The sequence below is a fragment of the Chiloscyllium punctatum genome, chromosome 44 (assembly GCF_047496795.1).
Source record: "Chiloscyllium punctatum isolate Juve2018m chromosome 44, sChiPun1.3, whole genome shotgun sequence".
NCBI lineage: Eukaryota > Metazoa > Chordata > Chondrichthyes > Orectolobiformes > Hemiscylliidae > Chiloscyllium > Chiloscyllium punctatum.
In genome coordinates this window covers 23494527-23566615 of record NC_092782.1, presented here as the reverse complement: position 1 = coordinate 23566615, position 72089 = coordinate 23494527, and positions in this window count along the sequence as shown.

Below are 72089 nucleotides of genomic sequence, written 5' to 3'. Positions count from 1 at the left end.
ATTGAATCAAACTAACTGCAAGAGTTGATTCAATGATTAGAACTTCTCTCTTTTATTCAATGTGTCCAGCTCCATACATTCATTGACTCAATCAAACTGCATTCGTTCATTCAATGAAACAAACGTTATTCATAGCTTCGCTTCTGTCATTCATTCAATGCCTCAACTTAACTCATTCATTGTAAGAAACAAAATGTATTCGTTCAATTGTTGAATTAAGCCTCAAACATACATTCAATGAATCGAACGTTTTTCATTGATTCAATGAAACAAACTTCACGAGATGATTCAATGATTAGAACTCCTCTGTTGTATTCAATATCTCTAGCTTAATACAGTCACTGAAAGAAACAAACTGTATTCATTCATTCAATGAACAAACGTCATTCATTGATTCAATGAGTTGAGCTTCTCTCATTCATTCAATGCTTCAAGTTTAACTCATACATTGTAAGAAACAAAATGTATTCGTTCGATTGCTGAATTAAGCCTCAAACATACATTCAATGAATGAAACGTTTTTCATTGATTCAATGAAACAAACTTAACTCATTCTTTGTAAGAAACAAAATGTATTCGTTCGATTGCTGAATTAAGCCTCAAACATACATTCAATGAATGAAACGTTTTTCATTGATTCAATGAAACAAACTGCACGAGATGATTCAATGATTAGAACTTCTCTCTTTCATTCATTGTCTCCAGCGTCAGACATTCATTGACAGAAACAAACTGTATTCATTCATTCAATGAAACAAACGTTATTCATTCATTCAATGAGTTGAGCTTCTCTCATTCATTCAATGCCTCAAGCTTAACTCAATCATTGGAAGAAACAGAATGTAGTCGTTCAATTGTTGTATGAAACATCCATCGTACTTTCAATGAATCAAACGTTGTTGATAGATTAAATGAAACAAACTGCACGAGGTGGTTCAATAAACACAGCTTCGCTCTTTCATTCAATATCACCAGATAAAATCATTCATTGAATGAAACTAACTATATTCATTCATTGAAACAAACGTTATTCATTGATTCAATGAGTTGAGCTTCTCTTATTCATTCAATGCCTCAAGCTTAACTCAATCATTGAATGAAACAAACCGTATTCGTCCAATTGTTGAATGAAACATCCATCATACTTTTAATGAATCAAACGTTATTCATTGATTCAAACAAACTGCACAAGATGATTCAATAATTATAGCTTCTCTCTTTCATTCAATGTCTCCAGCCAAATACATTCATTGACAGAAACAAACTATATCATTCAATGATACAAACGTTATTCATTGATTCAATGAGTTGAGTTTCTCTCATCTTTCAACGCCTCAAGCTTAACTGATTCATTCTAAGAAACAAAACGTAGTCGTTCAATTGTTGAATTAAGCTTCAAACATACATTCAATGATTCAAACGCTTTTGATTGATTCAATGAAACAAACTGCACGAGATGATTCAATGATTAGAACTTCTCTCATTCATTCAATGTCTCCAGCTTAATACATTCAATGAAAGAAACATACTATCTTCATTCATTCGTTGAAAGAAACGTTAGTGTTTGGTTTAGCGTTACTTTTAGGGTTAGGGTTAGGGTGAGGGTTAGGGTTAGAGTTAGGTTTTGGGTTAGGATTAGGGTTAGGGTTAGGGCTTGGGAAAGGCTTACGCTTCGGGTTAGGTTTAGGGACAACGTTAGGGTTACGGTTGTGTTAGGATTAGGGTCAGGGTTAGGGTTAGGGTCAGGTTGAGGGTCAGGGTACGGGTCAGGCTTTGGTTTAGGTTTAGGGTTAGCTGCTCTCATTCATTCAATGCCTCAAGCTTAACTCCTTCATTGAAAGAATCAAATTGTATTCCTTCAATTGTTGAATGAAACTGCAATCATACATTGAATGATTCCAACGTTATTCATTGATTCAATGAAACAAACTGCACGAGATGATTCAATAAACATAGCTTCGCTCTTTCATTCAACGTCACCAGATAAAAACATTCCTTGAAAAAACAAACTATATTCGTTCAATGAAACAAACGTTATTCATTGCTTCAATGAGTTGAGCTTCTCTCATTCCTTCAATGCCTCAAGCTTAACTCATTCATTGTAAGAAACAAAATGTATTCGTTCAATTGTTGAATTAAGCCTCAAACATACATTCAATGAATCAAACGTTTTTCATTGATTCAATGAAACAAACTTCACGAGATGATTCAATGATTAGAACTCCTCTGTTGTATTCAATATCTCTAGCTTAATACAGTCACTGAAAGAAACAAACTATATTCATTCATTCAATGAACAAACGTTATTCATTGATTAAATGAGTTGAGCTTCTCTCATTCATTCAATCCTTCAAGCTTAACTCATACATTGTAAGAAACAAAATGTATTCGTTCGATTGCTGAATTAAGCCTCAAACATACATTCAATGAATGAAACGTTTTTCATTGATTCAATGAAACAAACTTAACTCATTCATTGTAAGAAACAAAATGTAGTCGTTCGATTGCTGAATTAAGCCTCAAACATACATTCAATGAATGAAACGTTTTTCATTGATTCAATGAAACAAACTGCACGAGATGATTCAATGATTAGAACTTCTCTCTTTCATTCATTGTCTCCAGCGTCAGACATTCATTGACAGAAACAAACTGTATTCATTCATTCAATGAAACAAACGTTATTCATTTATTCAATGAGTTGAGCATCTCTCATTCATTCAATGCCTCAAGCTTAACTCATTCATTGTAAGAAACAAAATGTAGTCGTTCAATTGTTGAATTAAGCTTCAAACATACATTCAATGAAACAAACTGCGCGAGATGATTCAATAAACATACCTCCGATTTTTCATTCAATGTCTTCAGCCATACCATTCGTTGAAAGAAACAAACTGTATGCATTCAATGAAACAAACGTCATTCATTGATTCAATGAGTTGAGCTTCTCTCATTCTTTCAATGCCTCAAGCTTAAATCATTCATTGTAAGAAACAAAATGTATTCGTTCGATTGCTGAATTAAGCCTCAAACATACATTCAATGAATGAAACGTTTTTCATTGATTCAATGAAACAAACTGCACGAGATGATTCAATGATTAGAACTTCTCTCTTTCATTCATTGTCTCCAGCGTCAGACATTCATTGACAGAAACATACTGTATTCATTCATTCAATGAAACAAACTGCGCGAGATGATTCAATAAACATACCTCCGATCTTTCATTCAATGTCTTCAGCCATACCATTCGTTGAAAGAAACAAACTGTATTCATTCAATGAAACAAACGTCATTCATTGATTCAATGAGTTGAGCTTCTCTCATTCTTTCAATGCCTCAAGCTTAAATCATTCATTGTAAGAAACAAAATGTAGTCGTTCAATTGTTGAATTAAGCTTCAAAACACATTCAATGATTCAAACGCTTTTCATTGATTGAATCAAACTAACTGCAAGAGTTGATTCAATGATTAGAACTTCTCTCTTTTATTCAATGTGTCCAGCTCCATACATTCATTGACTCAATCAAACTGCATTCGTTCATTCAATGAAACAAACGTTATTCATAGCTTCGCTTCTGTCATTCATTCAATGCCTCAACTTAACTCATTCATTGTAAGAAACAAAATGTATTCGTTCAATTGTTGAATTAAGCCTCAAACATACATTCAATGAATCGAACGTTTTTCATTGATTCAATGAAACAAACTTCACGAGATGATTCAATGATTAGAACTCCTCTGTTGTATTCAATATCTCTAGCTTAATACAGTCACTGAAAGAAACAAACTGTATTCATTCATTCAATGAACAAACGTCATTCATTGATTCAATGAGTTGAGCTTCTCTCATTCATTCAATGCTTCAAGTTTAACTCATACATTGTAAGAAACAAAATGTATTCGTTCGATTGCTGAATTAAGCCTCAAACATACATTCAATGAATGAAACGTTTTTCATTGATTCAATGAAACAAACTTAACTCATTCTTTGTAAGAAACAAAATGTATTCGTTCGATTGCTGAATTAAGCCTCAAACATACATTCAATGAATGAAACGTTTTTCATTGATTCAATGAAACAAACTGCACGAGATGATTCAATGATTAGAACTTCTCTCTTTCATTCATTGTCTCCAGCGTCAGACATTCATTGACAGAAACAAACTGTATTCATTCATTCAATGAAACAAACGTTATTCATTCATTCAATGAGTTGAGCTTCTCTCATTCATTCAATGCCTCAAGCTTAACTCAATCATTGGAAGAAACAGAATGTAGTCGTTCAATTGTTGTATGAAACATCCATCGTACTTTCAATGAATCAAACGTTGTTGATAGATTAAATGAAACAAACTGCACGAGGTGGTTCAATAAACACAGCTTCGCTCTTTCATTCAATATCACCAGATAAAATCATTCATTGAATGAAACTAACTATATTCATTCATTGAAACAAACGTTATTCATTGATTCAATGAGTTGAGCTTCTCTTATTCATTCAATGCCTCAAGCTTAACTCAATCATTGAATGAAACAAACCGTATTCGTCCAATTGTTGAATGAAACATCCATCATACTTTTAATGAATCAAACGTTATTCATTGATTCAAACAAACTGCACAAGATGATTCAATAATTATAGCTTCTCTCTTTCATTCAATGTCTCCAGCCAAATACATTCATTGACAGAAACAAACTATATCATTCAATGATACAAACGTTATTCATTGATTCAATGAGTTGAGTTTCTCTCATCTTTCAACGCCTCAAGCTTAACTGATTCATTCTAAGAAACAAAACGTAGTCGTTCAATTGTTGAATTAAGCTTCAAACATACATTCAGTGATTCAAACGCTTTTGATTGATTCAATGAAACAAACTGCACGAGATGATTCAATGATTAGAACTTCTCTCTTTCATTCATTGTCTCCAGCGTCAGACATTCATTGACAGAAACAAACTGTATTCATTCATTCAATGAAACAAACGTTATTCATTCATTCAATGAGTTGAGCTTCTCTCATTCATTCAATGCCTCAAGCTTAACTCAATCATTGGAAGAAACAAAATGTAGTCGTTCAATTGTTGTATGAAACATCCATCGTACTTTCAATGAATCAAACGTTGTTGATTGATTAAATGAAACAAACTGCACGAGGTGATTCAATAAACACAGCTTCGCTCTTTCATTCAATATCACCAGATAAAATCATTCATTGAATGAAACTAACTATATTCATTCATTGAAACAAACGTTATTCATTGATTCAATGAGTTGAGCTTCTCTTATTCATTCAATGCCTCAAGCTTAACTCAATCATTGAATGAAACAAACCGTATTCGTCCAATTGTTGAATGAAACATCCATCATACTTTTAATGAATCAAACGTTATTCATTGATTCAAACAAACTACACGAGATGATTCAATAATTATAGCTTCTCTCTTTCATTCAATGTCTCCACCCAAATACATTCATTGACAGAAACAAACTATATCATTCAATGATACAAACGTTATTTCTATGATTCAATGAGTTGAGTTTCTCTCATTCTTTCAACGCCTCAAGACTAACTCTTTCATTCTAAGAAACAAAACGTAGTCGTTCAATTGTTGAATTAAGCTTCAAACATACATTCAGTGATTCAAACGCTTTTGATTGATTCAATGAAACAAACTGTACGAGATGATTCAATGATTAGAACTTCTCTCATTCATTCAATGTCTCCAGCTTAATACATTCAATGAAAGAAACATACTATCTTCATTCATTCGTTGAAAGAAACGTTAGTGTTTGGTTTAGCGTTACTTTTAGGGTTAGGGTTAGGGTTAGTGTTAGGGTGAGGGTTAGGGTTAGAGTTAGGTTTGGGGTTAGGATTAGGGTTAGGGTTAGGGCTTGGGAAAGGCTTACGCTTCGGGTTAGGTTTAGGGACAACGTTAGGGTTAGTGTTAGAGTTACGGTTGTGTTAGGGTTTGGGTCAGGGTTAGGGTTAGGGTCAGGTTTAGGGTCAGGGGACTGGTCAGGCTTGAGTTTAGGTTTATGGTTAGCTGCTCTCATTCATTCAATGCCTCAAGCTTAACTCATTCATTGATAGAATCAAATTGTATTCCTTCAATTGTTGAATGAAACTGCAATCATACATTGAATGAATCCAACGTTATTCATTGATTCAATGAAACAAACTGCACGAGTTGATTCAATAAACATAGCTTCGCTCTTTCATTCGACGTCACCAGATACAAACATTCATTGAAAAAACAAACTATATTCATTCAATGAAACAAACGTTGTTCATTGCTTCAATGAGTTGAACTTCTCTCATTCCTTCAATGCCTCAAACTTAACTCATTCATTGTAAGAAACAAAATGTATTCGTTCAATTGTTGAATTAAGCCTCAAACATACATTCAATGAATCAAACGTTTTTCATTCATTCAATGAAACAAACTTCACGAGATGATTCAATGATTAGAACTCCTCTGTTGTATTCAATATCTCTAGCTTAATACAGTCACTGAAAGAAACAAACTATATTCATTCATTCAATGAACAAACGTTATTCATTGATTAAATGAGTTGAGCTTCTCACATTCATTCAATGCTTCAAGCTTAACTCATACATTGTAAGAAACAAAATGTATTCGTTCGATTGCTGAATTAAGCCTCAAACATACATTCAATGAATGAAACGTTTTTCATTGATTCAATGAAACAAACTGCACGAGATGATTCAATGATTAGAACTTCTCTCTTTCATTCATTGTCTCCAGCGTCAGACATTCATTGACAGAAACAAACTGTATTCATTCATTCAATGAAACAAACGTTATTCATTCATTCAATGAGTTGAGCTTCTCTCATTCATTCAATGCCTCAAGCTTAACTCAATCATTGGAAGAAACAAAATGTAGTCGTTCAATTGTTGTATGAAACATCCATCGTACTTTCAATGAATCAAACGTTGTTGATTGATTAAATGAAACAAACTGCACGAGGTGATTCAATAAACACAGCTTCGCTCTTTCATTCAATATCACCAGATAAAATCATTCATTGAATGAAACTAACTATATTCATTCATTGAAACAAACGTTATTCATTGATTCAATGAGTTGAGCTTCTCTTATTCATTCAATGCCTCAAGCTTAACTCAATCATTGAATGAAACAAACCGTATTCGTCCAATTGTTGAATGAAACATCCATCATACTTTTAATGAATCAAACGTTATTCATTGATTCAAACAAACTGCACGAGATGATTCAATAATTATAGCTTCTCTCTTTCATTCAATGTCTCCAGCCAAATACATTCATTGACAGAAACAAACTATATCATTCAATGATACAAACGTTATTCATTGATTCAATGAGTTGAGTTTCTCTCATTCTTTCAACGCCTCAAGCTTAACTGATTCATTCTAAGAAACAAAACGTAGTCGTTCAATTGTTGAATTAAGCTTCAAACATACATTCAGTGATTCAAACGCTTTTGATTGATTCAATGAAACAAACTGCACGAGATGATTCAATGATTAGAACTTCTCTCATTCATTCAATGTCTCCAGCTTAATACATTCAATGAAAGAAACATACTATATTCATTCATTCGTTGACAGAAACGTTAGTGTTTGGTTTAGCGTTACTGTTAGGGTTAGAGTTAGGGTTAGTGTTAGGGTGAGGGTTAGGGTTAGAGTTAGATTTTGGGTTAGGATTAGGGTTAGGGTTAGGGCTTGGGAAAGGCTTACGCTTCGGGTTAGGTTTAGGGACAACGTTTGGGTTACGGTTGTGTTAGGATTAGGGTCAGGGTTAGGGTTAGGGTCAGGTTTAGGGTCAGGGTACGGGTCAGGCTTTGGTTTAGGTTTAGGGTTAGCTGCTCTCATTCATTCAATGCCTCAAGCTTAACTCCTTCATTGAAAGAATCAAATTGTATTCCTTCAATTGTTGAATGAAACTGCAATCATACATTGAATGATTCCAACGTTATTCATTGATTCAATGAAACAAACTGCACGAGATGATTCAATAAACATAGCTTCCCTCTTTCATTCAACGTCACCAGATAAAAACATTCCTTGAAAAAACAAACTATATTCGTTCAATGAAACAAACGTTATTCATTGCTTCAATGAGTTGAGCTTCTCTCATTCCTTCAATGCCTAAAGCTTATCTCATTCATTGTAAGAAACAAAATGTATTCGTTCAATTGTTGAATTAAGCCTCAAACATACATTCAATGAATCAAACGTTTTTCATTCATTCAATGAAACAAACTTCACGAGATGATTCAATGATTAGAACTCCTCTGTTGTATTCAATATCTCTAGCTTAATACAGTCACTGAAAGAAACAAACTATATTCATTCATTCAATGAACAAACGTTATTCATTGATTAAATGAGTTGAGCTTCTCTCATTCATTCAATCCTTCAAGCTTAACTCATACATTGTAAGAAACAAAATGTATTCGTTCGATTGCTGAATTAAGCCTCAAACATACATTCAATGAATGAAACGTTTTTCATTGATTCAATGAAACAAACTTAACTCATTCATTGTAAGAAACAAAATGTAGTCGTTCGATTGCTGAATTAAGCCTCAAACATACATTCAATGAATGAAACGTTTTTCATTGATTCAATGAAACAAACTGCACGAGATGATTCAATGATTAGAACTTCTCTCTTTCATTCATTGTCTCCAGCGTCAGACATTCATTGACAGAAACAAACTGTATTCATTCATTCAATGAAACAAACGTTATTCATTCATTCAATGAGTTGAGCTTCTCTCATTCATTCAATGCCTCAAGCTTAACTCATTCATTGTAAGAAACAAAATGTAGTCGTTCAATTGTTGAATTAAGCTTCAAACATACATTCAATGAAACAAACTGCGCGAGATGATTCAATAAACATACCTCCGATAATTCATTCAATGTCTTCAGCCATACCATTCGTTGAAAGAAACAAACTGTATGCATTCAATGAAACAAACGTCATTCATTGATTCAATGAGTTGAGCTTCTCTCATTCTTTCAATGCCTCAAGCTTAAATCATTCATTGTAAGAAACAAAATGTATTCGTTCGATTGCTGAATTAAGCCTCAAACATACATTCAATGAATGAAACGTTTTTCATTGATTCAATGAAACAAACTGCACGAGATGATTCAATGATTAGAACTTCTCTCTTTCATTCATTGTCTCCAGCGTCAGACATTCATTGACAGAAACATACTGTATTCATTCATTCAATGAAACAAACGTTATTCATTGATTCAATGAGTTGAGCTTCTCTCATTCATTCAATGCCTCAAGCTTAACTCATTCATTGTAAGAAACAAAATGTAGTCGTTCAATTGTTGAATTAAGCTTCAAACATACATTCAATGAAATAAACTGCGCGAGATGATTCAATAAACATACCTCCGATCTTTCATTCAATGTCTTCAGCCATACCATTCGTTGAAAGAAACAAACTGTATTCATTCAATGAAACAAACGTCATTCATTGATTCAATGAGTTGAGCTTCTCTCATTCTTTCAATGCCTCAAGCTTAACTCATTCATTCTAAGAAACAAAACGTAGTCGTTCAATTGTTGAATTTAGCTTCAAACATACATTCAGTGATTCAAACGCTTGTGATTGATTCAATGAAACAAACTGTACGAGATGATTCAATGATTAGAACTTCTCTCATTCATTCAATGTCTCCAGCTTAATACATTCAATGAAAGAAACATACTGTATTCATTCATTCGTTGAAAGAAACGTTAGTGTTTGGTTTAGCGTTCATTTTAGGGTTAGGGTTAGGGTTAGTGTTAGGGTGAGGGTTAGGGTTAGAGTTAGGTTTGGGGTTAGGATTAGGGTTAGGGTTAGGGCTTGGGAAAGGCTTACGCTTCGGGTTAGGTTTAGGGACAACGTTAGGGTTAGTGTTAGAGTTACGGTTGTGTTAGGGTTTGGGTCAGGGTTAGGGTTAGGGTCAGGTTTAGGGTCAGGGGACTGGTCAGGCTTGAGTTTAGGTTTATGGTTAGCTGCTCTCATTCATTCAATGCCTCAAGCTTAACTCATTCATTGAAAGAATCAAATTGTATTCCTTCAATTGTTGAATGAAACTGCAATCATACATTGAATGAATCCAACGTTATTCATTGATTCAATGAAACAAACTGCACGAGTTGATTCAATAAACATAGCTTCGCTCTTTCATTCGACGTCACCAGATACAAACATTCATTGAAAAAACAAACTATATTCATTCAATGAAACAAACGTTGTTCATTGCTTCAATGAGTTGAACTTCTCTCATTCCTTCAATGCCTCAAACTTAACTCATTCATTGTAAGAAACAAAATGTATTCGTTCAATTGTTGAATTAAGCCTCAAACATACATTCAATGAATCAAACGTTTTTCATTCATTCAATGAAACAAACTTCACGAGATGATTCAATGATTAGAACTCCTCTGTTGTATTCAATATCTCTAGCTTAATACAGTCACTGAAAGAAACAGACTATATTCGTTCATTCAATGAATCAAACGTTTTTCATTGATTCAATGAAACAAACTTCACGAGATGATTCAATGATTAGAACTCCTCTGTTGTATTCAATATCTCTAGCTTAATACAGTCACTGAAAGAAACAAACTATATTCATTCATTCAATGAATCAAACGTTTTTCATTGATTCAATGAAACAAACTTCACGAGATGATTCAATGATTAGAACTCCTCTGTTGTATTCAATATCTCTAGCTTAATACAGTCACTGAAAGAAACAAACTATATTCATTCATTCAATGAACAAACGTTATTCATTGATTAAATGAGTTGAGCTTCTCTCATTCATTCAATGCTTCAAGCTTAACTCATACATTGTAAGAAACAAAATGTATTCGTTCGATTGCTGAATTAAGCCTCAAACATACATTCAATGAATGAAACGTTTTTCATTGATTCAATGAAACAAACTGCACGAGATGATTCAATGATTAGAACTTCTCTCTTTCATTCATTGTCTCCAGCGTCAGACATTCATTGACAGAAACATACTGTATTCATTCATTCAATGAAACAAACGTTATTCATTGATTCAATGAGTTGAGCTTCTCTCATTCATTCAATGCCTCAAGCTTAACTCATTCATTGTAAGAAACAAAATGTAGTCGTTCAATTGTTGAATTAAGCTTCAAACATACATTCAATGAAACAAACTGCGCGAGATGATTCAATAAACATACCTCCGATCTTTCATTCAATGTCTTCAGCCATACCATTCGTTGAAAGAAACAAACTGTATTCATTCAATGAAACAAACGTCATTCATTGATTCAATGAGTTGAGCTTCTCTCATTCTTTCAATGCCTCAAGCTTAAATCATTCATTGTAAGAAACAAAATGTAGTCGTTCAATTGTTGAATTAAGCTTCAAAACACATTCAATGATTCAAACGCTTTTCATTGATTGAATCAAACTAACTGCAAGAGTTGATTCAATGATTAGAACTTCTCTCTTTTATTCAATGTGTCCAGCTCCATACATTCATTGACTCAATCAAACTGCATTCGTTCATTCAATGAAACAAACGTTATTCATAGCTTCGCTTCTGTCATTCATTCAATGCCTCAACTTAACTCATTCATTGTAAGAAACAAAATGTATTCGTTCAATTGTTGAATTAAGCCTCAAACATACATTCAATGAATCAAACGTTTTTCATTGATTCAATGAAACAAACTTCACGAGATGATTCAATGATTAGAACTCCTCTGTTGTATTCAATATCTCTAGCTTAATACAGTCACTGAAAGAAACAAACTGTATTCATTCATTCAATGAACAAACGTCATTCATTGATTCAATGAGTTGAGCTTCTCTCATTCATTCAATGCTTCAAGTTTAACTCATACATTGTAAGAAACAAAATGTATTCGTTCGATTGCTGAATTAAGCCTCAAACATACATTCAATGAATGAAACGTTTTTCATTGATTCAATGAAACAAACTTAACTCATTCTTTGTAAGAAACAAAATGTATTCGTTCGATTGCTGAATTAAGCCTCAAACATACATTCAAAGAATGAAACGTTTTTCATTGATTCAATGAAACAAACTGCACGAGATGATTCAATGATTAGAACTTCTCTCTTTCATTCATTGTCTCCAGCGTCAGACATTCATTGACAGAAACAAACTGTATTCATTCATTCAATGAAACAAACGTTATTCATTCATTCAATGAGTTGAGCTTCTCTCATTCATTCAATGCCTCAAGCTTAACTCAATCATTGGAAGAAACAAAATGTAGTCGTTCAATTGTTGTATGAAACATCCATCGTACTTTCAATGAATCAAACGTTGTTGATTGATTAAATGAAACAAACTGCACGAGGTGATTCAATAAACACAGCTTCGCTCTTTCATTCAATATCACCAGATAAAATCATTCATTGAATGAAACTAACTATATTCATTCATTGAAACAAACGTTATTCATTGATTCAATGAGTTGAGCTTCTCTTATTCATTCAATGCCTCAAGCTTAACTCAATCATTGAATGAAACAAACCGTATTCGTCCAATTGTTGAATGAAACATCCATCATACTTTTAATGAATCAAACGTTATTCATTGATTCAAACAAACTGCACGAGATGATTCAATAATTATAGCTTCTCTCTTTCATTCAATGTCTCCAGCCAAATACATTCATTGACAGAAACAAACTATATCATTCAATGATACAAACGTTATTCATTGATTCAATGAGTTGAGTTTCTCTCATTCTTTCAACGCCTCAAGCTTAACTGATTCATTCTAAGAAACAAAACGTAGTCGTTCAATTGTTGAATTAAGCTTCAAACATACATTCAGTGATTCAAACGCTTTTGATTGATTCAATGAAACAAACTGCACGAGATGATTCAATGATTAGAACTTCTCTCATTCATTCAATGTCTCCAGCTTAATACATTCAATGAAAGAAACATACTATATTCATTCATTCGTTGACAGAAACGTTAGTGTTTGGTTTAGCGTTACTGTTAGGGTTAGAGTTAGGGTTAGTGTTAGGGTGAGGGTTAGGGTTAGAGTTAGGTTTTGGGTTAGGATTAGGGTTAGGGTTAGGGCTTGGGAAAGGCTTACGCTTCGGGTTAGGTTTAGGGACAACGTTAGGGTTACGGTTGTGTTAGGATTAGGGTCAGGGTTAGGGTTAGGGTCAGGTTTAGGGTCAGGGTACGGGTCAGGCTTTGGTTTAGGTTTAGGGTTAGCTGCTCTCATTCATTCAATGCCTCAAGCTTAACTCCTTCATTGAAAGAATCAAATTGTATTCCTTCAATTGTTGAATGAAACTGCAATCATACATTGAATGATTCCAACGTTATTCATTGATTCAATGAAACAAACTGCACGAGATGATTCAATAAACATAGCTTCGCTCTTTCATTCAACGTCACCAGATAAAAACATTCCTTGAAAAAACAAACTATATTCGTTCAATGAAACAAACGTTATTCATTGCTTCAATGAGTTGAGCTTCTCTCATTCCTTCAATGCCTCAAGCTTAACTCATTCATTGTAAGAAACAAAATGTATTCGTTCAATTGTTGAATTAAGCCTCAAACATACATTCAATGAATCAAACGTTTTTCATTGATTCAATGAAACAAACTTCACGAGATGATTCAATGATTAGAACTCCTCTGTTGTATTCAATATCTCTAGCTTAATACAGTCACTGAAAGAAACAAACTATATTCATTCATTCAATGAACAAACGTTATTCATTGATTAAATGAGTTGAGCTTCTCTCATTCATTCAATCCTTCAAGCTTAACTCATACATTGTAAGAAACAAAATGTATTCGTTCGATTGCTGAATTAAGCCTCAAACATACATTCAATGAATGAAACGTTTTTCATTGATTCAATGAAACAAACTTAACTCATTCATTGTAAGAAACAAAATGTATTCGTTCGATTGCTGAATTAAGCCTCAAACATACATTCAATGAATGAAACGTTTTTCATTGATTCAATGAAACAAACTGCACGAGATGATTCAATGATTAGAACTTCTCTCTTTTATTCATTGTCTCCAGCGTCAGACATTCATTGACAGAAACATACTGTATTCATTCATTCAATGAAACAAACGTTATTCATTGATTCAATGAGTTGAGCTTCTCTCATTCATTCAATGCCTCAAGCTTAACTCATTCATTGTAAGAAACAAAATGTAGTCGTTCAATTGTTGAATTAAGCTTCAAACATACATTCAATGAAACAAACTGCGCGAGATGATTCAATAAACATACCTCCGATCTTTCATTCAATGTCTTCAGCCATACCATTCGTTGAAAGAAACAAACTGTATTCATTCAATGAAACAAACGTCATTCATTGATTCAATGAGTTGAGCTTCTCTCATTCTTTCAATGCCTCAAGCTTAACTCATTCATTCTAAGAAACAAAACGTAGTCGTTCAATTGTTGAATTAAGCTTCAAACATACATTCAGTGATTCAAACGCTTTTGATTGATTCAATGAAACAAACTGCACGAGATGATTCAATGATTAGAACTTCTCTCATTCATTCAATGTCTCCAGCTTAATACATTCAATGAAAGAAACATACTATATTCATTCATTCGTTGACAGAAACGTTAGTGTTTGGTTTAGCGTTACTGTTAGGGTTAGAGTTAGGGTTAGTGTTAGGGTGAGGGTTAGGGTTAGAGTTAGGTTTTGGGTTAGGATTAGGGTTAGGGTTAGGGCTTGGGAAAGGCTTACGCTTCGGGTTAGGTTTAGGGACAACGTTAGGGTTACGGTTGTGTTAGGATTAGGGTCAGGGTTAGGGTTAGGGTCAGGTTGAGGGTCAGGGTACGGGTCAGGCTTTGGTTTAGGTTTAGGGTTAGCTGCTCTCATTCATTCAATGCCTCAAGCTTAACTCCTTCATTGAAAGAATCAAATTGTATTCCTTCAATTGTTGAATGAAACTGCAATCATACATTGAATGATTCCAACGTTATTCATTGATTCAATGAAACAAACTGCACGAGATGATTCAATAAACATAGCTTCGCTCTTTCATTCAACGTCACCAGATAAAAACATTCCTTGAAAAAACAAACTATATTCGTTCAATGAAACAAACGTTATTCATTGCTTCAATGAGTTGAGCTTCCCTCATTCCTTCAATGCCTCAAGCTTAACTCATTCATTGTAAGAAACAAAATGTATTCGTTCAATTGTTGAATTAAGCCTCAAAAATACATTCAATGAATCAAACGTTTTTCATTGATTCAATGAAACAAACTTCACGAGATGATTCAATGATTAGAACTCCTCTGTTGTATTCAATATCTCTAGCTTAATACAGTCACTGAAAGAAACAAACTATATTCATTCATTCAATGAACAAACGTTATTCATTGATTAAATGAGTTGAGCTTCTCTCATTCATTCAATCCTTCAAGCTTAACTCATACATTGTAAGAAACAAAATGTATTCGTTCGATTGCTGAATTAAGCCTCAAACATACATTCAATGAATCAAACGTTTTTCATTGATTCAATGAAACAAACTTCACGAGATGATTCAATGATTAGAACTCCTCTGTTGTATTCAATATCTCTAGCTTAATACAGTCACTGAAAGAAACAAACTATATTCATTCATTCAATGAACAAACGTTATTCATTGATTAAATGAGTTGACCTTCTCTCATTCATTCAATGCTTCAAGCTTAACTCATACATTGTAAGAAACACACTGTATTCGTTCGATTGCTGAATTAAGCCTCAAACATACATTCAATGAATGAAACGTTTTTCATTGATTCAATGAAACAAACTTAACTCATTCTTTGTAAGAAACAAAATGTATTCGTTCGATTGCTGAATTAAGCCTCAAACATACATTCAATGAATGAAACGTTTTTCATTGATTCAATGAAACAAACTGCACGAGATGATTCAATGATTAGAACTTCTCTCTTTTATTCATTGTCTCCAGCGTCAGACATTCATTGACAGAAACATACTGTATTCATTCATTCAATGAAACAAACGTTATTCATTGATTCAATGAGTTGAGCTTCTCTCATTCATTCAATGCCTCAAGCTTAACTCATTCATTGTAAGAAACAAAATGTAGTCGTTCAATTGTTGAATTAAGCTTCAAACATACATTCAATGAAACAAACTGCGCGAGATGATTCAATAAACATACCTCCGATCTTTCATTCAATGTCTTCAGCCATACCATTCGTTGAAAGAAACAAACTGTATTCATTCAATGAAACAAACGTCATTCATTGATTCAATGAGTTGAGCTTCTCTCATTCTTTCAATGCCTCAAGCTTAACTCATTCATTCTAAGAAACAAAACGTAGTCGTTCAATTGTTGAATTAAGCTTCAAACATACATTCAGTGATTCAAACGCTTTTGATTGATTCAATGAAACAAACTGCACGAGATGATTCAATGATTAGAACTTCTCTCATTCATTCAATGTCTCCAGCTTAATACATTCAATGAAAGAAACATACTATATTCATTCATTCGTTGACAGAAACGTTAGTGTTTGGTTTAGCGTTACTGTTAGGGTTAGAGTTAGGGTTAGTGTTAGGGTGAGGGTTAGGGTTAGAGTTAGGTTTTGGGTTAGGATTAGGGTTAGGGTTAGGGCTTGGGAAAGGCTTACGCTTCGGGTTAGGTTTAGGGACAACGTTAGGGTTACGGTTGTGTTAGGATTAGGGTCAGGGTTAGGGTTAGGGTCAGGTTGAGGGTCAGGGTACGGGTCAGGCTTTGGTTTAGGTTTAGGGTTAGCTGCTCTCATTCATTCAATGCCTCAAGCTTAACTCCTTCATTGAAAGAATCAAATTGTATTCCTTCAATTGTTGAATGAAACTGCAATCATACATTGAATGATTCCAACGTTATTCATTGATTCAATGAAACAAACTGCACGAGATGATTCAATAAACATAGCTTCGCTCTTTCATTCAACGTCACCAGATAAAAACATTCCTTGAAAAAACAAACTATATTCGTTCAATGAAACAAACGTTATTCATTGCTTCAATGAGTTGAGCTTCTCTCATTCCTTCAATGCCTCAAGCTTAACTCATTCATTGTAAGAAACAAAATGTATTCGTTCAATTGTTGAATTAAGCCTCAAAAATACATTCAATGAATCAAACGTTTTTCATTGATTCAATGAAACAAACTTCACGAGATGATTCAATGATTAGAACTCCTCTGTTGTATTCAATATCTCTAGCTTAATACAGTCACTGAAAGAAACAAACTATATTCATTCATTCAATGAACAAACGTTATTCATTGATTAAATGAGTTGAGCTTCTCTCATTCATTCAATCCTTCAAGCTTAACTCATACATTGTAAGAAACAAAATGTATTCGTTCGATTGCTGAATTAAGCCTCAAACATACATTCAATGAATCAAACGTTTTTCATTGATTCAATGAAACAAACTTCACGAGATGATTCAATGATTAGAACTCCTCTGTTGTATTCAATATCTCTAGCTTAATACAGTCACTGAAAGAAACAAACTATATTCATTCATTCAATGAACAAACGTTATTCATTGATTAAATGAGTTGACCTTCTCTCATTCATTCAATGCTTCAAGCTTAACTCATACATTGTAAGAAACACACTGTATTCGTTCGATTGCTGAATTAAGCCTCAAACATACATTCAATGAATGAAACGTTTTTCATTGATTCAATGAAACAAACTTAACTCATTCTTTGTAAGAAACAAAATGTATTCGTTCGATTGCTGAATTAAGCCTCAAACATACATTCAATGAATGAAACGTTTTTCATTGATTCAATGAAACAAACTGCACGAGATGATTCAATGATTAGAACTTCTCTCTTTCATTCATTGTCTCCAGCGTCAGACATTCATTGACAGAAACATACTGTATTCATTCATTCAATGAAACAAACGTCATTCATTGATTCAATGAGTTGAGCTTCTCTCATTCTTTCAATGCCTCAAGCTTTAATCATTCATTGTAAGAAACAAAATGTAGTCGTTCAATTGTTGAATTAAGCTTCAAACATACATTCAGTGATTCAAACGCTTTTGATTGATTCAATGAAACAAACTGTACGAGATGATTCAATGATTAGAACTTCTCTCATTCATTCAATGTCTCAAGCTTAATACATTCTATGAAAGAAACATACTATATTCATTCATTCGTTGAAAGAAACGTTAGTGTTTGGTTTAGCGTTACTTTTAGGGTTAGGGTTAGGGTTAGTGTTAGGGTGAGGGTTAGGGTTAGAGTTAGGTTTGGGGTTAGGATTAGGGTTAGGGTTAGGGCTTGGGAAAGGCTTACGCTTAGGGTTAGGTTTAGGGACAACGTTAGGGTTAGTGTTAGAGTTACGGTTGTGTTAGGGTTAGGGTCAGGGTTAGGGTTAGGGTCAGGTTTAGGGTCAGGGGACTGGTCAAGCTTTAGTTTAGGTTTATGGTTAGCTGCTCTCATTCATTCAATGCCTCAAGCTTAACTCATTCATTGAATGAATCAAATTGTATTCCTTCAATTGTTGAATGAAACTGCAATCATACATTGAATGAATCCAACGTTATTCATTGATTCAATGAAACAAACTGCACGAGTTGATTCAATAAACATAGCTTCGCTCTTTCATTCGACGTCACCAGATACAAACATTCATTGAAAAAACAAACTATATTCATTCAATGAAACAAACGTTGTTCTTTGCTTCAATGAGTTGAGCTTCTCTCATTCCTTCAATGCCTCAAGCTTATCTCATTCATTGTAAGAAACAAAATGTATTCGTTCAATTGTTGAATTAAGCCTCAAACATACATTCAATGAATCAAACGTTTTTCATTGATTCAATGAAACAAATTTCACGAGATGATTCAATGATTAGAACTCCTCTGTTGAATTCAATATCTCTAGCTTAATACAGTCACTGAAAGAAACAAACTATATTCATTCATTCAATGAACAAACGTTATTCATTGATTAAATGAGTTGACCTTCTCTCATTCATTCAATGCTTCAAGCTTAACTCATACATTGTAAGAAACAAAATGTATTCGTTCGATTGCTGAATTAAGCCTCAAACATAAATTCAATGAATGAAACGTTTTTCATTGATTCAATGAAACAAACTGCACGAGATGATTCAATGATTAGAACTTCTCTCTTTCATTCATTGTCTCCAGCGTCAGACATTCATTGACAGAAACATACTGTATTCATTCATTCAATGAAACAAACGTTATTCATTGATTCAATGAGTTGAGCTTCTCTCATTCATTCAATGCCTCAAGCTTAACTCATTCATTGTAAGAAACAAAATGTAGTCGTTCAATTGTTGAATTAAGCTTCAAACATACATTCAATGAAACAAACTGCGCGAGATGATTCAATAAACATACCTCCGATCTTTCATTCAATGTCTTCAGCCATACCATTCGTTGAAAGAAACAAACTGTATTCATTCAATGAAACAAACGTCATTCATTGATTCAATGAGTTGAGCTTCTCTCATTCTTTCAATGCCTCAAGCTTAAATCATTCATTGTAAGAAACAAAATGTAGTCGTTCAATTGTTGAATTAAGCTTCAAAACACATTCAATGATTCAAACGCTTTTCATTGATTGAATCAAACTAACTGCAAGAGTTGATTCAATGATTAGAACTTCTCTCTTTTATTCAATGTGTCCAGCTCCATACATTCATTGACTCAATCAAACTGCATTCGTTCATTCAATGAAACAAACGTTATTCATAGCTTCGCTTCTGTCATTCATTCAATGCCTCAACTTAACTCATTCATTGTAAGAAACAAAATGTATTCGTTCAATTGTTGAATTAAGCCTCAAACATACATTCAATGAATCGAACGTTTTTCATTGATTCAATGAAACAAACTTCACGAGATGATTCAATGATTAGAACTCCTCTGTTGTATTCAATATCTCTAGCTTAATACAGTCACTGAAAGAAACAAACTATATTCATTCATTCAATGAACAAACGTTATTCATTGATTAAATGAGTTGAGCTTCTCTCATTCATTCAATCCTTCAAGCTTAACTCATACATTGTAAGAAACAAAATGTATTCGTTCGATTGCTGAATTAAGCCTCAAACATACATTCAATGAATGAAACGTTTTTCATTGATTCAATGAAACAAACTTAACTCATTCATTGTAAGAAACAAAATGTAGTCGTTCGATTGTTGAATTAAGCCTCAAACATACATTCAGTGATTCAAACGCTTGTGATTGATTCAATGAAACAAACTGTACGAGATGATTCAATGATTAGAACTTCTCTCATTCATTCAATGTCTCCAGCTTAATACATTCAATGAAAGAAACATACTGTATTCATTCATTCGTTGAAAGAAACGTTAGTGTTTGGTTTAGCGTTACTTTTAGGGTTAGGGTTAGGGTTAGTGTTAGGGTGAGGGTTAGGGTTAGAGTTAGGTTTGGGGTTAGGATTAGGGTTAGGGTTAGGGCTTGGGAAAGGCTTACGCTTCGGGTTAGGTTTAGGGACAACGTTAGGGTTAGTGTTAGAGTTACGGTTGTGTTAGGGTTTGGGTCAGGGTTAGGGTTAGGGTCAGGTTTAGGGTCAGGGGACTGGTCATGCTTGAGTTTAGGTTTATGGTTAGCTGCTCTCATTCATTCAATGCCTCAAGCTTAACTCATTCATTGAAAGAATCAAATTGTATTCCTTCAATTGTTGAATGAAACTGCAATCATACATTGAATGAATCCAACGTTATTCATTGATTCAATGAAACAAACTGCACGAGTTGATTCAATAAACATAGCTTCGCTCTTTCATTCGACGTCACCAGATACAAACATTCATTGAAAAAACAAACTATATTCATTCAATGAAACAAACGTTGTTCATTGCTTCAATGAGTTGAACTTCTCTCATTCCTTCAATGCCTCAAACTTAACTCATTCATTGTAAGAAACAAAATGTATTCGTTCAATTGTTGAATTAAGCCTCAAACATACATTCAATGAATCAAACGTTTTTCATTCATTCAATGAAACAAACTTCACGAGATGATTCAATGATTAGAACTCCTCTGTTGTATTCAATATCTCTAGCTTAATACAGTCACTGAAAGAAACAGACTATATTCGTTCATTCAATGAATCAAACGTTTTTCATTGATTCAATGAAACAAACTTCACGAGATGATTCAATGATTAGAACTCCTCTGTTGTATTCAATATCTCTAGCTTAATACAGTCACTGAAAGAAACAAACTATATTCATTCATTCAATGAATCAAACGTTTTTCATTGATTCAATGAAACAAACTTCACGAGATGATTCAATGATTAGAACTCCTCTGTTGTATTCAATATCTCTAGCTTAATACAGTCACTGAAAGAAACAAACTATATTCATTCATTCAATGAACAAACGTTATTCATTGATTAAATGAGTTGAGCTTCTCTCATTCATTCAATGCTTCAAGCTTAACTCATACATTGTAAGAAACAAAATGTATTCGTTCGATTGCTGAATTAAGCCTCAAACATACATTCAATGAATGAAACGTTTTTCATTGATTCAATGAAACAAACTGCACGAGATGATTCAATGATTAGAACTTCTCTCTTTCATTCATTGTCTCCAGCGTCAGACATTCATTGACAGAAACATACTGTATTCATTCATTCAATGAAACAAACGTTATTCATTGATTCAATGAGTTGAGCTTCTCTCATTCATTCAATGCCTCAAGCTTAACTCATTCATTGTAAGAAACAAAATGTAGTCGTTCAATTGTTGAATTAAGCTTCAAACATACATTCAATGAAACAAACTGCGCGAGATGATTCAATAAACATACCTCCGATCTTTCATTCAATGTCTTCAGCCATACCATTCGTTGAAAGAAACAAACTGTATTCATTCAATGAAACAAACGTCATTCATTGATTCAATGAGTTGAGCTTCTCTCATTCTTTCAATGCCTCAAGCTTAAATCATTCATTGTAAGAAACAAAATGTAGTCGTTCAATTGTTGAATTAAGCTTCAAAACACATTCAATGATTCAAACGCTTTTCATTGATTGAATCAAACTAACTGCAAGAGTTGATTCAATGATTAGAACTTCTCTCTTTTATTCAATGTGTCCAGCTCCATACATTCATTGACTCAATCAAACTGCATTCGTTCATTCAATGAAACAAACGTTATTCATAGCTTCGCTTCTGTCATTCATTCAATGCCTCAACTTAACTCATTCATTGTAAGAAACAAAATGTATTCGTTCAATTGTTGAATTAAGCCTCAAACATACATTCAATGAATCAAACGTTTTTCATTGATTCAATGAAACAAACTTCACGAGATGATTCAATGATTAGAACTCCTCTGTTGTATTCAATATCTCTAGCTTAATACAGTCACTGAAAGAAACAAACTGTATTCATTCATTCAATGAACAAACGTCATTCATTGATTCAATGAGTTGAGCTTCTCTCATTCATTCAATGCTTCAAGTTTAACTCATACATTGTAAGAAACAAAATGTATTCGTTCGATTGCTGAATTAAGCCTCAAACATACATTCAATGAATGAAACGTTTTTCATTGATTCAATGAAACAAACTTAACTCATTCTTTGTAAGAAACAAAATGTATTCGTTCGATTGCTGAATTAAGCCTCAAACATACATTCAAAGAATGAAACGTTTTTCATTGATTCAATGAAACAAACTGCACGAGATGATTCAATGATTAGAACTTCTCTCTTTCATTCATTGTCTCCAGCGTCAGACATTCATTGACAGAAACAAACTGTATTCATTCATTCAATGAAACAAACGTTATTCATTCATTCAATGAGTTGAGCTTCTCTCATTCATTCAATGCCTCAAGCTTAACTCAATCATTGGAAGAAACAAAATGTAGTCGTTCAATTGTTGTATGAAACATCCATCGTACTTTCAATGAATCAAACGTTGTTGATTGATTAAATGAAACAAACTGCACGAGGTGATTCAATAAACACAGCTTCGCTCTTTCATTCAATATCACCAGATAAAATCATTCATTGAATGAAACTAACTATATTCATTCATTGAAACAAACGTTATTCATTGATTCAATGAGTTGAGCTTCTCTTATTCATTCAATGCCTCAAGCTTAACTCAATCATTGAATGAAACAAACCGTATTCGTCCAATTGTTGAATGAAACATCCATCATACTTTTAATGAATCAAACGTTATTCATTGATTCAAACAAACTGCACGAGATGATTCAATAATTATAGCTTCTCTCTTTCATTCAATGTCTCCAGCCAAATACATTCATTGACAGAAACAAACTATATCATTCAATGATACAAACGTTATTCATTGATTCAATGAGTTGAGTTTCTCTCATTCTTTCAACGCCTCAAGCTTAACTGATTCATTCTAAGAAACAAAACGTAGTCGTTCAATTGTTGAATTAAGCTTCAAACATACATTCAGTGATTCAAACGCTTTTGATTGATTCAATGAAACAAACTGCACGAGATGATTCAATGATTAGAACTTCTCTCATTCATTCAATGTCTCCAGCTTAATACATTCAATGAAAGAAACATACTATATTCATTCATTCGTTGACAGAAACGTTAGTGTTTGGTTTAGCGTTACTGTTAGGGTTAGAGTTAGGGTTAGTGTTAGGGTGAGGGTTAGGGTTAGAGTTAGGTTTTGGGTTAGGATTAGGGTTAGGGTTAGGGCTTGGGAAAGGCTTACGCTTCGGGTTAGGTTTAGGGACAACGTTAGGGTTACGGTTGTGTTAGGATTAGGGTCAGGGTTAGGGTTAGGGTCAGGTTGAGGGTCAGGGTACGGGTCAGGCTTTGGTTTAGGTTTACGGTTAGCTGCTCTCATTCATTCAATGCCTCAAGCTTAACTCCTTCATTGAAAGAATCAAATTGTATTCCTTCAATTGTTGAATGAAACTGCAATCATACATTGAATGATTCCAACGTTATTCATTGATTCAATGAAACAAACTGCACGAGATGATTCAATAAACATAGCTTCGCTCTTTCATTCAACGTCACCAGATAAAAACATTCCTTGAAAAAACAAACTATATTCGTTCAATGAAACAAACGTTATTCATTGCTTCAATGAGTTGAGCTTCTCTCATTCCTTCAATGCCTCAAGCTTAACTCATTCATTGTAAGAAACAAAATGTATTCGTTCAATTGTTGAATTAAGCCTCAAACATACATTCAATGAATCAAACGTTTTTCATTCATTCAATGAAACAAACTTCACGAGATGATTCAATGATTAGAACTCCTCTGTTGTATTCAATATCTCTAGCTTAATACAGTCACTGAAAGAAACAAACTATATTCATTCATTCAATGAACAAACGTTATTCATTGATTAAATGAGTTGAGCTTCTCTCATTCATTCAATCCTTCAAGCTTAACTCATACATTGTAAGAAACAAAATGTATTCGTTCGATTGCTGAATTAAGCCTCAAACATACATTCAATGAATCAAACGTTTTTCATTGATTCAATGAAACAAACTGCACGAGATGATTCAATGATTAGAACTTCTCTCTTTCATTCATTGTCTCCAGCGTCAGACATTCATTGACAGAAACATACTGTATTCATTCATTCAATGAAACAAACGTTATTCATTGATTCAATGAGTTGAGCTTCTCTCATTCATTCAATGCCTCAAGCTTAACTCATTCATTGTAAGAAACAAAATGTAGTCGTTCAATTGTTGAATTAAGCTTCAAACATACATTCAATGAAACAAACTGCGCGAGATGATTCAATAAACATACCTCCGATCTTTCATTCAATGTCTTCAGCCATACCATTCGTTGAAAGAAACAAACTGTATTCATTCAATGAAACAAACGTCATTCATTGATTCAATGAGTTGAGCTTCTCTCATTCTTTCAATGCCTCAAGCTTAAATCATTCATTGTAAGAAACAAAATGTAGTCGTTCAATTGTTGAATTAAGCTTCAAAACACATTCAATGATTCAAACGCTTTTCATTGATTGAATCAAACTAACTGCAAGAGTTGATTCAATGATTAGAACTTCTCTCTTTTATTCAATGTGTCCAGCTCCATACATTCATTGACTCAATCAAACTGCATTCGTTCATTCAATGAAACAAACGTTATTCATAGCTTCGCTTCTGTCATTCATTCAATGCCTCAACTTAACTCATTCATTGTAAGAAACAAAATGTATTCGTTCAATTGTTGAATTAAGCCTCAAACATACATTCAATGAATCGAACGTTTTTCATTGATTCAATGAAACAAACTTCACGAGATGATTCAATGATTAGAACTCCTCTGTTGTATTCAATATCTCTAGCTTAATACAGTCACTGAAAGAAACAAACTATATTCATTCATTCAATGAACAAACGTTATTCATTGATTAAATGAGTTGAGCTTCTCTCATTCATTCAATCCTTCAAGCTTAACTCATACATTGTAAGAAACAAAATGTATTCGTTCGATTGCTGAATTAAGCCTCAAACATACATTCAATGAATGAAACGTTTTTCATTGATTCAATGAAACAAACTTAACTCATTCATTGTAAGAAACAAAATGTAGTCGTTCGATTGTTGAATTAAGCCTCAAACATACATTCAGTGATTCAAACGCTTGTGATTGATTCAATGAAACAAACTGTACGAGATGATTCAATGATTAGAACTTCTCTCATTCATTCAATGTCTCCAGCTTAATACATTCAATGAAAGAAACATACTGTATTCATTCATTCGTTGAAAGAAACGTTAGTGTTTGGTTTAGCGTTACTTTTAGGGTTAGGGTTAGGGTTAGTGTTAGGGTGAGAGTTAGGGTTAGAGTTAGGTTTGGGGTTAGGATTAGGGTTAGGGTTAGGGCTTGGGAAAGGCTTACGCTTCGGGTTAGGTTTAGGGACAACGTTAGGGTTAGTGTTAGAGTTACGGTTGTGTTAGGGTTTGGGTCAGGGTTAGGGTTGGGGTCAGGTTTAGGGTCAGGGGACTGGTCATGCTTGAGTTTAGGTTTATGGTTAGCTGCTCTCATTCATTCAATGCCTCAAGCTTAACTCATTCATTGAAAGAATCAAATTGTATTCCTTCAATTGTTGAATGAAACTGCAATCATACATTGAATGAATCCAACGTTATTCATTGATTCAATGAAACAAACTGCACGAGTTGATTCAATAAACATAGCTTCGCTCTTTCATTCGACGTCACCAGATACAAACATTCATTGAAAAAACAAACTATATTCATTCAATGAAACAAACGTTGTTCATTGCTTCAATGAGTTGAACTTCTCTCATTCCTTCAATGCCTCAAACTTAACTCATTCATTGTAAGAAACAAAATGTATTCGTTCAATTGTTGAATTAAGCCTCAAACATACATTCAATGAATCAAACGTTTTTCATTCATTCAATGAAACAAACTTCACGAGATGATTCAATGATTAGAACTCCTCTGTTGTATTCAATATCTCTAGCTTAATACAGTCACTGAAAGAAACAGACTATATTCGTTCATTCAATGAATCAAACGTTTTTCATTGATTCAATGAAACAAACTTCACGAGATGATTCAATGATTAGAACTCCTCTGTTGTATTCAATATCTCTAGCTTAATACAGTCACTGAAAGAAACAAACTATATTCATTCATTCAATGAATCAAACGTTTTTCATTGATTCAATGAAACAAACTTCACGAGATGATTCAATGATTAGAACTCCTCTGTTGTATTCAATATCTCTAGCTTAATACAGTCACTGAAAGAAACAAACTATATTCATTCATTCAATGAACAAACGTTATTCATTGATTAAATGAGTTGAGCTTCTCTCATTCATTCAATGCTTCAAGCTTAACTCATACATTGTAAGAAACAAAATGTATTCGTTCGATTGCTGAATTAAGCCTCAAACATACATTCAATGAATGAAACGTTTTTCATTGATTCAATGAAACAAACTGCACGAGATGATTCAATGATTAGAACTTCTCTCTTTCATTCATTGTCTCCAGCGTCAGACATTCATTGACAGAAACATACTGTATTCATTCATTCAATGAAACAAACGTTATTCATTCATTCAATGAGTTGAGCTTCTCTCATTCATTCAATGCCTCAAGCTTAACTCATTCATTGTAAGAAACAAAATGTAGTCGTTCAATTGTTGAATTAAGCTTCAAACATACATTCAATGAAACAAACTGCGCGAGATGATTCAATAAACATACCTCCGATCTTTCATTCAATGTCTTCAGCCATACCATTCGTTGAAAGAAACAAACTGTATTCATTCAATGAAACAAACGTCATTCATTGATTCAATGAGTTGAGCTTCTCTCATTCTTTCAATGCCTCAAGCTTAAATCATTCATTGTAAGAAACAAAATGTAGTCGTTCAATTGTTGAATTAAGCTTCAAAACACATTCAATGATTCAAACGCTTTTCATTGATTGAATCAAACTAACTGCAAGAGTAGATTCAATGATTAGAACTTCTCTCTTTTATTCAATGTGTCCAGCTCCATACATTCATTGACTCAATCAAACTGCATTCGTTCATTCAATGAAACAAACGTTATTCATAGCTTCGCTTCTGTCATTCATTCAATGCCTCAACTTAACTCATTCATTGTAAGAAACAAAATGTATTCGTTCAATTGTTGAATTAAGCCTCAAACATACATTCAATGAATCAAACGTTTTTCATTCATTCAATGAAACAAACTTCACGAGATGATTCAATGATTAGAACTCCTCTGTTGTATTCAATATCTCTAGCTTAATACAGTCACTGAAAGAAACAAACTGTATTCATTCATTCAATGAACAAACGTCATTCATTGATTCAATGAGTTGAGCTTCTCTCATTCATTCAATGCTTCAAGTTTAACTCATACATTGTAAGAAACAAAATGTATTCGTTCGATTGCTGAATTAAGCCTCAAACATACATTCAATGAATGAAACGTTTTTCATTGATTCAATGAAACAAACTTAACTCATTCTTTGTAAGAAACAAAATGTATTCGTTCGATTGCTGAATTAAGCCTCAAACATACATTCAAAGAATGAAACGTTTTTCATTGATTCAATGAAACAAACTGCACGAGATGATTCAATGATTAGAACTTCTCTCTTTCATTCATTGTCTCCAGCGTCAGACATTCATTGACAGAAACAAACTGTATTCATTCATTCAATGAAACAAACGTTATTCATTCATTCAATGAGTTGAGCTTCTCTCATTCATTCAATGCCTCAAGCTTAACTCAATCATTGGAAGAAACAAAATGTAGTCGTTCAATTGTTGTATGAAACATCCATCGTACTTTCAATGAATCAAACGTTGTTGATTGATTAAATGAAACAAACTGCACGAGGTGATTCAATAAACACAGCTTCGCTCTTTCATTCAATATCACCAGATAAAATCATTCATTGAATGAAACTAACTATATTCGTTCATTGAAACAAACGTTATTCATTGATTCAATGAGTTGAGCTTCTCTTATTCATTCAATGCCTCAAGCTTAACTCAATCATTGAATGAAACAAACCGTATTCGTCCAATTGTTGAATGAAACATCCATCATACTTTTAATGAATCAAACGTTATTCATTGATTCAAACAAACTGCACGAGATGATTCAATAATTATAGCTTCTCTCTTTCATTCAATGTCTCCAGCCAAATACATTCATTGACAGAAACAAACTATATCATTCAATGATACAAACGTTATTCATTGATTCAATGAGTTGAGTTTCTCTCATTCTTTCAACGCCTCAAGCTTAACTGATTCATTCTAAGAAACAAAACGTAGTCGTTCAATTGTTGAATTAAGCTTCAAACATACATTCAGTGATTCAAACGCTTTTGATTGATTCAATGAAACAAACTGCACGAGATGATTCAATGATTAGAACTTCTCTCATTCATTCAATGTCTCCAGCTTAATACATTCAATGAAAGAAACATACTATATTCATTCATTCGTTGACAGAAACGTTAGTGTTTGGTTTAGCGTTACTGTTAGGGTTAGAGTTAGGGTTAGTGTTAGGGTGAGGGTTAGGGTTAGAGTTAGGTTTTGGGTTAGGATTAGGGTTAGGGTTAGGGCTTGGGAAAGGCTTACGCTTCGGGTTAGGTTTAGGGACAACGTTAGGGTTACGGTTGTGTTAGGATTAGGGTCAGGGTTAGGGTTAGGGTCAGGTTGAGGGTCAGGGTACGGGTCAGGCTTTGGTTTAGGTTTAGGGTTAGCTGCTCTCATTCATTCAATGCCTCAAGCTTAACTCCTTCATTGAAAGAATCAAATTGTATTCCTTCAATTGTTGAATGAAACTGCAATCATACATTGAATGATTCCAACGTTATTCATTGATTCAATGAAACAAACTGCACGAGATGATTCAATAAACATAGCTTCGCTCTTTCATTCAACGTCACCAGATAAAAACATTCCTTGAAAAAACAAACTATATTCGTTCAATGAAACAAACGTTATTCATTGCTTCAATGAGTTGAGCTTCTCTCATTCCTTCAATGCCTCAAGCTTAACTCATTCATTGTAAGAAACAAAATGTATTCGTTCAATTGTTGAATTAAGCCTCAAACATACATTCAATGAATCAAACGTTTTTCATTGATTCAATGAAACAAACTTCACGAGATGATTCAATGATTAGAACTCCTCTGTTGTATTCAATATCTCTAGCTTAATACAGTCACTGAAAGAAACAAACTATATTCATTCATTCAATGAACAAACGTTATTCATTGATTAAATGAGTTGAGCTTCTCTCATTCATTCAATCCTTCAAGCTTAACTCATACATTGTAAGAAACAAAATGTATTCGTTCGATTGCTGAATTAAGCCTCAAACATACATTCAATGAATGAAACGTTTTTCATTGATTCAATGAAACAAACTTAACTCATTCATTGTAAGAAACAAAATGTAGTCGTTCGATTGCTGAATTAAGCCTCAAACATACATTCAATGAATGAAACGTTTTTCATTGATTCAATGAAACAAACTGCACGAGATGATTCAATGATTAGAACTTCTCTCTTTCATTCATTGTCTCCAGCGTCAGACATTCATTGACAGAAACAAACTGTATTCATTCATTCAATGAAACAAACGTTATTCATTTATTCAATGAGTTGAGCTTCTCTCATTCATTCAATGCCTCAAGCTTAACTCATTCATTGTAAGAAACAAAATGTAGTCGTTCAATTGTTGAATTAAGCTTCAAACATACATTCAATGAAACAAACTGCGCGAGATGATTCAATAAACATACCTCCGATCTTTCATTCAATGTCTTCAGCCATACCATTCGTTGAAAGAAACAAACTGTATGCATTCAATGAAACAAACGTCATTCATTGATTCAATGAGTTGAGCTTCTCTCATTCTTTCAATGCCTCAAGCTTAAATCATTCATTGTAAGAAACAAAATGTATTCGTTCGATTGCTGAATTAAGCCTCAAACATACATTCAATGAATGAAACGTTTTTCATTGATTCAATGAAACAAACTGCACGAGATGATTCAATGATTAGAACTTCTCTCTTTTATTCATTGTCTCCAGCGTCAGACATTCATTGACAGAAACATACTGTATTCATTCATTCAATGAAACAAACGTTATTCATTGATTCAATGAGTTGAGCTTCTCTCATTCATTCAATGCCTCAAGCTTAACTCATTCATTGTAAGAAACAAAATGTAGTCGTTCAATTGTTGAATTAAGCTTCAAACATACATTCAATGAAACAAACTGCGCGAGATGATTCAATAAACATACCTCCGATCTTTCATTCAATGTCTTCAGCCATACCATTCGTTGAAAGAAACAAACTGTATTCATTCAATGAAACAAACGTCATTCATTGATTCAATGAGTTGAGCTTCTCTCATTCTTTCAATGCCTCAAGCTTAACTCATTCATTCTAAGAAACAAAACGTAGTCGTTCAATTGTTGAATTAAGTTTCAAACATACATTCAGTGATTCAAACGCTTTTGATTGATTCAATGAAACAAACTGCACGAGATGATTCAATGATTAGAACTTCTCTCATTCATTCAATGTCTCCAGCTTAATACATTCAATGAAAGAAACATACTATATTCATTCATTCGTTGACAGAAACGTTAGTGTTTGGTTTAGCGTTACTGTTAGGGTTAGAGTTAGGGTTAGTGTTAGGGTGAGGGTTAGGGTTAGAGTTAGGTTTTGGGTTAGGATTAGGGTTAGGGTTAGGGCTTGGGAAAGGCTTACGCTTCGGGTTAGCATTAGGGACAACGTTAGGGTTACGGTTGTGTTAGGATTAGGGTCAGGGTTAGGGTTAGGGTCAGGTTGAGGGTCAGGGTACGGGTCAGGCTTTGGTTTAGGTTTAGGGTTAGCTGCTCTCATTCATTCAATGCCTCAAGCTTAACTCCTTCATTGAAAGAATCAAATTGTATTCCTTCAATTGTTGAATGAAACTGCAATCATACATTGAATGATTCCAACGTTATTCATTGATTCAATGAAACAAACTGCACGAGATGATTCAATAAACATAGCTTCGCTCTTTCATTCAACGTCACCAGATAAAAACATTCCTTGAAAAAACAAACTATATTCGTTCAATGAAACAAACGTTATTCATTGCTTCAATGAGTTGAGCTTCTCTCATTCCTTCAATGCCTCAAGCTTAACTCATTCATTGTAAGAAACAAAATGTATTCGTTCAATTGTTGAATTAAGCCTCAAACATACATTCAATGAATCAAACGTTTATCATTGATTCAATGAAACAAACTTCACGAGATGATTCAATGATTAGAACTCCTCTGTTGTATTCAATATCTCTAGCTTAATACAGTCACTGAAAGAAACAAACTATATTCATTCATTCAATGAACAAACGTTATTCATTGATTAAATGAGTTGAGCTTCTCTCATTCATTCAATCCTTCAAGCTTAACTCATACATTGTAAGAAACAAAATGTATTCGTTCGATTGCTGAATTAAGCCTCAAACATACATTCAATGAATCAAACGTTTTTCATTGATTCAATGAAACAAACTTCACGAGATGATTCAATGATTAGAACTCCTCTGTTGTATTCAATATCTCTAGCTTAATACAGTCACTGAAAGAAACAAACTATATTCATTCATTCAATGAACAAACGTTATTCATTGATTAAATGAGTTGACCTTCTCTCATTCATTCAATGCTTCAAGCTTAACTCATACATTGTAAGAAACAAACTGTATTCGTTCGATTGCTGAATTAAGCCTCAAACATACATTCAATGAATGAAACGTTTTTCATTGATTCAATGAAACAAACTTAACTCATTCTTTGTAAGAAACAAAATGTATTCGTTCGATTGCTGAATTAAGCCTCAAACATACATTCAATGAATGAAACGTTTTTCATTGATTCAATGAAACAAACTGCACGAGATGATTCAATGATTAGAACTTCTCTCTTTCATTCATTGTCTCCAGCGTCAGACATTCATTGACAGAAACATACTGTATTCATTCATTCAATGAAACAAACGTCATTCATTGATTCAATGAGTTGAGCTTCTCTCATTCTTTCAATGCCTCAAGCTTTAATCATTCATTGTAAGAAACAAAATGTAGTCGTTCAATTGTTGAATTAAGCTTCAAACATACATTCAGTGATTCAAACGCTTTTGATTGATTCAATGAAACAAACTGTACGAGATGATTCAATGATTAGAACTTCTCTCATTCATTCAATGTCTCCAGCTTAATACATTCAATGAAAGAAACATACTATATTCATTCATTCGTTGAAAGAAACGTTAGTGTTTGGTTTAGCGTTACTTTTAGGGTTAGGGTTAGGGTTAGTGTTAGGGTGAGGGTTAGGGTTAGAGGTAGGTTTGGGGTTAGGATTAGGGTTAGGGTTAGGGCTTGGGAAAGGCTTACGCTTAGGGTTAGGTTTAGGAACAACGTTAGGGTTAGTGTTAGAGTTACGGTTGTGTTAGGGTTAGGGTCAGGGTTAGGGTTAGGGTCAGGTTTAGGGTCAGGGGACTGGTCAAGCTTTAGTTTAGGTTTATGGTTAGCTGCTCTCATTCATTCAATGCCTCAAGCTTAACTCATTCATTGAATGAATCAAATTGTATTCCTTCAATTGTTGAATGAAACTGCAATCATACATTGAATGAATCCAACGTTATTCATTGATTCAATGAAACAAACTGCACGAGTTGATTCAATAAACATAGCTTCGCTCTTTCATTCGACGTCACCAGATACAAACATTCATTGAAAAAACAAACTATATTCATTCAATGAAACAAACGTTGTTCTTTGCTTCAATGAGTTGAGCTTCTCTCATTCCTTCAATGCCTCAAGCTTATCTCATTCATTGTAAGAAACAAAATGTATTCGTTCAATTGTTGAATTAAGCCTCAAACATACATTCAATGAATCAAACGTTTTTCATTGATTCAATGAAACAAACTTCACGAGATGATTCAATGATTAGAACTCCTCTGTTGAATTCAATATCTCTAGCTTAATACAGTCACTGAAAGAAACAAACTATATTCATTCATTCAATGAACAAACGTTATTCATTGATTAAATGAGTTGACCTTCTCTCATTCATTCAATGCTTCAAGCTTAACTCATACATTGTAAGAAACAAAATGTATTCGTTCGATTGCTGAATTAAGCCTCAAACATAAATTCAATGAATGAAACGTTTTTCATTGATTCAATGAAACAAACTGCACGAGATGATTCAATGATTAGAACTTCTCTCTTTCATTCATTGTCTCCAGCGTCAGACATTCATTGACAGAAACATACTGTATTCATTCATTCAATGAAACAAACGTTATTCATTGATTCAATGAGTTGAGCTTCTCTCATTCATTCAATGCCTCAAGCTTAACTCATTCATTGTAAGAAACAAAATGTAGTCGTTCAATTGTTGAATTAAGCTTCAAACATACATTCAATGAAACAAACTGCGCGAGATGATTCAATAAACATACCTCCGATCTTTCATTCAATGTCTTCAGCCATACCATTCGTTGAAAGAAACAAACTGTATTCATTCAATGAAACAAACGTCATTCATTGATTCAATGAGTTGAGCTTCTTACATTCTTTCAATGCCTCAAACTTAAATCATTCATTGTAAGAAACAAAATGTAGTCGTTCAATTGTTGAATTAAGCTTCAAAACACATTCAATGATTCAAACGCTTTTCATTGATTGAATCAAACTAACTGCAAGAGTTGATTCAATGATTAGAACTTCTCTCTTTTATTCAATGTGTCCAGCTCCATACATTCATTGACTCAATCAAACTGCATTCGTTCATTCAATGAAACAAACGTTATTCATAGCTTCGCTTCTGTCATTCATTCAATGCCTCAACTTAACTCATTCATTGTAAGAAACAAAATGTATTCGTTCAATTGTTGAATTAAGCCTCAAACATACATTCAATGAATCGAACGTTTTTCATTGATTCAATGAAACAAACTTCACGAGATGATTCAATGATTAGAACTCCTCTGTTGTATTCAATATCTCTAGCTTAATACAGTCACTGAAAGAAACAAACTGTATTCATTCATTCAATGAACAAACGTCATTCATTGATTCAATGAGTTGAGCTTCTCTCATTCATTCAATGCTTCAAGTTTAACTCATACATTGTAAGAAACAAAATGTATTCGTTCGATTGCTGAATTAAGCCTCAAACATACATTCAATGAATGAAACGTTTTTCATTGATTCAATGAAACAAACTTAACTCATTCTTTGTAAGAAACAAAATGTATTCGTTCGATTGCTGAATTAAGCCTCAAACATACATTCAATGAATGAAACGTTTTTCATTGATTCAATGAAACAAACTGCACGAGATGATTCAATGATTAGAACTTCTCTCTTTCATTCATTGTCTCCAGCGTCAGACATTCATTGACAGAAACAAACTGTATTCATTCATTCAATGAAACAAACGTTATTCATTCATTCAATGAGTTGAGCTTCTCTCATTCATTCAATGCCTCAAGCTTAACTCAATCATTGGAAGAAACAGAATGTAGTCGTTCAATTGTTGTATGAAACATCCATCGTAGTTTCAATGAATCAAACGTTGTTGATAGATTAAATGAAACAAACTGCACGAGGTGGTTCAATAAACACAGCTTCGCTCTTTCATTCAATATCACCAGATAAAATCATTCATTGAATGAAACTAACTATATTCATTCATTGAAACAAACGTTATTCATTGATTCAATGAGTTGAGCTTCTCTTATTCATTCAATGCCTCAAGCTTAACTCAATCATTGAATGAAACAAACCGTATTCGTCCAATTGTTGAATGAAACATCCATCATACTTTTAATGAATCAAACGTTATTCATTGATTCAAACAAACTGCACAAGATGATTCAATAATTATAGCTTCTCTCTTTCATTCAATGTCTCCAGCCAAATACATTCATTGACAGAAACAAACTATATCATTCAATGATACAAACGTTATTCATTGATTCAATGAGTTGAGTTTCTCTCATCTTTCAACGCCTCAAGCTTAACTGATTCATTCTAAGAAACAAAACGTAGTCGTTCAATTGTTGAATTAAGCTTCAAACATACATTCAGTGATTCAAACGCTTTTGATTGATTCAATGAAACAAACTGCACGAGATGATTCAATGATTAGAACTTCTCTCTTTCATTCATTGTCTCCAGCGTCAGACATTCATTGACAGAAACAAACTGTATTCATTCATTCAATGAAACAAACGTTATTCATTCATTCAATGAGTTGAGCTTCTCTCATTCATTCAATGCCTCAAGCTTAACTCAATCATTGGAAGAAACAAAATGTAGTCGTTCAATTGTTGTATGAAACATCCATCGTACTTTCAATGAATCAAACGTTGTTGATTGATTAAATGAAACAAACTGCACGAGGTGATTCAATAAACACAGCTTCGCTCTTTCATTCAATATCACCAGATAAAATCATTCATTGAATGAAACTAACTATATTCATTCATTGAAACAAACGTTATTCATTGATTCAATGAGTTGAGCTTCTCTTATTCATTCAATGCCTCAAGCTTAACTCAATCATTGAATGAAACAAACCGTATTCGTCCAATTGTTGAATGAAACATCCATCATACTTTTAATGAATCAAACGTTATTCATTGATTCAAACAAACTACACGAGATGATTCAATAATTATAGCTTCTCTCTTTCATTCAATGTCTCCAGCCAAATACATTCATTGACAGAAACAAACTATATCATTCAATGATACAAACGTTATTTCTATGATTCAATGAGTTGAGTTTCTCTCATTCTTGCAACGCCTCAAGACTAACTCTTTCATTCTAAGAAACAAAACGTAGTCGTTCAATTGTTGAATTAAGCTTCAAACATACATTCAGTGATTCAAACGCTTTTGATTGATTCAATGAAACAAACTGTACGAGATGATTCAATGATTAGAACTTCTCTCATTCATTCAATGTCTCCAGCTTAATACATTCAATGAAAGAAACATACTATCTTCATTCATTCGTTGAAAGAAACGTTAGTGTTTGGTTTAGCGTTACTTTTAGGGTTAGGGTTAGGGTTAGTGTTAGGGTGAGGGTTAGGGTTAGAGTTAGGTTTGGGGTTAGGATTAGGGTTAGGGTTAGGGCTTGGGAAAGGCTTACGCTTCCGGTTAGGTTTAGGGACAACGTTAGGGTTAGTGTTAGAGTTACGGTTGTGTTAGGGTTTGGGTCAGGGTTAGGGTTAGGGTCAGGTTTAGGGTCAGGGGACTGGTCAGGCTTGAGTTTAGGTTTATGGTTAGCTGCTCTCATTCATTCAATGCCTCAAGCTTAACTCATTCATTGAAAGAATCAAATTGTATTCCTTCAATTGTTGAATGAAACTGCAATCATACATTGAATGAATCCAACGTTATTCATTGATTCAATGAAACAAACTGCACGAGTTGATTCAATAAACATAGCTTCGCTCTTTCATTCGACGTCACCAGATACAAACATTCATTGAAAAAACAAACTATATTCATTCAATGAAACAAACGTTGTTCATTGCTTCAATGAGTTGAACTTCTCTCATTCCTTCAATGCCTCAAACTTAACTCATTCATTGTAAGAAACAAAATGTATTCGTTCAATTGTTGAATTAAGCCTCAAACATACATTCAATGAATCAAACGTTTTTCATTCATTCAATGAAACAAACTTCACGAGATGATTCAATGATTAGAACTCCTCTGTTGTATTCAATATCTCTAGCTTAATACAGTCACTGAAAGAAACAAACTATATTCATTCATTCAATGAACAAACGTTATTCATTGATTAAATGAGTTGAGCTTCTCACATTCATTCAATGCTTCAAGCTTAACTCATACATTGTAAGAAACAAAATGTATTCGTTCGATTGCTGAATTAAGCCTCAAACATACATTCAATGAATGAAACGTTTTTCATTGATTCAATGAAACAAACTGCACGAGATGATTCAATGATTAGAACTTCTCTCTTTCATTCATTGTCTCCAGCGTCAGACATTCATTGACAGAAACAAACTGTATTCATTCATTCAATGAAACAAACGTTATTCATTCATTCAATGAGTTGAGCTTCTCTCATTCATTGTTGTATGAAACATCCATCGTACGTTCAATGAATCAAACGTTGTTGATTGATTAAATGAAACAAACTGCACGAGGTGATTCAATAAACACAGCTTCGCTCTTTCATTCAATATCACCAGATAAAATCATTCATTGAATGAAACTAACTATATTCATTCATTGAAACAAACGTTATTCATTGATTCAATGAGTTGAGCTTCTCTTATTCATTCAATGCCTCAAGCTTAACTCAATCATTGAATGAAACAAACCGTATTCGTCCAATTGTTGAATGAAACATCCATCATACTTTTAATGAATCAAACGTTATTCATTGATTCAAACAAACTGCACGAGATGATTCAATAATTATAGCTTCTCTCTTTCATTCAATGTCTCCAGCCAAATACATTCATTGACAGAAACAAACTATATCATTCAATGATACAAACGTTATTCATTGATTCAATGAGTTGAGTTTCTCTCATTCTTTCAACGCCTCAAGCTTAACTGATTCATTCTAAGAAACAAAACGTAGTCGTTCAATTGTTGAATTAAGCTTCAAACATACATTCAGTGATTCAAACGCTTTTGATTGATTCAATGAAACCAACTGTACGAGATGATTCAATGATTAGAACTTCTCTCATTCATTCAATGTCTCCAGCTTAATACATTCAATGAAAGAAACATACTGTATTCATTCATTCGTTGAAAGAAACGTTAGTGTTTGGTTTAGCGTTACTTTTAGGGTTAGGGTTAGGGTTAGTGTTAGGGTGAGGGTTAGGGTTAGAGTTAGGTTTGGGGTTAGGATTAGGGTTAGGGTTAGGGCTTGGGAAAGGCTTACGCTTCGGGTTAGGTTTAGGGACAACGTTAGGGTTAGTGTTAGAGTTACGGTTGTGTTAGGGTTTGGGTCAGGGTTAGGGTTAGGGTCAGGTTTAGGGTCAGGGGACTGGTCAGGCTTGAGTTTAGGTTTATGGTTAGCTGCTCTCATTCATTCAATGCCTCAAGCTTAACTCATTCATTGAAAGAATCAAATTGTATTCCTTCAATTGTTGAATGAAACTGCAATCATACATTGAATGAATCCAACGTTATTCATTGATTCAATGAAACAAACTGCACGAGTTGATTCAATAAACATAGCTTCGCTCTTTCATTCGACGTCACCAGATACAAACATTCATTGAAAAAACAAACTATATTCATTCAATGAAACAAACGTTGTTCATTGCTTCAATGAGTTGAACTTCTCTCATTCCTTCAATGCCTCAAACTTAACTCATTCATTGTAAGAAACAAAATGCATTCGTTCAATTGTTGAATTAAGCCTCAAACATACATTCAATGAATCAAACGTTTTTCATTCATTCAATGAAACAAACTTCACGAGATGATTCAATGATTAGAACTCCTCTGTTGTATTCAATATCTCTAGCTTAATACAGTCACTGAAAGAAACAGACTATATTCGTTCATTCAATGAATCAAACGTTTTTCATTGATTCAATGAAACAAACTTCACGAGATGATTCAATGATTAGAACTCCTCTGTTGTATTCAATATCTCTAGCTTAATACAGTCACTGAAAGAAACAAACTATATTCATTCATTCAATGAATCAAACGTTTTTCATTGATTCAATGAAACAAACTTCACGAGATGATTCAATGATTAGAACTCCTCTGTTGTATTCAATATCTCTAGCTTAATACAGTCACTGAAAGAAACAAACTATATTCATTCATTCAATGAACAAACGTTATTCATTGATTAAATGAGTTGACCTTCTCTCATTCATTCAATGCTTCAAGCTTAACTCATACATTGTAAGAAACAAAATGTATTCGTTCGATTGCTGAATTAAGCCTCAAACATACATTCAATGAATGAAACGTTTTTCATTGATTCAATGAAACAAACTGCACGAGATGATTCAATGATTAGAACTTCTCTCTTTCATTCATTGTCTCCAGCGTCAGACATTCATTGACAGAAACACACTGTATTCATTCATTCAATGAAACAAACGTTATTCATTGATTCAATGAGTTGAGCTTCTCTCATTCATTCAATGCCTCAAGCTTAACTCATTCATTGTAAGAAACAAAATGTAGTCGTTCAATTGTTGAATTAAGCTTCAAACATACATTCAATGAAACAAACTGCGCGAGATGATTCAATAAACATACCTCCGATCTTTCATTCAATGTCTTCAGCCATACCATTCGTTGAAAGAAACAAACTGTATTCATTCAATGAAACAAACGTCATTCATTGATTCAATGAGTTGAGCTTCTCTCATTCTTTCAATGCCTCAAGCTTAAATCATTCATTGTAAGAAACAAAATGTAGTCGTTCAATTGTTGAATTAAGCTTCAAAACACATTCAATGATTCAAACGCTTTTCATTGATAGAATCAAACTAACTGCAAGAGTTGATTCAATGATTAGAACTTCTCTCTTTTATTCAATGTGTCCAGCTCCATACATTCATTGACTCAATCAAACTGCATTCGTTCATTCAATGAAACAAACGTTATTCATAGCTTCGCTTCTGTCATTCATTCAATGCCTCAACTTAACTCATTCATTGTAAGAAACAAAATGTATTCGTTCAATTGTTGAATTAAGCCTCAAACATACATTCAATGAATCAAACGTTTTTCATTGATTCAATGAAACAAACTTCACGAGATGATTCAATGATTAGAACTCCTCTGTTGTATTCAATATCTCTAGCTTAATACAGTCACTGAAAGAAACAAACTGTATTCATTCATTCAATGAACAAACGTCATTCATTGATTCAATGAGTTGAGCTTCTCTCATTCATTCAATGCTTCAAGTTTAACTCATACATTGTAAGAAACAAAATGTATTCGTTCGTTTGCTGAATTAAGCCTCAAACATACATTCAATGAATGAAACGTTTTTCATTGATTCAATGAAACAAACTTAACTCATTCTTTGTAAGAAACAAAATGTATTCGTTCGATTGCTGAATTAAGCCTCAAACATACATTCAATGAATGAAACGTTTTTCATTGATTCAATGAAACAAACTGCACGAGATGATTCAATGATTAGAACTTCTCTCTTTCATTCATTGTCTCCAGCGTCAGACATTCATTGACAGAAACAAACTGTATTCATTCATTCAATGAAACAAACGTTATTCATTCATTCAATGAGTTGAGCTTCTCTCATTCATTCAATGCCTCAAGCTTAACTCAATCATTGGAAGAAACAAAATGTAGTCGTTCAATTGTTGTATGAAACATCCATCGTACTTTCAATGAATCAAACGTTGTTGATTGATTAAATGAAACAAACTGCACGAGGTGATTCAATAAACACAGCTTCGCTCTTTCATTCAATATCACCAGATAAAATCATTCATTGAATGAAACTAACTATATTCATTCATTGAAACAAACGTTATTCATTGATTCAATGAGTTGAGCTTCTCTTATTCATTCAATGCCTCAAGCTTAACTCAATCATTGAATGAAACAAACCGTATTCGTCCAATTGTTGAATGAAACATCCATCATACTTTTAATGAATCAAACGTTATTCATTGATTCAAACAAACTGCACGAGATGATTCAATAATTATAGCTTCTCTCTTTCATTCAATGTCTCCAGCCAAATACATTCATTGACAGAAACAAACTATATCATTCAATGATACAAACGTTATTCATTGATTCAATGAGTTGAGTTTCTCTCATTCTTTCAACGCCTCAAGCTTAACTGATTCATTCTAAGAAACAAAACGTAGTCGTTCAATTGTTGAATTAAGCTTCAAACATACATTCAGTGATTCAAACGCTTTTGATTGATTCAATGAAACAAACTGCACGAGATGATTCAATGATTAGAACTTCTCTCATTCATTCAATGTCTCCAGCTTAATACATTCAATGAAAGAAACATACTATATTCATTCATTCGTTGACAGAAACGTTAGTGTTTGGTTTAGCGTTACTGTTAGGGTTAGAGTTAGGGTTAGTGTTAGGGTGAGGGTTAGGGTTAGAGTTAGGTTTTGGGTTAGGATTAGGGTTAGGGTTAGGGCTTGGGAAAGGCTTACGCTTCGGGTTAGGTTTAGGGACAACGTTAGGGTTACGGTTGTGTTAGGATTAGGGTCAGGGTTAGGGTTAGGGTCAGGTTGAGGGTCAGGGTACGGGTCAGGCTTTGGTTTAGGTTTAGGGTTAGCTGCTCTCATTCATTCAATGCCTCAAGCTTAACTCCTTCATTGAAAGAATCAAATTGTATTCCTTCAATTGTTGAATGAAACTGCAATCATACATTGAATGATTCCAACGTTATTCATTGATTCAATGAAACAAACTGCACGAGATGATTCAATAAACATAGCTTCGCTCTTTCATTCAACGTCACCAGATAAAAACATTCCTTGAAAAAACAAACTATATTCGTTCAATGAAACAAACGTTATTCATTGCTTCAATGAGTTGAGCTTCTCTCATTCCTTCAATGCCTCAAGCTTAACTCATTCATTGTAAGAAACAAAATGTATTCGTTCAATTGTTGAATTAAGCCTCAAACATACATTCAATGAATCAAACGTTTTTCATTGATTCAATGAAACAAACTTCACGAGATGATTCAATGATTAGAACTCCTCTGTTGTATTCAATATCTCTAGCTTAATACAGTCACTGAAAGAAACAAACTATATTCATTCATTCAATGAACAAACGTTATTCATTGATTAAATGAGTTGAGCTTCTCTCATTCATTCAATCCTTCAAGCTTAACTCATACATTGTAAGAAACAAAATGTATTCGTTCGATTGCTGAATTAAGCCTCAAACATACATTCAATGAATGAAACGTTTTTCATTGATTCAATGAAACAAACTTAACTCATTCATTGTAAGAAACAAAATGTAGTCGTTCGATTGCTGAATTAAGCCTCAAACATACATTCAATGAATGAAACGTTTTTCATTGATTCAATGAAACAAACTGCACGAGATGATTCAATGATTAGAACTTCTCTCTTTCATTCATTGTCTCCAGCGTCAGACATTCATTGACAGAAACAAACTGTATTCATTCATTCAATGAAACAAACGTTATTCATTTATTCAATGAGTTGAGCTTCTCTCATTCATTCAATGCCTCAAGCTTAACTCATTCATTGTAAGAAACAAAATGTAGTCGTTCAATTGTTGAATTAAGCTTCAAACATACATTCAATGAAACAAACTGCGCGAGATGATTCAATAAACATACCTCCGATCTTTCATTCAATGTCTTCAGCCATACCATTCGTTGAAAGAAACAAACTGTATGCATTCAATGAAACAAACGTCATTCATTGATTCAATGAGTTGAGCTTCTCTCATTCTTTCAATGCCTCAAGCTTAAATCATTCATTGTAAGATACAAAATGTATTCGTTCGATTGCTGAATTAAGCCTCAAACATACATTCAATGAATGAAACGTTTTTCATTGATTCAATGAAACAAACTGCACGAGATGATTCAATGATTAGAACTTCTCTCTTTCATTCATTGTCTCCAGCGTCAGACATTCATTGACAGAAACATACTGTATAAATTCATTCAATGAAACAAACGTTATTCATTGATTCAATGAGTTGAGCTTCTCTCATTCATTCAATGCCTCAAGCTTAACTCATTCATTGTAAGAAACAAAATGTAGTCGTTCAATTGTTGAATTAAGCTTCAAACATACATTCAATGAAACAAACTGCGCGAGAAGTTTCAATAAACATACCTCCGATCTTTCATTCAATGTCTTCAGCCATACCATTCGTTGAAAGAAACAAACTGTATTCATTCAATGAAACAAACGTCATTCATTGATTCAATGAGTTGAGCTTCTCTCATTCTTTCAATGCCTCAAGCTTAACTCATTCATTCTAAGAAACAAAACGTAGTCGTTCAATTGTTGAATTAAGCTTCAAACATACATTCAGTGATTCAAACGCTTTTGATTGATTCAATGAAACAAACTGCACGAGATGATTCAATGATTAGAACTTCTCTCATTCATTCAATGTCTCCAGCTTAATACATTCAATGAAAGAAACATACTATATTCATTCATTCGTTGACAGAAACGTTAGTGTTTGGTTTAGCGTTACTGTTAGGGTTAGAGTTAGGGTTAGTGTTAGGGTGAGGGTTAGGGTTAGAGTTAGGTTTTGGGTTTGGATTAGGGTTAGGGTTAGGGCTTGGGAAAGGCTTACGCTTCGGGTTAGGTTTAGGGACAACGTTAGGGTTACGGTTGTGTTAGGATTAGGGTCAGGGTTAGGGTTAGGGTCAGGTTGAGGGTCAGGGTACGGGTCAGGCTTTGGTTTAGGTTTAGGGTTAGCTGCTCTCATTCATTCAATGCCTCAAGCTTAACTCCTTCATTGAAAGAATCAAATTGTATTCCTTCAATTGTTGAATGAAACTGCAATCATACATTGAATGATTCCAACGTTATTCATTGATTCAATGAAACAAACTGCACGAGATGATTCAATAAACATAGCTTCGCTCTTTCATTCAACGTCACCAGATAAAAACATTCCTTGAAAAAACAAACTATATTCGTTCAATGAAACAAACGTTATTCATTGCTTCAATGAGTTGAGCTTCTCTCATTCCTTCAATGCCTCAAGCTTAACTCATTCATTGTAAGAAACAAAATGTATTCGTTCAATTGTTGAATTAAGCCTCAAACATACATTCAATGAATCAAACGTTTTTCATTGATTCAATGAAACAAACTTCACGAGATGATTCAATGATTAGAACTCCTCTGTTGTATTCAATATCTCTAGCTTAATACAGTCACTGAAAGAAACAAACTATATTCATTCATTCAATGAACAAACGTTATTCATTGATTAAATGAGTTGAGCTTCTCTCATTCATTCAATCCTTCAAGCTTAACTCATACATTGTAAGAAACAAAATGTATTCGTTCGATTGCTGAATTAAGCCTCAAACATACATTCAATGAATCAAACGTTTTTCATTGATTCAATGAAACAAACTTCACGAGATGATTCAATGATTAGAACTCCTCTGTTGTATTCAATATCTCTAGCTTAATACAGTCACTGAAAGAAACAAACTATATTCATTCATTCAATGAACAAACGTTATTCATTGATTAAATGAGTTGACCTTCTCTCATTCATTCAATGCTTCAAGCTTAACTCATACATTGTAAGAAACAAACTGTATTCGTTCGATTGCTGAATTAAGCCTAAAACATACATTCAATGAATGAAACGTTTTTCATTGATTCAATGAAACAAACTTAACTCATTCTTTGTAAGAAACAAAATGTATTCGTTCGATTGCTGAATTAAGCCTCAAACATACATTCAATGAATGAAACGTTTTTCATTGATTCAATGAAACAAACTGCACGAGATGATTCAATGATTAGAACTCCTCTGTTGTATTCAATATCTCTAGCTTAATACAGTCACTGAAAGAAACAAACTGTATTCATTCATTCAATGAACAAACGTCATTCATTGATTCAATGAGTTGAGCTTCTCTCATTCATTCAATGCTTCAAGCTTAACTCATACATTGTAAGAAACAAAATGTATTCGTTCGATTGCTGAATTAAGCCTCAAACATACATTCAATGAATGAAACGTTTTTCATTGATTCAATGAAACAAACTTAACTCATTCTTTGTAAGAAACAAAATGTATTCGTTCGATTGCTGAATTAAGCCTCAAACATACATTCAATGAATGAAACGTTTTTCATTGATTCAATGAAACAAACTGCACGAGATGATTCAATGATTAGAACTTCTCTCTTTCATTCATTGTCTCCAGCGTCAGACATTCATTGACAGAAACATACTGTATTCATTCATTCAATGAAACAAACGTTATTCATTGATTCAATGAGTTGAGCTTCTCTCATTCATTCAATGCCTCAAGCTTAACTCATTCATTGTAAGAAACAAAATGTAGTCGTTCAATTGTTGAATTAAGCTTCAAACATACATTCAATGAAACAAACTGCGCGAGATGATTCAATAAACATACCTCCGATCTTTCATTCAATGTCTTCAGCCATACCATTCGTTGAAAGAAACAAACTGTATTCATTCAATGAAACAAACGTCATTCATTGATTCAATGAGTTGAGCTTCTCTCATTCTTTCAATGCCTCAAGCTTAAATCATTCATTGTAAGAAACAAAATGTAGTCGTTCAATTGTTGAATTAAGCTTCAAAACACATTCAATGATTCAAACGCTTTTCATTGATTGAATCAAACTAACTGCAAGAGTAGATTCAATGATTAGAACTTCTCTCTTTTATTCAATGTGTCCAGCTCCATACATTCATTGACTCAATCAAACTGCATTCGTTCATTCAATGAAACAAACGTTATTCATAGCTTCGCTTCTGTCATTCATTCAATGCCTCAACTTAACTCATTCATTGTAAGAAACAAAATGTATTCGTTCAATTGTTGAATTAAGCCTCAAACATACATTCAATGAATCAAACGTTTTTCATTGATTCAATGAAACAAACTTCACGAGATGATTCAATGATTAGAACTCCTCTGTTGTATTCAATATCTCTAGCTTAATACAGTCACTGAAAGAAACAAACTGTATTCATTCATTCAATGAACAAACGTCATTCATTGATTCAATGAGTTGAGCTTCTCTCATTCATTCAATGCTTCAAGTTTAACTCATACATTGTAAGAAACAAAATGTATTCGTTCGATTGCTGAATTAAGCCTCAAACATACATTCAATGAATGAAACGTTTTTCATTGATTCAATGAAACAAACTTAACTCATTCTTTGTAAGAAACAAAATGTATTCGTTCGATTGCTGAATTAAGCCTCAAACATACATTCAATGAATGAAACGTTTTTAATTGATTCAATGAAACAAACTGCACGAGATGATTCAATGATTAGAACTTCTCTCTTTCATTCATTGTCTCCAGCGTCAGACATTCATTGACAGAAACAAACTGTATTCATTCATTCAATGAAACAAACGTTATTCATTCATTCAATGAGTTGAGCTTCTCTCATTCATTCAATGCCTCAAGCTTAACTCAATCATTGGAAGAAACAAAATGTAGTCGTTCAATTGTTGTATGAAACATCCATCGTACTTTCAATGAATCAAACGTTGTTGATTGATTAAATGAAACAAACTGCACGAGGTGATTCAATAAACACAGCTTCGCTCGTTCATTCAATATCACCAGATAAAATCATTCATTGAATGAAACTAACTATATTCATTCATTGAAACAAACGTTATTCATTGATTCAATGAGTTGAGCTTCTCTTATTCATTCAATGCCTCAAGCTTAACTCAATCATTGAATGAAACAAACTGTATTCGTCCAATTGTTGAATGAAACATCCATCATACTTTTAATGAATCAAACGTTAATCATTGATTCAAACAAACTGCACGAGATGATTCAATAATTATAGCTTCTCTCTTTCATTCAATGTCTCCAGCCAAATACATTCATTGACAGAAACAAACTATATCATTCAATGATACAAACGTTATTCATTGATTCAATGAGTTGAGTTTCTCTCATTCTTTCAACGCCTCAAGCTTAACTCATTCATTCTAAGAAACAAAACGTAGTCGTTCAATTGTTGAATTAAGCTTCAAACATACATTCAGTGATTCAAACGCTTTTGATTGATTCAATGAAACAAACTGCACGAGATGATTCAATGATTAGAACTTCTCTCATTCATTCAATGTCTCCAGCTTAATACATTCAATGAAAGAAACATACTATATTCATTCATTCGTTGACAGAAACGTTAGTGTTTGGTTTAGCGTTACTGTTAGGGTTAGAGTTAGGGTTAGTGTTAGGGTGAGGGTTAGGGTTAGAGTTAGGTTTTGGGTTAGGATTAGGGTTAGGGTTAGGGCTTGGGAAAGGCTTACGCTTCGGGTTAGGTTTAGGGACAACGTTAGGGTTACGGTTGTGTTAGGATTAGGGTCAGGGTTAGGGTTAGGGTCAGGTTGAGGGTCAGGGTACGGGTCAGGCTTTGGTTTAGGTTTAGGGTTAGCTGCTCTCATTCATTCAATGCCTCAAGCTTAACTCCTTCATTGAAAGAATCAAATTGTATTCCTTCAATTGTTGAATGAAACTGCAATCATACATTGAATGATTCCAACGTTATTCATTGATTCAATGAAACAAACTGCACGAGATGATTCAATAAACATAGCTTCGCTCTTTCATTCAACGTCACCAGATAAAAACATTCCTTGAAAAAACAAACTATATTCGTTCAATGAAACAAACGTTATTCATTGCTTCAATGAGTTGAGCTTCTCTCATTCCTTCAATGCCTCAAGCTTAACTCATTCATTGTAAGAAACAAAATGTATTCGTTCAATTGTTGAATTAAGCCTCAAACATACATTCAATGAATCAAACGTTTTTCATTGATTCAATGAAACAAACTTCACGAGATGATTCAATGATTAGAACTCCTCTGTTGTATTCAATATCTCTAGCTTAATACAGTCACTGAAAGAAACAAACTATATTCATTCATTCAATGAACAAACGTTATTCATTGATTAAATGAGTTGAGCTTCTCTCATTCATTCAATCCTTCAAGCTTAACTCATACATTGTAAGAAACAAAATGTATTCGTTCGATTGCTGAATTAAGCCTCAAACATACATTCAATGAATCAAACGTTTTTCATTGATTCAATGAAACAAACTTCACGAGATGATTCAATGATTAGAACTCCTCTGTTGTATTCAATATCTCTAGCTTAATACAGTCACTGAAAGAAACAAACTATATTCATTCATTCAATGAACAAACGTTATTCATTGATTAAATGAGTTGACCTTCTCTCATTCATTCAATGCTTCAAGCTTAACTCATACATTGTAAGAAACAAACTGTATTCGTTCGATTGCTGAATTAAGCCTAAAACATACATTCAATGAATGAAACGTTTTTCATTGATTCAATGAAACAAACTTAACTCATTCTTTGTAAGAAACAAAATGTATTCGTTCGATTGCTGAATTAAGCCTCAAACATACATTCAATGAATGAAACGTTTTTCATTGATTCAATGAAACAAACTGCACGAGATGATTCAATGATTAGAACTCCTCTGTTGTATTCAATATCTCTAGCTTAATACAGTCACTGAAAGAAACAAACTGTATTCATTCATTCAATGAACAAACGTCATTCATTGATTCAATGAGTTGAGCTTCTCTCATTCATTCAATGCTTCAAGCTTAACTCATACATTGTAAGAAACAAACTGTATTCGTTCGATTGCTGAATTAAGCCTCAAACATACATTCAATGAATGAAACGTTTTTCATTGATTCAATGAAACAAACTTAACTCATTCTTTGTAAGAAACAAAATGTATTCGTTCGATTGCTGAATTAAGCCTCAAACATACATTCAATGAATGAAACGTTTTTCATTGATTCAATGAAACAAACTGCACGAGATGATTCAATGATTAGAACTTCTCTCTTTCATTCATTGTCTCCAGCGTCAGACATTCATTGACAGAAACATACTGTATTCATTCATTCAATGAAACAAACGTTATTCATTGATTCAATGAGTTGAGCTTCTCTCATTCATTCAATGCCTCAAGCTTAACTCATTCATTGTAAGAAACAAAATGTAGTCGTTCAATTGTTGAATTAAGCTTCAAACATACATTCAATGAAACAAACTGCGCGAGATGATTCAATAAACATACCTCCGATCTTTCATTCAATGTCTTCAGCCATACCATTCGTTGAAAGAAACAAACTGTATTCATTCAATGAAACAAACGTCATTCATTGATTCAATGAGTTGAGCTTCTCTCATTCTTTCAATGCCTCAAGCTTAAATCATTCATTGTAAGAAACAAAATGTAGTCGTTCAATTGTTGAATTAAGCTTCAAAACACATTCAATGATTCAAACGCTTTTCATTGATTGAATCAAACTAACTGCAAGATTTGATTCAATGATTAGAACTTCTCTCTTTTATTCAATGTGTCCAGCTCCATACATTCATTGACTCAATCAAACTGCATTCGTTCATTCAATGAAACAAACGTTATTCATAGCTTCGCTTCTGTCATTCATTCAATGCCTCAACTTAACTCATTCATTGTAAGAAACAAAATGTATTCGTTCAATTGTTGAATTAAGCCTCAAACATACATTCAATGAATCAAACGTTTTTCATTGATTCAATGAAACAAACTTCACGAGATGATTCAATGATTAGAACTCCTCTGTTGTATTCAATATCTCTAGCTTAATACAGTCACTGAAAGAAACAAACTGTATTCATTCATTCAATGAACAAACGTCATTCATTGATTCAATGAGTTGAGCTTCTCTCATTCATTCAATGCTTCAAGTTTAACTCATACATTGTAAGAAACAAAATGTATTCGTTCGATTGCTGAATTAAGCCTCAAACATACATTCAATGAATGAAACGTTTTTCATTGATTCAATGAAACAAACTTAACTCATTCTTTGTAAGAAACAAAATGTATTCGTTCGATTGCTGAATTAAGCCTCAAACATACATTCAATGAATGAAACGTTTTTCATTGATTCAATGAAACAAACTGCACGAGATGATTCAATGATTAGAACTTCTCTCTTTCATTCATTGTCTCCAGCGTCAGACATTCATTGACAGAAACAAACTGTATTCATTCATTCAATGAAACAAACGTTATTCATTCATTCAATGAGTTGAGCTTCTCTCATTCATTCAATGCCTCAAGCTTAACTCAATCATTGGAAGAAACAAAATGTAGTCGTTCAATTGTTGTATGAAACATCCATCGTACTTTCAATGAATCAAACGTTGTTGATTGATTAAATGAAACAAACTGCACGAGGTGATTCAATAAACACAGCTTCGCTCGTTCATTCAATATCACCAGATAAAATCATTCATTGAATGAAACTAACTATATTCATTCATTGAAACAAACGTTATTCATTGATTCAATGAGTTGAGCTTCTCTTATTCATTCAATGCCTCAAGCTTAACTCAATCATTGAATGAAACAAACTGTATTCGTCCAATTGTTGAATGAAACATCCATCATACTTTTAATGAATCAAACGTTAATCATTGATTCAAACAAACTGCACGAGATGATTCAATAATTATAGCTTCTCTCTTTCATTCAATGTCTCCAGCCAAATACATTCATTGACAGAAACAAACTATATCATTCAATGATACAAACGTTATTCATTGATTCAATGAGTTGAGTTTCTCTCATTCTTTCAACGCCTCAAGCTTAACTCATTCATTCTAAGAAACAAAACGTAGTCGTTCAATTGTTGAATTAAGCTTCAAACATACATTCAGTGATTCAAACGCTTTTGATTGATTCAATGAAACAAACTGCACGAGATGATTCAATGATTAGAACTTCTCTCATTCATTCAATGTCTCCAGCTTAATACATTCAATGAAAGAAACATACTATATTCATTCATTCGTTGACAGAAACGTTAGTGTTTGGTTTAGCGTTACTGTTAGGGTTAGAGTTAGGGTTAGTGTTAGGGTGAGGGTTAGGGTTAGAGTTAGGTTTTGGGTTAGGATTAGGGTTAGGGTTAGGGCTTGGGAAAGGCTTACGCTTCGGGTTAGGTTTAGGGACAACGTTAGGGTTACGGTTGTGTTAGGATTAGGGTCAGGGTTAGGGTTAGGGTCAGGTTGAGGGTCAGGGTACGGGTCAGGCTTTGGTTTAGGTTTAGGGTTAGCTGCTCTCATTCATTCAATGCCTCAAGCTTAACTCCTTCATTGAAAGAATCAAATTGTATTCCTTCAATTGTTGAATGAAACTGCAATCATACATTGAATGATTCCAACGTTATTCATTGATTCAATGAAACAAACTGCACGAGATGATTCAATAAACATAGCTTCGCTCTTTCATTCAACGTCACCAGATAAAAACATTCCTTGAAAAAACAAACTATATTCGTTCAATGAAACAAACGTTATTCATTGCTTCAATGAGTTGAGCTTCTCTCATTCCTTCAATGCCTCAAGCTTAACTCATTCATTGTAAGAAACAAAATGTATTCGTTCAATTGTTGAATTAAGCCTCAAACATACATTCAATGAATCAAACGTTTTTCATTGATTCAATGAAACAAACTTCACGAGATGATTCAATGATTAGAACTCCTCTGTTGTATTCAATATCTCTAGCTTAATACAGTCACTGAAAGAAACAAACTATATTCATTCATTCAATGAACAAACGTTATTCATTGATTAAATGAGTTGAGCTTCTCTCATTCATTCAATCCTTCAAGCTTAACTCATACATTGTAAGAAACAAAATGTATTCGTTCGATTGCTGAATTAAGCCTCAAACATACATTCAATGAATCAAACGTTTTTCATTGATTCAATGAAACAAACTTCACGAGATGATTCAATGATTAGAACTCCTCTGTTGTATTCAATATCTCTAGCTTAATACAGTCACTGAAAGAAACAAACTATATTCATTCATTCAATGAACAAACGTTATTCATTGATTAAATGAGTTGACCTTCTCTCATTCATTCAATGCTTCAAGCTTAACTCATACATTGTAAGAAACAAACTGTATTCGTTCGATTGCTGAATTAAGCCTAAAACATACATTCAATGAATGAAACGTTTTTCATTGATTCAATGAAACAAACTTAACTCATTCTTTGTAAGAAACAAAATGTATTCGTTCGATTGCTGAATTAAGCCTCAAACATACATTCAATGAATGAAACGTTTTTCATTGATTCAATGAAACAAACTGCACGAGATGATTCAATGATTAGAACTCCTCTGTTGTATTCAATATCTCTAGCTTAATACAGTCACTGAAAGAAACAAACTGTATTCATTCATTCAATGAACAAACGTCATTCATTGATTCAATGAGTTGAGCTTCTCTCATTCATTCAATGCTTCAAGCTTAACTCATACATTGTAAGAAACAAACTGTATTCGTTCGATTGCTGAATTAAGCCTCAAACATACATTCAATGAATGAAACGTTTTTCATTGATTCAATGAAACAAACTTAACTCATTCTTTGTAAGAAACAAAATGTATTCGTTCGATTGCTGAATTAAGCCTCAAACATACATTCAATGAATGAAACGTTTTTCATTGATTCAATGAAACAAACTGCACGAGATGATTCAATGATTAGAACTTCTCTCTTTCATTCATTGTCTCCAGCGTCAGACATTCATTGACAGAAACATACTGTATTCATTCATTCAATGAAACAAACGTTATTCATTGATTCAATGAGTTGAGCTTCTCTCATTCATTCAATGCCTCAAGCTTAACTCATTCATTGTAAGAAACAAAATGTAGTCGTTCAATTGTTGAATTAAGCTTCAAACATACATTCAATGAAACAAACTGCGCGAGATGATTCAATAAACATACCTCCGATCTTTCATTCAATGTCTTCAGCCATACCATTCGTTGAAAGAAACAAACTGTATTCATTCAATGAAACAAACGTCATTCATTGATTCAATGAGTTGAGCTTCTCTCATTCTTTCAATGCCTCAAGCTTAAATCATTCATTGTAAGAAACAAAATGTAGTCGTTCAATTGTTGAATTAAGCTTCAAAACACATTCAATGATTCAAACGCTTTTCATTGATTGAATCAAACTAACTGCAAGATTTGATTCAATGATTAGAACTTCTCTCTTTTATTCAATGTGTCCAGCTCCATACATTCATTGACTCAATCAAACTGCATTCGTTCATTCAATGAAACAAACGTTATTCATAGCTTCGCTTCTGTCATTCATTCAATGCCTCAACTTAACTCATTCATTGTAAGAAACAAAATGTATTCGTTCAATTGTTGAATTAAGCCTCAAACATACATTCAATGAATCAAACGTTTTTCATTGATTCAATGAAACAAACTTCACGAGATGATTCAATGATTAGAACTCCTCTGTTGTATTCAATATCTCTAGCTTAATACAGTCACTGAAAGAAACAAACTGTATTCATTCATTCAATGAACAAACGTCATTCATTGATTCAATGAGTTGAGCTTCTCTCATTCATTCAATGCTTCAAGTTTAACTCATACATTGTAAGAAACAAAATGTATTCGTTCGATTGCTGAATTAAGCCTCAAACATACATTCAATGAATGAAACGTTTTTCATTGATTCAATGAAACAAACTTAACTCATTCTTTGTAAGAAACAAAATGTATTCGTTCGATTGCTGAATTAAGCCTCAAACATACATTCAATGAATGAAACGTTTTTCATTGATTCAATGAAACAAACTGCACGAGATGATTCAATGATTAGAACTTCTCTCTTTCATTCATTGTCTCCAGCGTCAGACATTCATTGACAGAAACAAACTGTATTCATTCATTCAATGAAACAAACGTTATTCATTCATTCAATGAGTTGAGCTTCTCTCATTCATTCAATGCCTCAAGCTTAACTCAATCATTGGAAGAAACAAAATGTAGTCGTTCAATTGTTGTATGAAACATCCATCGTACTTTCAATGAATCAAACGTTGTTGATTGATTAAATGAAACAAACTGCACGAGGTGATTCAATAAACACAGCTTCGCTCTTTCATTCAATATCACCAGATAAAATCATTCATTGAATGAAACTAACTATATTCATTCATTGAAACAAACGTTATTCATTGATTCAATGAGTTGAGCTTCTCTTATTCATTCAATGCCTCAAGCTTAACTCAATCATTGAATGAAACAAACTGTATTCGTCCAATTGTTGAATGAAACATCCATCATACTTTTAATGAATCAAACGTTATTCATTGATTCAAACAAACTGCACGAGATGATTCAATAATTATAGCTTCTCTCTTTCATTCAATGTCTCCAGCCAAATACATTCATTGACAGAAACAAACTATATCATTCAATGATACAAACGTTATTCATTGATTCAATGAGTTGAGTTTCTCTCATTCTTTCAACGCCTCAAGCTTAACTCATTCATTCTAAGAAACAAAACGTAGTCGTTCAATTGTTGAATTAAGCTTCAAACATACATTCAGTGATTCAAACGCTTTTGATTGATTCAATGAAACAAACTGCACGAGATGATTCAATGATTAGAACTTCTCTCATTCATTCAATGTCTCCAGCTTAATACATTCAATGAAAGAAACATACTATATTCATTCATTCGTTGACAGAAACGTTAGTGTTTGGTTTAGCGTTACTGTTAGGGTTAGAGTTAGGGTTAGTGTTAGGGTGAGGGTTAGGGTTAGAGTTAGGTTTTGGGTTAGGATTAGGGTTAGGGTTAGGGCTTGGGAAAGGCTTACGCTTCGGGTTAGGTTTAGGGACAACGTTAGGGTTACGGTTGTGTTAGGATTAGGGTCAGGGTTAGGGTTAGGGTCAGGTTGAGGGTCAGGGTACGGGTCAGGCTTTGGTTTAGGTTTAGGGTTAGCTGCTCTCATTCATTCAATGCCTCAAGCTTAACTCCTTCATTGAAAGAATCAAATTGTATTCCTTCAATTGTTGAATGAAACTGCAATCATACATTGAATGATTCCAACGTTATTCATTGATTCAATGAAACAAACTGCACGAGATGATTCAATAAACATAGCTTCCCTCTTTCATTCAACGTCACCAGATAAAAACATTCCTTGAAAAAACAAACTATATTCGTTCAATGAAACAAACGTTATTCATTGCTTCAATGAGTTGAGCTTCTCTCATTCCTTCAATGCCTCAAGCTTAACTCATTCATTGTAAGAAACAAAATGTAGTCGTTCAATTGTTGAATTAAGCCTCAAACATACATTCAATGAATCAAACGTTTTTCATTGATTCAATGAAACAAACTTCACGAGATGATTCAATGATTAGAACTCCTCTGTTGTATTCAATATCTCTAGCTTAATACAGTCACTGAAAGAAACAAACTATATTCATTCATTCAATGAACAAACGTTATTCATTGATTAAATGAGTTGAGCTTCTCTCATTCATTCAATCCTTCAAGCTTAACTCATACATTGTAAGAAACAAAATGTATTCGTTCGATTGCTGAATTAAGCCTCAAACATACATTCAATGAATGAAACGTTTTTCATTGATTCAATGAAACAAACTTAACTCATTCATTGTAAGAAACAAAATGTAGTCGTTCGATTGCTGAATTAAGCCTCAAACATACATTCAATGAATGAAACGTTTTTCATTGATTCAATGAAACAAACTGCACGAGATGATTCAATGATTAGAACTTCTCTCTTTCATTCATTGTCTCCAGCGTCAGACATTCATTGACAGAAACAAACTGTATTCATTCATTCAATGAAACAAACGTTATTCATTTATTCAATGAGTTGAGCTTCTCTCATTCATTCAATGCCTCAAGCTTAACTCATTCATTGTAAGAAACAAAATGTAGTCGTTCAATTGTTGAATTAAGCTTCAAACATACATTCAATGAAACAAACTGCGCGAGATGATTCAATAAACATACCTCCGATCTTTCATTCAATGTCTTCAGCCATACCATTCGTTGAAAGAAACAAACTGTATGCATTCAATGAAACAAACGTCATTCATTGATTCAATGAGTTGAGCTTCTCTCATTCTTTCAATGCCTCAAGCTTAAATCATTCATTGTAAGAAACAAAATGTATTCGTTCGATTGCTGAATTAAGCCTCAAACATACATGCAATGAATGAAACGTTTTTCATTGATTCAATGAAACAAACTGCACGAGATGATTCAATGATTAGAACTTCTCTCTTTCATTCATTGTCTCCAGCGTCAGACATTCATTGACAGAAACAAACTGTATTCATTCATTCAATGAAACAAACGTTATTCATTGATTCAATGAGTTGAGCTTCTCTCATTCATTCAATGCCTCAAGCTTAACTCATTCATTGTAAGAAACAAAATGTAGTCGTTCAATTGTTGAATTAAGCTTCAAACATACATTCAATGAAACAAACTGCGCGAGATGATTCAATAAACATACCTCCGATCTTTCATTCAATGTCTTCAGCCATACCATTCGTTGAAAGAAACAAACTGTATTCATTCAATGAAACAAACGTCATTCATTGATTCAATGAGTTGAGCTTCTCTCATTCTTTCAATGCCTCAAGCTTAACTCATTCATTCTAAGAAACAAAACGTAGTCGTTCAATTGTTGAATTAAGCTTCAAACATACATTCAGTGATTCAAACGCTTTTGATTGATTCAATGAAACAAACTGCACGAGATGATTCAATGATTAGAACTTCTCTCATTCATTCAATGTCTCCAGCTTAATACATTCAATGAAAGAAACATACTATATTCATTCATTCGTTGACAGAAACGTTAGTGTTTGGTTTAGCGTTACTGTTAGGGTTAGAGTTAGGGTTAGTGTTAGGGTGAGGGTTAGGGTTAGAGTTAGGTTTTGGGTTAGGATTAGGGTTAGGGTTAGGGCTTGGGAAAGGCTTACGCTTCGGGTTAGGTTTAGGGACAACGTTAGGGTTACGGTTGTGTTAGGATTAGGGTCAGGGCTAGGGTTAGGGTCAGGTTGAGGGTCAGGGTACGGGTCAGGCTTTGGTTTAGGTTTAGGGTTAGCTGCTCTCATTCATTCAATGCCTCAAGCTTAACTCCTTCATTGAAAGAATCAAATTGTATTCCTTCAATTGTTGAATGAAACTGCAATCATACATTGAATGATTCCAACGTTATTCGTTGATTCAATGAAACAAACTGCACGAGATGATTCAATAAACATAGCTTCGCTCTTTCATTCAACGTCACCAGATAAAAACATTCCTTGAAAAAACAAACTATATTCGTTCAATGAAACAAACGTTATTCATTGCTTCAATGAGTTGAGCTTCTCTCATTCCTTCAATGCCTCAAGCTTAACTCATTCATTGTAAGAAACAAAATGTATTCGTTCAATTGTTGAATTAAGCCTCAAACATACATTCAATGAATCAAACGTTTTTCATTGATTCAATGAAACAAACTTCACGAGATGATTCAATGATTAGAACTCCTCTGTTGTATTCAATATCTCTAGCTTAATACAGTCACTGAAAGAAACAAACTATATTCATTCATTCAATGAACAAACGTTATTCATTGATTAAATGAGTTGAGCTTCTCTCATTCATTCAATCCTTCAAGCTTAACTCATACATTGTAAGAAACAAAATGTATTCGTTCGATTGCTGAATTAAGCCTCAAACATACATTCAATGAATGAAACGTTTTTCATTGATTCAATGAAACAAACTTCACGAGATGATTCAATGATTAGAACTCCTCTGTTGTATTCAATATCTCTAGCTTAATACAGTCACTGAAAGAAACAAACTATATTCATTCATTCAATGAACAAACGTTATTCATTGATTAAATGAGTTGACCTTCTCTCATTCATTCAATGCTTCAAGCTTAACTCATACATTGTAAGAAACAAACTGTATTCGTTCGATTGCTGAATTAAGCCTCAAACATACATTCAATGAATGAAACGTTTTTCATTGATTCAATGAAACAAACTTAACTCATTCTTTGTAAGAAACAAATTGTATTCGTTCGATTGCTGAATTAAGCCTCAAACATACATTCAATGAATGAAACGTTTTTCATTGATTCAATGAAACAAACTGCACGAGATGATTCAATGATTAGAACTTCTCTCTTTCATTCATTGTCTCCAGCGTCAGACATTCATTGACAGAAACAAACTGTATTCATTCATTCAATGAAACAAACGTTATTCATTCATTCAATGAGTTGAGCTTCTCTCATTCATTCAATGCCTCAAGCTTAACTCATTCATTGTAAGAAACAAAATGTAGTCGTTCAATTGTTGAATTAAGCTTCAAACATACATTCAATGAAACAAACTGCGCGAGATGATTCAATAAACATACCTCCGATCTTTCATTCAATGTCTTCAGCCATACCATTCGTTGAAAGAAACAAACTGTATTCATTCAATGAAACAAACGTCATTCATTGATTCAATGAGTTGAGCTTCTCTTATTCATTCAATGCCTCAAGCTTAAATCATTCATTGTAAGAAACAAAATGTATTCGTTCGATTGCTGAATTAAGCCTCAAACATACATTCAATGAATGAAACGTTTTTCATTGATTCAATGAAACAAACTGCACGAGATGATTCAATGATTAGAACTTCTCTCTTTCATTCATTGTCTCCAGCGTCAGACATTCATTGACAGAAACATACTGTATTCATTCATTCAATGAAACAAACGTCATTCATTGATTCAATGAGTTGAGCTTCTCTCATTCTTTCAATGCCTCAAGCTTTAATCATTCATTGTAAGAAACAAAATGTAGTCGTTCAATTGTTGAATTAAGCTTCAAACATACATTCAGTGATTCAAACGCTTTTGATTGATTCAATGAAACAAACTGTACGAGATGATTCAATGATTAGAACTTCTCTCATTCATTCAATGTCTCCAGCTTAATACATTCAATGAAAGAAACATACTATATTCATTCATTCGTTGAAAGAAACGTTAGTGTTTGGTTTAGCGTTACTTTTAGGGTTAGGGTTAGGGTTAGTGTTAGGGTGAGGGTTAGGGTTAGAGTTAGGTTTGGGGTTAGGATTAGGGTTAGGGTTAGGGCTTGGGAAAGGCTTACGCTTAGGGTTAGGTTTAGGAACAACGTTAGGGTTAGTGTTAGAGTTACGGTTGTGTTAGGGTTAGGGTCAGGGTTAGGGTTAGGGTCAGGTTTAGGGTCAGGGGACTGGTCAAGCTTTAGTTTAGGTTTATGGTTAGCTGCTCTCATTCATTCAATGCCTCAAGCTTAACTCATTCATTGAATGAATCAAATTGTATTCCTTCAATTGTTGAATGAAACTGCAATCATACATTGAATGAATCCAACGTTATTCATTGATTCAATGAAACAAACTGCACGAGTTGATTCAATAAACATAGCTTCGCTCTTTCATTCGACGTCACCAGATACAAACATTCATTGAAAAAACAAACTATATTCATTCAATGAAACAAACGTTGTTCTTTGCTTCAATGAGTTGAGCTTCTCTCATTCCTTCAATGCCTCAAGCTTATCTCATTCATTGTAAGAAACAAAATGTATTCGTTCAATTGTTGAATTAAGCCTCAAACATACATTCAATGAATCAAACGTTTTTCATTGATTCAATGAAACAAACTTCACGAGATGATTCAATGATTAGAACTCCTCTGTTGTATTCAATATCTCTAGCTTAATACAGTCACTGAAAGAAACAAACTATATTCATTCATTCAATGAACAAACGTTATTCATTGATTAAATGAGTTGACCTTCTCTCATTCATTCAATGCTTCAAGCTTAACTCATACATTGTAAGAAACAAAATGTATTCGTTCGATTGCTGAATTAAGCCTCAAACATAAATTCAATGAATGAAACGTTTTTCATTGATTCAATGAAACAAACTGCACGAGATGATTCAATGATTAGAACTTCTCTCTTTCATTCATTGTCTCCAGCGTCAGACATTCATTGACAGAAACATACTGTATTCATTCATTCAATGAAACAAACGTTATTCATTGATTCAATGAGTTGAGCTTCTCTCATTCATTCAATGCCTCAAGCTTAACTCATTCATTGTAAGAAACAAAATGTAGTCGTTCAATTGTTGAATTAAGCTTCAAACATACATTCAATGAAACAAACTGCGCGAGATGATTCAATAAACATACCTCCGATCTTTCATTCAATGTCTTCAGCCATACCATTCGTTGAAAGAAACAAACTGTATTCATTCAATGAAACAAACGTCATTCATTGATTCAATGAGTTGAGCTTCTCTCATTCTTTCAATGCCTCAAGCTTAAATCATTCATTGTAAGAAACAAAATGTAGTCGTTCAATTGTTGAATTAAGCTTCAAAACACATTCAATGATTCAAACGCTTTTCATTGATTGAATCAAACTAACTGCAAGAGTTGATTCAATGATTAGAACTTCTCTCTTTTATTCAATGTGTCCAGCTCCATACATTCATTGACTCAATCAAACTGCATTCGTTCATTCAATGAAACAAACGTTATTCATAGCTTCGCTTCTGTCATTCATTCAATGCCTCAACTTAACTCATTCATTGTAAGAAACAAAATGTATTCGTTCAATTGTTGAATTAAGCCTCAAACATACATTCAATGAATCGAACGTTTTTCATTGATTCAATGAAACAAACTTCACGAGATGATTCAATGATTAGAACTCCTCTGTTGTATTCAATATCTCTAGCTTAATACAGTCACTGAAAGAAACAAACTGTATTCATTCATTCAATGAACAAACGTCATTCATTGATTCAATGAGTTGAGCTTCTCTCATTCATTCAATGCTTCAAGTTTAACTCATACATTGTAATAAACAAAATGTATTCGTTCGATTGCTGAATTAAGCCTCAAACATACATTCAATGAATGAAACGTTTTTCATTGATTCAATGAAACAAACTTAACTCATTCTTTGTAAGAAACAAAATGTATTCGTTCGATTGCTGAATTAAGCCTCAAACATACATTCAATGAATGAAACGTTTTTCATTGATTCAATGAAACAAACTGCACGAGATGATTCAATGATTAGAACTTCTCTCTTTCATTCATTGTCTCCAGCGTCAGACATTCATTCACAGAAACAAACTGTATTCATTCATTCAATGAAACAAACGTTATTCATTCATTCAATGAGTTGAGCTTCTCTCATTCATTCAATGCCTCAAGCTTAACTCAATCATTGGAAGAAACAGAATGTAGTCGTTCAATTGTTGTATGAAACATCCATCGTACTTTCAATGAATCAAACGTTGTTGATAGATTAAATGAAACAAACTGCACGAGGTGGTTCAATAAACACAGCTTCGCTCTTTCATTCAATATCACCAGATAAAATCATTCATTGAATGAAACTAACTATATTCATTCATTGAAACAAACGTTATTCATTGATTCAATGAGTTGAGCTTCTCTTATTCATTCAATGCCTCAAGCTTAACTCAATCATTGAATGAAACAAACCGTATTCGTCCAATTGTTGAATGAAACATCCATCATACTTTTAATGAATCAAACGTTATTCATTGATTCAAACAAACTGCACAAGATGATTCAATAATTATAGCTTCTCTCTTTCATTCAATGTCTCCAGCCAAATACATTCATTGACAGAAACAAACTATATCATTCAATGATACAAACGTTATTCATTGATTCAATGAGTTGAGTTTCTCTCATCTTTCAACGCCTCAAGCTTAACTGATTCATTCTAAGAAACAAAACGTAGTCGTTCAATTGTTGAATTAAGCTTCAAACATACATTCAGTGATTCAAACGCTTTTGATTGATTCAATGAAACAAACTGCACGAGATGATTCAATGATTAGAACTTCTCTCTTTCATTCATTGTCTCCAGCGTCAGACATTCATTCACAGAAACAAACTGTATTCATTCATTCAATGAAACAAACGTTATTCATTCATTCAATGAGTTGAGCTTCTCTCATTCATTCAATGCCTCAAGCTTAACTCAATCATTGGAAGAAACAAAATGTAGTCGTTCAATTGTTGTATGAAACATCCATCGTACTTTCAATGAATCAAACGTTGTTGATTGATTAAATGAAACAAACTGCACGAGGTGATTCAATAAACACAGCTTCGCTCTTTCATTCAATATCACCAGATAAAATCATTCATTGAATGAAACTAACTATATTCATTCATTGAAACAAACGTTATTCATTGATTCAATGAGTTGAGCTTCTCTTATTCATTCAATGCCTCAAGCTTAACTCAATCATTGAATGAAACAAACCGTATTCGTCCAATTGTTGAATGAAACATCCATCATACTTTTAATGAATCAAACGTTATTCATTGATTCAAACAAACTACACGAGATGATTCAATAATTATAGCTTCTCTCTTTCATTCAATGTCTCCAGCCAAATACATTCATTGACAGAAACAAACTATATCATTCAATGATACAAACGTTATTTCTATGATTCAATGAGTTGAGTTTCTCTCATTCTTTCAACGCCTCAAGACTAACTCTTTCATTCTAAGAAACAAAACGTAGTCGTTCAATTGTTGAATTAAGCTTCAAACATACATTCAGTGATTCAAACGCTTTTGATTGATTCAATGAAACAAACTGTACGAGATGATTCAATGATTAGAACTTCTCTCATTCATTCAATGTCTCCAGCTTAATACATTCAATGAAAGAAACATACTATCTTCATTCATTCGTTGAAAGAAACGTTAGTGTTTGGTTTAGCGTTACTTTTAGGGTTAGGGTTAGGGTTAGTGTTAGGGTTAGAGTTAGGGTTAGTGTTAGGGTGAGGGTTAGGGTTAGAGTTAGGTTTTGGTTTAGGATTAGGGTTAGGGTTAGGGCTTGGGAAAGGCTTACGCTTCGGGTTAGGTTTAGGGACAACGTTAGGGTTACGGTTGTGTTAGGATTAGGGTCAGGGTTAGGGTTAGGGTCAGGTTGAGGGTCAGGGTACGGGTCAGGCTTTGGTTTAGGTTTAGGGTTAGCTGCTCTCATTCATTCAATGCCTCAAGCTTAACTCCTTCATTGAAAGAATCAAATTGTATTCCTTCAATTGTTGAATGAAACTGCAATCATACATTGAATGATTCCAACGTTATTCATTGATTCAATGAAACAAACTGCACGAGATGATTCAATAAACATAGCTTCGCTCTTTCATTCAACGTCACCAGATAAAAACATTCCTTGAAAAAACAAACTATATTCGTTCAATGAAACAAACGTTATTCATTGCTTCAATGAGTTGAGCTTCTCTCATTCCTTCAATGCCTCAAGCTTAACTCATTCATTGTAAGAAACAAAATGTATTCGTTCAATTGTTGAATTAAGCCTCAAACATACATTCAATGAATCAAACGTTTTTCATTGATTCAATGAAACAAACTTCACGAGATGATTCAATGATTAGAACTCCTCTGTTGTATTCAATATCTCTAGCTTAATACAGTCACTGAAAGAAACAAACTATATTCATTCATTCAATGAACAAACGTTATTCATTGATTAAATGAGTTGAGCTTCTCTCATTCATTCAATCCTTCAAGCTTAACTCATACATTGTAAGAAACAAAATGTATTCGTTCGATTGCTGAATTAAGCCTCAAACATACATTCAATGAATGAAACGTTTTTCATTGATTCAATGAAACAAACTTAACTCATTCATTGTAAGAAACAAAATGTAGTCGTTCGATTGCTGAATTAAGCCTCAAACATACATTCAATGAATGAAACGTTTTTCATTGATTCAATGAAACAAACTGCACGAGATGATTCAATGATTAGAACTTCTCTCTTTCATTCATTGTCTCCAGCGTCAGACATTCATTGACAGAAACAAACTGTATTCATTCATTCAATGAAACAAACGTTATTCATTTATTCAATGAGTTGAGCTTCTCTCATTCATTCAATGCCTCAAGCTTAACTCATTCATTGTAAGAAACAAAATGTAGTCGTTCAATTGTTGAATTAAGCTTCAAACATACATTCAATGAAGCAAACTGCGCGAGATGATTCAATAAACATACCTCCGATCTTTCATTCAATGTCTTCAGCCATACCATTCGTTGAAAGAAACAAACTGTATGCATTCAATGAAACAAACGTCATTCATTGATTCAATGAGTTGAGCTTCTCTCATTCTTTCAATGCCTCAAGCTTAAATCATTCATTGTAAGAAACAAAATGTATTCGTTCGATTGCTGAATTAAGCCTCAAACATACATTCAATGAATGAAACGTTTTTCATTGATTCAATGAAACAAACTGCACGAGATGATTCAATGATTAGAACTTCTCTCTTTCATTCATTGTCTCCAGCGTCAGACATTCATTGACAGAAACATACTGTATTCATTCATTCAATGAAACAAACGTTATTCATTGATTCAATGAGTTGAGCTTCTCTCATTCATTCAATGCCTCAAGCTTAACTCATTCATTGTAAGAAACAAAATGTAGTCGTTCAATTGTTGAATTAAGCTTCAAACATACATTCAATGAAACAAACTGCGCGAGATGATTCAATAAACATACCTCCGATCTTTCATTCAATGTCTTCAGCCATACCATTCGTTGAAAGAAACAAACTGTATTCATTCAATGAAACAAACGTCATTCATTGATTCAATGAGTTGAGCTTCTCTCATTCTTTCAATGCCTCAAGCTTAAATCATTCATTGTAAGAAACAAAATGTAGTCGTTCAATTGTTGAATTAAGCTTCAAAACACATTCAATGATTCAAACGCTTTTCATTGATTGAATCAAACTAACTGCAAGAGTTGATTCAATGATTAGAACTTCTCTCTTTTATTCAATGTGTCCAGCTCCATACATTCATTGACTCAATCAAACTGCATTCGTTCATTCAATGAAACAAACGTTATTCATAGCTTCGCTTCTGTCATTCATTCAATGCCTCAACTTAACTCATTCATTGTAAGAAACAAAATGTATTCGTTCAATTGTTGAATTAAGCCTCAAACATACATTCAATGAATCGAACGTTTTTCATTGATTCAATGAAACAAACTTCACGAGATGATTCAATGATTAGAACTCCTCTGTTGTATTCAATATCTCTAGCTTAATACAGTCACTGAAAGAAACAAACTGTATTCATTCATTCAATGAACAAACGTCATTCATTGATTCAATGAGTTGAGCTTCTCTCATTCATTCAATGCTTCAAGTTTAACTCATACATTGTAAGAAACAAAATGTATTCGTTCGATTGCTGAATTAAGCCTCAAACATACATTCAATGAATGAAACGTTTTTCATTGATTCAATGAAACAAACTTAACTCATTCTTTGTAAGAAACAAAATGTATTCGTTCGATTGCTGAATTAAGCCTCAAACATACATTCAATGAATGAAACGTTTTTCATTGATTCAATGAAACAAACTGCACGAGATGATTCAATGATTAGAACTTCTCTCTTTCATTCATTGTCTCCAGCGTCAGACATTCATTGACAGAAACAAACTGTATTCATTCATTCAATGAAACAAACGTTATTCATTCATTCAATGAGTTGAGCTTCTCTCATTCATTCAATGCCTCAAGCTTAACTCAATCATTGGAAGAAACAGAATGTAGTCGTTCAATTGTTGTATGAAACATCCATCGTACTTTCAATGAATCAAACGTTGTTGATAGATTAAATGAAACAAACTGCACGAGGTGGTTCAATAAACACAGCTTCGCTCTTTCATTCAATATCACCAGATAAAATCATTCATTGAATGAAACTAACTATATTCATTCATTGAAACAAACGTTATTCATTGATTCAATGAGTTGAGCTTCTCTTATTCATTCAATGCCTCAAGCTTAACTCAATCATTGAATGAAACAAACCGTATTCGTCCAATTGTTGAATGAAACATCCATCATACTTTTAATGAATCAAACGTTATTCATTGATTCAAACAAACTGCACAAGATGATTCAATAATTATAGCTTCTCTCTTTCATTCAATGTCTCCAGCCAAATACATTCATTGACAGAAACAAACTATATCATTCAATGATACAAACGTTATTCATTGATTCAATGAGTTGAGTTTCTCTCATCTTTCAACGCCTCAAGCTTAACTGATTCATTCTAAGAAACAAAACGTAGTCGTTCAATTGTTGAATTAAGCTTCAAACATACATTCAGTGATTCAAACGCTTTTGATTGATTCAATGAAACAAACTGCACGAGATGATTCAATGATTAGAACTTCTCTCTTTCATTCATTGTCTCCAGCGTCAGACATTCATTCACAGAAACAAACTGTATTCATTCATTCAATGAAACAAACGTTATTCATTCATTCAATGAGTTGAGCTTCTCTCATTCATTCAATGCCTCAAGCTTAACTCAATCATTGGAAGAAACAAAATGTAGTCGTTCAATTGTTGTATGAAACATCCATCGTACTTTCAATGAATCAAACGTTGTTGATTGATTAAATGAAACAAACTGCACGAGGTGATTCAATAAACACAGCTTCGCTCTTTCATTCAATATCACCAGATAAAATCATTCATTGAATGAAACTAACTATATTCATTCATTGAAACAAACGTTATTCATTGATTCAATGAGTTGAGCTTCTCTTATTCATTCAATGCCTCAAGCTTAACTCAATCATTGAATGAAACAAACCGTATTCGTCCAATTGTTGAATGAAACATCCATCATACTTTTAATGAATCAAACGTTATTCATTGATTCAAACAAACTACACGAGATGATTCAATAATTATAGCTTCTCTCTTTCATTCAATGTCTCCAGCCAAATACATTCATTGACAGAAACAAACTATATCATTCAATGATACAAACGTTATTTCTATGATTCAATGAGTTGAGTTTCTCTCATTCTTTCAACGCCTCAAGACTAACTCTTTCATTCTAAGAAACAAAACGTAGTCGTTCAATTGTTGAATTAAGCTTCAAACATACATTCAGTGATTCAAACGCTTTTGATTGATTCAATGAAACAAACTGTACGAGATGATTCAATGATTAGAACTTCTCTCATTCATTCAATGTCTCCAGCTTAATACATTCAATGAAAGAAACATACTATCTTCATTCATTCGTTGAAAGAAACGTTAGTGTTTGGTTTAGCGTTACTTTTAGGGTTAGGGTTAGGGTTAGTGTTAGGGTGAGGGTTAGGGTTAGAGTTAGGTTTGGGGTTAGGATTAGGGTTAGGGTTAGGGCTTGGGAAAGGCTTACGCTTCGGGTTAGGTTTAGGGACAACGTTAGGGTTAGTGTTAGAGTTACGGTTGTGTTAGGGTTTGGGTCAGGGTTAGGGTTAGGGTCAGGTTTAGGGTCAGGGGACTGGTCAGGCTTGAGTTTAGGTTTATGGTTAGCTGCTCTCATTCATTCAATGCCTCAAGCTTAACTCATTCATTGAAAGAATCAAATTGTATTCCTTCAATTGTTGAATGAAACTGCAATCATACATTGAATGAATCCAACGTTATTCATTGATTCAATGAAACAAACTGCACGAGTTGATTCAATAAACATAGCTTCGCTCTTTTATTCGACGTCACCAGATACAAACATTCATTGAAAAAACAAACTATATTCATTCAATGAAACAAACGTTGTTCATTGCTTCAATGAGTTGAACTTCTCTCATTCCTTCAATGCCTCAAACTTAACTCATTCATTGTAAGAAACAAAATGTATTCGTTCAATTGTTGAATTAAGCCTCAAACATACATTCAATGAATCAAACGTTTTTCATTCATTCAATGAAACAAACTTCACGAGATGATTCAATGATTAGAACTCCTCTGTTGTATTCAATATCTCTAGCTTAATACAGTCACTGAAAGAAACAAACTATATTCATTCATTCAATGAACAAACGTTATTCATTGATTAAATGAGTTGAGCTTCTCACATTCATTCAATGCTTCAAGCTTAACTCATACATTGTAAGAAACAAAATGTATTCGTTCGATTGCTGAATTAAGCCTCAAACATACATTCAATGAATGAAACGTTTTTCATTGATTCAATGAAACAAACTGCACGAGATGATTCAATGATTAGAACTTCTCTCTTTCATTCATTGTCTCCAGCGTCAGACATTCATTGACAGAAACAATCAACATTGAAAGTACGATGGATGTTTCATACAACAATTGAACGACTACATTTTGTTTCTTCCAATGATTGAGTTAAGCTTGAGGCATTGAATGAATGAGAGAAGCTCAACTCATTGAATGAATGAATAACGTTTGTTTCATTGAATGAATGAATACAGTTAGTTTCATTCAATGAATGATTTTATCTGGTGATATTGAATGAAAGAGCGAAGCTGTGTTTATTGATTGATGATCAACGTTGTTGATTGATTAAATGAAACAAACTGCACGAGGTGATTCAATAAACACAGCTTCGCTCTTTCATTCAATATCACCAGATAAAATCATTCATTGAATGAAACTAACTATATTCATTCATTGAAACAAACGTTATTCATTGATTCAATGAGTTGAGCTTCCCTTATTCATTCAATGCCTCAAGCTTAACTCAATCATTGAATGAAACAAACCGTATTCGTCCAATTGTTGAATGAAACATCCATCATACTTTTAATGAATCAAACGTTATTCATTGATTCAAACAAACTGCACGAGATGATTCAATAATTATAGCTTCTCTCTTTCATTCAATGTCTCCAGCCAAATACATTCATTGACAGAAACAAACTATATCATTCAATGATACAAACGTTATTCATTGATTCAATGAGTTGAGTTTCTCTCATTCTTTCAACGCCTCAAGCTTAACTGATTCATTCTAAGAAACAAAACGTAGTCGTTCAATTGTTGAATTAAGCTTCAAACATACATTCAGTGATTCAAACGCTTTTGATTGATTCAATGAAACAAACTGCACGAGATGATTCAATGATTAGAACTTCTCTCATTCATTCAATGTCTCCAGCTTAATACATTCAATGAAAGAAACATACTATATTCATTCATTCGTTGACAGAAACGTTAGTGTTTGGTTTAGCGTTACTGTTAGGGTTAGAGTTAGGGTTAGTGTTAGGGTGAGGGTTAGGGTTAGAGTTAGGTTTTGGGTTAGGATTAGGGTTAGGGTTAGGGCTTGGGAAAGGCTTACGCTTCGGGTTAGGTTTAGGGACAACGTTAGGGTTACGGTTGTGTTAGGATTAGGGTCAGGGTTAGGGTTAGGGTCAGGTTGAGGGTCAGGGTACGGGTCAGGCTTTGGTTTAGGTTTAGGGTTAGCTGCTCTCATTCATTCAATGCCTCAAGCTTAACTCCTTCATTGAAAGAATCAAATTGTATTCCTTCAATTGTTGAATGAAACTGCAATCACACATTGAATGATTCCAACGTTATTCATTGATTCAATGAAACAAACTGCACGAGATGATTCAATAAACATAGCTTCGCTCTTTCATTCAACGTCACCAGATAAAAACATTCCTTGAAAAAACAAACTATATTCGTTCAATGAAACAAACGTTATTCATTGCTTCAATGAGTTGAGCTTCTCTCATTCCTTCAATGCCTCAAGCTTAACTCATTCATTGTAAGAAACAAAATGTATTCGTTCAATTGTTGAATTAAGCCTCAAACATACATTCAATGAATCAAACGTTTTTCATTGATTCAATGAAACAAACTTCACGAGATGATTCAATGATTAGAACTCCTCTGTTGTATTCAATATCTCTAGCTTAATACAGTCACTGAAAGAAACAAACTATATTCATTCATTCAATGAACAAACGTTATTCATTGATTAAATGAGTTGAGCTTCTCTCATTCATTCAATCCTTCAAGCTTAACTCATACATTGTAAGAAACAAAATGTATTCGTTCGATTGCTGAATTAAGCCTCAAACATACATTCAATGAATGAAACGTTTTTCATTGATTCAATGAAACAAACTTAACTCATTCATTGTAAGAAACAAAATGTAGTCGTTCGATTGCTGAATTAAGCCTCAAACATACATTCAATGAATGAAACGTTTTTCATTGATTCAATGAAACAAACTGCACGAGATGATTCAATGATTAGAACTTCTCTCTTTCATTCATTGTCTCCAGCGTCAGACATTCATTGACAGAAACAAACTGTATTCATTCATTCAATGAAACAAACGTTATTCATTTATTCAATGAGTTGAGCTTCTCTCATTCATTCAATGCCTCAAGCTTAACTCATTCATTGTAAGAAACAAAATGTAGTCGTTCAATTGTTGAATTAAGCTTCAAACATACATTCAATGAAACAAACTGCGCGAGATGATTCAATAAACATACCTCCGATCTTTCATTCAATGTCTTCAGCCATACCATTCGTTGAAAGAAACAAACTGTATGCATTCAATGAAACAAACGTCATTCATTGATTCAATGAGTTGAGCTTCTCTCATTCTTTCAATGCCTCAAGCTTAAATCATTCATTGTAAGAAACAAAATGTATTCGTTCGATTGCTGAATTAAGCCTCAAACATACATTCAATGAATGAAACGTTTTTCATTGATTCAATGAAACAAACTGCACGAGATGATTCAATGATTAGAACTTCTCTCTTTCATTCATTGTCTCCAGCGTCAGACATTCATTGACAGAAACATACTGTATTCATTCATTCAATGAAACAAACGTTATTCATTGATTCAATGAGTTGAGCTTCTCTCATTCATTCAATGCCTCAAGCTTAACTCATTCATTGTAAGAAACAAAATGTAGTCGTTCAATTGTTGAATTAAGCTTCAAACATACATTCAATGAAACAAACTGCGCGAGATGATTCAATAAACATACCTCCGATCTTTCATTCAATGTCTTCAGCCATACCATTCGTTGAAAGAAACAAACTGTATGCATTCAATGAAACAAACGTCATTCATTGATTCAATGAGTTGAGCTTCTCTCATTCTTTCAATGCCTCAAGCTTAACTCATTCATTCTAAGAAACAAAACGTAGTCGTTCAATTGTTGAATTAAACTTCAAACATACATTCAGTGATTCAAACGCTTTTGATTGATTCAATGAAACAAACTGCACGAGATGATTCAATGATTAGAACTTCTCTCATTCATTCAATGTCTCCAGCTTAATACATTCAATGAAAGAAACATACTATATTCATTCATTCGTTGACAGAAACGTTAGTGTTTGGTTTAGCGTTACTGTTAGGGTTAGAGTTAGGGTTAGTGTTAGGGTGAGGGTTAGGGTTAGAGTTAGGTTTTGGGTTAGGATTAGGGTTAGGGTTAGGGCTTGGGAAAGGCTTACGCTTCGGGTTAGGTTTAGGGACAACGTTAGGGTTACGGTTGTGTTAGGATTAGGGTCAGGGTTAGGGTTAGGGTCAGGTTTAGGGTCAGGGTACGGGTCAGGCTTTGGTTTAGGTTTAGGGTTAGCTGCTCTCATTCATTCAATGCCTCAAGCTTAACTCCTTCATTGAAAGAATCAAATTGTATTCCTTCAATTGTTGAATGAAACTGCAATCATACATTGAATGATTCCAACGTTATTCATTGATTCAATGAAACAAACTGCACGAGATGATTCAATAAACATAGCTTCGCTCTTTCATTCAACGTCACCAGA